The sequence below is a fragment of the Anoplopoma fimbria genome, chromosome 22, assembly GCF_027596085.1.
Source record: "Anoplopoma fimbria isolate UVic2021 breed Golden Eagle Sablefish chromosome 22, Afim_UVic_2022, whole genome shotgun sequence".
Lineage (NCBI taxonomy): Eukaryota > Metazoa > Chordata > Actinopteri > Perciformes > Anoplopomatidae > Anoplopoma > Anoplopoma fimbria.
Window position 1 is genome coordinate 12,265,737 of NC_072470.1, and position 72,089 is coordinate 12,337,825.

The 72,089-nt window shown below is 38.1% G+C and overlaps 1 protein-coding gene and 1 pseudogene across 1 annotated transcript; one reads left to right on the forward strand and one right to left on the reverse strand.

Annotated features, from left to right (window-relative positions):
• The window catches only part of LOC129111984 (NACHT, LRR and PYD domains-containing protein 3-like), a 14,591-nt pseudogene extending 8,822 nt beyond the window's left edge, over window positions 1–5,769 (forward strand).
• Window positions 5,770–20,707: 14,938 nt separating this feature from the next.
• LOC129111900 (double-stranded RNA-specific editase 1-like) lies at window positions 20,708–51,428 on the reverse strand. Its single transcript, XM_054624053.1, has 10 exons — window positions 51,326–51,428; window positions 31,129–31,203; window positions 27,608–28,542; window positions 26,356–26,470; window positions 25,614–25,782; window positions 25,164–25,318; window positions 23,094–23,262; window positions 22,262–22,443; window positions 21,911–22,089; window positions 20,708–20,884 (listed from the first exon to the last, which is right to left on the reverse strand). Exons 1-10 carry the CDS (start codon window positions 51,426–51,428, stop codon window positions 20,708–20,710), a joined length of 2,259 nt encoding a protein of 752 aa, XP_054480028.1.
• Between the last annotated feature and the right edge of the window lie 20,661 nt (window positions 51,429–72,089).

Consider the following 72,089-nt stretch of genomic DNA (forward strand, 5'->3'; position numbering starts at 1 on the left):
AGATCAAGTTAGTTTGTCTTCAATGATGTAAATGTGTCTCTAAACTATCAGCTCCATGCAGTGTAAACAGCCTCTCTCTTTCTGAATCTTTGAATTAGTTCATCAGGATTTCAGATTTCATAAACCTCTTTTTCACCAGGAAATGAACCAGAACTATGGAACCAGAGGAACTAATCTCAGAGACTAAACTAGAGTCCAAAAGTCCTTTTTGTGAATTCCTGTTTGTTTTTCCATCCCATCTTAAGAACCTTGTAGAACAGACAAACTTGATCCACAGCGGATTAAAAAACGATGGTGGAGTTTGAAACATAATTCACATTCACAATAAAACATCACAGGGTCATCCATTCACAGAAATGAAATAAAACATCACAGGGTCATCCTGTTGTTGCTCTTATTTATGCTTTATGATGTTATGTTTGATATAATTAATGAATGAAAAGGAGAAATGCAGAGGTGGAAAGAGACTGAAAACTTGAATGTCTGTCTCTACAGTGACGATCTGCTGAGAGTTTGATGGTTGTTTATTTCTGCTTTAGAACGTAACCGACATGAAATCAGTATATGAAGTTTAATTTGTTTTTCACTCACTTTGTTCTCTCTCTCTCTCTCTCTCTCTCTCTCTCTCTCTCTCTCTCTCTCTCTCTCTCTCTCTCTCTCTCTCATTAGCTCACTCGTCCCCTCTGCTGGTCACAACTCCTTGTTCTCTCTTTTTTTAAAACGAGTCGGGAAGACAACAGAAACGCTTGAATTTGTTTTAAACGCTAATGAACAACAATAAATAAGATAAGATAATCTTTATGAGTCCCACAGTGGGGACATTTGCAGGATTACAGCAGCAGAGAGGATAGTACAAACAAGATACATAATAAAAAAACAAGATCAAAACAAGTATTATGAATAATAAATAAGTAATAACACAGTAAAGAATAATAAATAAGTAATAAACTTAAAATCCACAATAACTAAAATATTATATAAACAGACAGAATCATTTTAGTATTGCAGTGGATTTCACATATTTTTATAATACACATATTTATATAGTCAGTCTTTTTGTATGTGTGGTCTACTGGGAGCAGAGATGGTTGTGCAGCCTGACAGCAGCAGGAAGGAAGGACCTGCAGTACCTCTCCTTAATAATAATAATAATAATAATATAAATATAAATATCCACCCCTCATCCTGATAGTGATACTACAGTACTTCCTGTGTACAGTAGAGTACACTGAACCTACATTGTATCGTGTTTAGTGTAGAACAGCAAGTATTTTCACTTTCACTTTCACTAAACAAATGATCTTTGTTCCTTCTGATTGTACTTTAGTCCAGACTCAGTTCATTTTAACACAAATATTATTTTTTCTTCTTGTTGATTGTTGTCTCTTCAGACTGAGTGCCTGTAACCTCTCAGAGAGAAGCTGTGAAGCTCTGTCCTCAGTCCTCAGCTCCCAGTCCTCTAGTCTGAGAGAGCTGGACCTGAGCTACAATCATCCAGGAGACTCAGGAGTGAAGCTGCTGTCTGCTGTACAGGAGGATCCACACTGGAGACTGGAAACTCTCAGGTATGAAGAGGCCTGCTGCAGCCACAGACAATCAGTCTGATAGAGGAGGTAGAGCTGGTTAATATGACCCTGACACACCAAGCTGACCTCAAACTACCAGAGACTCATCAAACTGTTTGTGTCCCACATCAGACGATCAATACAGACAGAAGTAGTCAGGGAACAGTAGCCAGGATGAGCCAGAACAGGGAGGGAAGGTGATGAAACTGTTGTTTTTCTGGAGCGTTGTCTTGTTTCAACATTAGAAAATAGGACAGTGGTGTATCCTGACACGTTGACGGCCATCATGGTGGGTTGACATGCCTCAACGTCGTCACGCTGCAGGTTTGTGGGCTCATATCAAACAATAGTTGGATGATTTGATGCTCTTCATCTGCCACCAGTGTGTGTTGTCCTTTAGTCCAGACATTATTGTGAAAAGACAAACAGACAAAGAATCAACCTGTTTAAACCGTCTTGATAAATCATCACAATAGGAATGTTTTGCTGTTTTAAAGGAGTTCAGCTTCACCTGGTTTTGGTTTGTTTTGCACTGAGAGCGAGTTCCCTGGTTGATAAGAGTCGACTTGTTGAAACTACAGGTGACAGTCGACCACAGACGCTCAGTGGAGAACCAACAGCTGATTGTGGACATGGTGTGTCAGAGCCCAAAGAGGTTTATTTAGGACTGGACCAAAGTTATAGGGGGACACAGGCAGTGCTCTGTGGCTGCAGACGGACTTGAACTGTAATATTCTAAACCTCCAGATTACAGATAATAGAAACCAGTGTTGACTGTTGCTAGGAGACGGGATGTGAACAGCAGTGTCAAAGTCAGACACTTTGTACATCCAACCATCCACCCCGACCTCCTCCATCAGAGGTTTTGTGGTGCTGTAGTGATTTCAGGCTACTTTCTCCTTTACTTCTGAGAGACAACAGTCATTATAACACAAACACAAGAGGTCGCTTGTCAGGACCAAAACATCCAACAATCAATATTTCTTTATTGACAACCGATCAGCTGACTCTGTGTAATGGTGAAGAGTCGTGTGGTGGTGATGAACCCACAGAGAATTGTCTCCATCTCTGCAGCTCTACAGAGCTTTTTAGCCTCTTTTAGCTCCTAGTTTTGGTTCTGCAGCACATTTCCTGTTTGGTTCAGTCTCAGTGTTTCCAGCAGCTGTTTTCATCCAACAAGCTGTGATGAAGCCTCTGTACACTACCTGCTCAGCAGCAAACAGCAGACAGACTCAGTTAGAGACTAGCTGGTGAACATAGTGGAGCATTTAGCAGCTAAAGAGACAGATATTTCCCTCAGGAGGTGGTGGAGACCAAAAACAGAGCTAAAAGAGAGAATATTGGACTTCCATTCATCAGGTGACACAAACACAAAGACTCCTGATGAATCATCATGTTGATCTGTAACTGCTTTACTTCACCATTTCGGGGGACAATAAACAAAAACACAAATTAGACCCCTTTAAAATAAGACATAGCACTTTCATATGACTTGGAAAAATATCAGAACTGACACAAACAAAACAAAAGACTCCTGATGAATCATCATGTTGAACTGCTTTACTTCACCATTTCGGGGGAATAAACAATAAACAAAACACAAATTAACCCATTTAAAATAAAATGCATCAAAATATAGAATCAAATTGAGCAAAATGATTCAACTTGGAAAAATATGCAGAACTGAATTAGTTTAAAACAAAATATTACAACATACAACTTAAATCTATTCAGCTTCCTATGGCTAAATCCCTATTTCTTGACCCTTTTTTACTACAGCAGATAAATACTTAATTAGAATCTAAACCACACATGGGCCCACACACACACACACACAAAAATAAGAAAAGTTTCAGGCCTGTGCGTCGCTCCGGTGCGTTGCTGCCTTCAGAGTCCTCAGCAGAGCAAAGACACAGAAAGTCAAACTCACAGTTCAGTGAAAGTCTTGTAGAAACAGTTCGTTGTCCAACAGAAGAAAAACCAGGCGACAGCGAGGTGACGGCAGGTCACTCATCAGAAACACAAACCAACAGTCCTTCAGTCCACAATGGCGTCCTCTGTTCCAGCGACCGACAAACTTTAGCTACACACAGACACAGTCGCACAAACATTCAAAATCAATGAGATTTAATCAATAAATGAGCGTTAGTGTCCACAGCTTCAGTTTTTCTTCTGTTTACTTGAACATTCATCAAGCTATCTACTTCATGTTTCTCTGTGTTTCTCCCGTTCTGTCCTTCTCACTCTCTCTTTCACTACTTCTTCCTTTCTCTTTAACCCCGCCCCCTCCTTTAGCTACGCCCAATTACCACAGGTGGGGCTGATTGAAACCTTGCGTAACCAATCAAACACCATAGCTCAAACTAAAGGCACAATCAGTTTACTTTTCTTTTAACTTTAACTTAGTTAAACCCACTGTTTGCCTTCAATATTGTTTAGAACTGTTTATTTCAACTCTTATTCACTTATTTAAATCCTGCCTTATTTATGACTAAAGTATCTTAATCTCTCAGTTAACCATTTTTATTAAACTAAATTACTTTCAGTTTAATTGCCTTACTGAGTCATTTCATCCAACTTTATAATAAACTATTAGGAACTTATTTTAATCCCTAACTTTTACACCAGGGCTACATGAATAAGTGAACATAATGTCGTCATCGGCCAATCAGAAGAAGCTCCATGAAGTAAAAGAATATCATGTGATTAATAATAAGTGCTCCATGTGAACATGAATACAAAGCTCTGTGTATGAGACGATGTAATGTCCATGTTTCCATGCTGCTCTGACCCCCCTCCTCCTTTCAGGGTGGAGCCTGCTGGAGTCCGATGGTTCAGACCAGGTCTGAGGAAGTGTAAGTGTGCTTTGAATCTGACTCATGAAAACAAAGCAGCACACATTCAACCATCTTCAAACTGTGACATCACTCATTCACATCTCTGATGTCATCATCACAGTGTCAACAGATGAACAGATGATAGATTAATAACTGCAGCTGTATTGTGTCTTGTTCTCTCCATCAGATTCCTGTGAACTCACACTCGACACAAACACAGTGAACAGAAACCTCAAACTGTCTGACAACAACAGGAAGGTGACACGTGTGGAGGAGGATCAGTCATATCCTGATCATCCAGACAGATTTGACCACTGGAGCAGCTGCTGTGTAGAACTGGTCTGACTGGTCGCTGTTACTGGGAGGTCGAGTGGAGAGGAGACGTTTATATATCAGTGAGTTACAGAGGAATCAGAAGGAGAGGAGACAGTGAAGACTGTTTGTTTGGATGGAATGATCAGTCCTGGAGTCTGTTCTGCTCTGATGATGGTTACTACTCTGTCACAATCACAATAAGACACCAAACTCCTCCTCCTCCTCCTCCTCCTCCTCCTCCTCCTCCTCCTCTGGTAGAGTAGCAGTGTATGTGGACTGTCCTGCTGGCTCTCTGTCCTTCTACAGAGTCTCCTCTGACACACTGATCCACCTCCACACCTTCAACACCACATTCACTGAACCTCTTTATCCTGGGTTTGGGTTCTGGTCATCTGGTTCCTCAGTGTCTCTGTGTTCTCTGTAGGAGGGAGAGTCTCCTCCTGGTAGAGAAACTTTCTCTCTGCTGACCAGATAGTTCAGTCTGTACAGGATCACACACAGCTGATGTTAGTTAGTACCAACCTGATCTCTCAGTGGTTGTAAATGCAGTCTGAGCAGGTGAGGGGTACCTGAGCTGGTCTGGACTCTGGGGGGTTGAGAGCTCTCTGGGACTTGTGGTGTTGCAGATGGATGGCTGAAAGAGCTGAGCGAGGTCCATGTAATTACCTGAAATGATCAGTTGTCTGAGAGAAGGTGTGAAACATGTTTTACTTTGTGTATAAAACTGAACTTTGTTGTCTTGAAACATTTGTTTGTGTGAAGAAAAACCTACGAATGTCAAACAAGAGTCTTTCTGGATCAAATTCATCATCTGTGGGAAAATAATCACAACGTGTAAAGAGTTGTTTTGATTAGAACAAACTAAATTCATCATCTTGTGTCATTGTGTAACAAATGAACAAACTTTGATAAGTGATGTTGAAATAATAATAAATCAAAGTTTTGGGAGGATTCTAGATAATAAGCCACATGTCAAAAGAAAAATGATAAAATCCATCACAACACTGTATAAAATGATTGATTTATTAAATAAAGCTTCATTATTCACGTTGTATTGTTCACTTTGACTTCCATTCATCACTGACGGTGTGCTAGTTTGGGGAAACTCATAGAAACAAATCAAAAGAGAGACAAAAGAAGTTTGAACCAAACTACTGATCAAGAACCAACTCAGCTGTTTATTCAATGAAAGGCTGATCAATTCAGAGAGTTGGTGGATTTTCAAACATCACAGATCAGGTATAAAGTGAGAAACTAATGAGGACCTGAAAGAGTCCAAATGATTTGGGAGGAATCTGCAGGTTTAAGGACTGATGTCAAAAATCACTTGTGTTAAAGAGGTGAACTTGTGGAGCAGCTGTAGTGAGGAAATCAATCATTCAATAAAGAATCATTTAATGAACAAATATAAAAGAGATCAGAGCGACATGTTGGCGTTAGTATAGTAGAGATAGTGTCACATTAGTCTGACGTCAAACCGCTAAAAGACTCAATAATCTGCAGCTTTTCAACAGTTTTTTCTATAAAGTTTTAATTTCACTTCATTCCAAAGTTTTCCTCCAGTGGTCAGAGTGAAGTAGAAAACCAACGCTGTCGTGTCTGGGTTCATGACATCATCAGGAGGAGAACGGAGCTGCTTTCACTAAAACTATCAGGTCACATGGTCTCTGCTGTTTAGTCTCAACCTCCACGGTTACATTACAACTCCACTGGACTGTTGACATATATGTATATGAATGAAACAGGTCATTTTATTATCTCTACATTAATAACAGTGACAGTTATGTTTAACTAAATATTAAATAAGGTTTATTGAACAGACAGCGGTGTGTTAGTGATGTTTGCAGCCAGCAGACAGCTGAACTAAACGGTTTAAACAGCACCAACATTAGCTGGTTAACACAAAGCAGAGATAAACAGAGTGACGTCATAACTTTTATCATTAAATTAAAGTTTGATTTGAACTCTGCGAGTGTGTTTGAAAAAAATAGTAGTTGTAGTGTTAGTAGTAATATAACAAACAGTAGTAATACAAAAATGATTTAATCCAATCATGTTTTTTATAAAATATAAATATAAATATTTACAACAATATCTCACATACACTGTTTATCTCATAACCTGTGTCTAATATAATAAACTAAATTATCACTTCTGACATTACTCCTTTTTTTATATGTATGATATGAACAACAATTTCTGACATGACAAGTCATTCATCGTAGCAATTTTAAAAATAGTAAGCCCTTATCTGTTTGGTTAGAAAATTATTTCAATCTGTTTTTCTCATCTCATCTCAAAAATACTGTGAAATAGAATGAAAGATTTGTGGGGAATGATTAATGATTTTATATAAAAGTTCCATATTATTATCTTTTATTTTAATATAATTTAATTGATACTGTATTTTATGAGTTCCCTGATTAGTTAAAAATATTAGTTGTAGTGTTAGTAGTACTAAAACAAACAGTAGTAATACAAAAATAATGAAATCCAATCATGTTTTTATTATGTAAACCACAACTGTGACCACAGGAGGCCCTCTGTGACCACAGTAATTACGCACTGTGACCACCCTAATTACCACTGGTGGACACAGAGTGTTACATCTCCTAATATGTAATTACGCACTGTGACCACAGGAGGGCGGTGTAGACACGTGTTATAAATTCCAATTATGAAATGTTAAAGGCAGACACAACGGAGCACTAATATGTATGATTTAAACTATATATATTGAATTGTATTATATTTATTTATTCTCTGTGAGTTAGTAGTAGTAATATAACAAACAGTAGTAATACAAAAATGATTTAATCCAATCATGTATTTTTTTAAATATAATATAAATATTTACAACAATATCTCACATACACCTCCAGTGATCACATTGTAACTACAACTGCATTTGTTTTTGAATATATATGCTTATTAATTCCCTCTGGTGGACACACTTTGTAACTACATCTCCTAATATGTAATTACGCACTGTGACCACAGGAGGCCCTCTGGTGGACACAGAGTGTAACTACATCTCCTAATATGTAATTACGTGTGTAACTACATTAAATATGTAAACTGTGACCACACAAGTGTAACTACATCTCAATAATATGTAATTACGCACTGTGACCAACAGGAGGCCCTCTGGTGTGTAACTACACTAATATGTAATTAGGCACTGTGACCACCCTCTGGTGGACACAGAGTGTAACTACATCTCCTAATATGTAATTACGCACTGTGACCACAGGAGGCCCTCTGGTGGACACAGAGTGTAACTACATCTCCTAATATGTAATTACGCACTGTGACCACAGGAGGCCCTCTGGTGGACACAGAGTGTAACTACATCTCATAATATGTAATTACGCACTGTGACCACAGGAGGCCCTCTGGTGGACACAGAGTGTAACTACATCTCCTAATATGTAATTACGCACTGTGACCACAGGAGGCCCTCTGGTGGACACAGAGTGTAACTACATCTCCTAATATGTAATTACGCACTGTGACCACAGGTAACTACATCTCCTAATATGTAATTACGCATGTAGACACGTGGTTATAAATGGCTCCAATGAAATGAACCACATGAAATGTAAAGTAAAGGCAGACACAACGGAGCACTAATATGTATGATTTAAACTATATATATTGAATTGTATTATATTTATTTATTCTCTGTGAGTTCTTTAATGTGTGTTTGAAAAAAATAGTAGTTGTAGTGTTAGTAGTAATATAACAAACAGTAGTAATACAAAAATGATTTAATCCAATCATGTTTTTTATAAAATATAATATAAATATTTACAACAATATCTCACATACACCTCCAGTGATCACATTGCATTTTTAAACTTGTTTTTAAATGCCCTCACTGACATTTTTTTCTTAAATGAATATATACTTATTAATGCCCTCTGGTGGACACACTTTGTAACTACATCTCCTAATATGTAATTACGCACTGTGACCACAGGAGGCCCTCTGGTGGACACAGAGTGTAACTACATCTCCTAATATGTAATTACGCACTGTGACCACAGGAGGCCTGGACACAGAGTGTAACTACATCTCCTAATATGTAATTTGGATGACACAGAGTGACACAGAGTGTACACAGAAATATCAAAACGTGGATAATAATTAAAAGCAAAATCAAATATTTCCAATGTAATAATAAGTACTTAAAAAATAAAGATTAACATATAAATAACATTTTGTAAATTATAAATTCAATAATATATATATTTTAAATTAAAGTAAAATGTTGCATATTTGTATTCAAAGATATTCAAGTGTAGAAATAGTATAGTTTTAAATAATGCTGATAATTAAAGTCAAATACACAAAGTATTGTAAAGTTTTTTTTAGAATTTGTATTATCTCATGAGGTTCTCAGTAAAACAGCCACCAAATAATAAAAATATATAAATGTTACTCAGCTATATTGTAATAAAACAGTTTAATATATTAACATAATATCAGGTATGAATATAGTTTCACTTCATGTATGTCAAATAATATTAAATATAAATCAGTCCTCCTCATGTCAGCACAAACTCACAAACAAACAAACAAACAACACTTCTGGCGTTGTCCTTCAGAATAAAAGTCGCTCTGTATGTTTTTCAACGGCTTTAAAATGAGTGACAGAATGTTTAGAGTTGTTCCATAAAGTCTTTAAAGAGAGTAAAACTAGAAAGCTGCCGATAAAGGTCATTACTCTGAGGTTCTCTGGTGACAGTAGATGCACATCACATATTAATAGATGTGACTGGAAGTATTGATAAGGAATAAATGAGTCAGTTATTATTGTACTGCAGGGACAAATAATAATATAGTGATTGTAATAAAGATGAACAGGACTGGGCAGGTTCAATGCTAGAAACGTGTCCATCAAATTTGGTATCAGTTAGTTTGTGATTGGTTTGTAGATACTGGGAAGTAACTTTCTTTCGAATGAGCCCAGTGGTCCAGGTAGCATGGAGGTGATGTAATCACCTGCCATAAATCATACAGCACAGGTTAATGGGACCCTCGACTCCGGTCAAGGCCTAAATCTCCGTTTTAATTTTCTGCTCTGGAGTTGATGTATGTGGGGACACAGTGAGTAGCCAGGCTCTCCCCTCCCTTCTATCTACTGTTAGACATTTCCTATCCACTGAGGACAAATGTCAGCTAGCATGTAGGGTGTCTGTTCTTATCGTCCACAGCCAGACATAAAGTTTGCTACGTTTTCAATATTGAATTCTTAGGTGTTTTTTTTAATGGAAATACACTTATCCATGTCTTTTCTGATTCTCAGTTTTAAGAAAGGATCCTTCAACGCCCAGATTTTAAGGATGCTACTACTGCTACAAGGTATCTAGAGAAAAATGTAATGACCAATCGTTTTAATGATTTCGTACATTCAAATGTGAATTTGTTCAGCAGTGTTCATGTGTGGGAGCTTGGGTAGTGTAGTGTGGTGTGTTGTGTAACTTGTGCAGCACACACACAGGTAGAGTGAGGAGGCGCATCTTCTTTTTTGACATATATACTATGACTTTTCCCGATATACTATATTATGACTTTTTTGACCTACTCCACTATGACTTCTTTTTCACTTCTTTTTCACTTATTTTGACGTACTATACTATGACTTCTTTATAAATACTATACTATGACTTTTTTTTTAAAAATTTCGACATACTATACTATGACTTTTTCATCTTTATTTTGACATACTATACTATGAATTTTTCTTTTTTTTTTTTCGACATAGTATACTAAGACTTTTTCATCTATTTTTTGACATAATACATTATGACTTTTTTTCAACAGTTTTTTTAAATACTATACTATGACTTCTTTATGAATATTAAACTATGACTTTTTAAATTTTTTACGACATAGTATACTATAACTTTTTCATCTTTTTTTGACATAATATACTATGACTTTTTTTTTTTTTTTTTCAATATACTGTACTATGACTTATTTTCAACTTTTTCAACATAACTATGATGTTTTTTCAGCAATATACTATATTATGACTTCTTTTTCACTTATTTTGACGTACTATACTATGACTTATTTCATATTTTTTCAACATACTATACTATGACTTTTTTTTTCATATACATTCTTTTGTCATATACTATACTATGACCTTTTTTTTTTTTTTTTTACTTATTTTTTATATGACTTTTTATATTTTTTACATACTATACTATGATATTTTTATTTTTTTGACATAATCCACTATGACTTTTTTTTTTTTTTGACATACTATACTATGACTTTTTCATATAAATACTATACTATGACTTGTTTCATATTTCTTTTGTCATAATATACTATGAGTTTTTTTCAACAGTTTTTTTCAATACTATACTATGACTTCTTTATAAATACTATACTATGACTTTTTTTTTTTTTTCGACATACTACATTATGACTTTTTCATCTTTATTTCGACATTATACACTATGACTTTTTTTCAACAGTTTTTTTAAATGCTAAACTATGACTTCTTTATTAGTACTATACTATGACTTTTTTCTCATTTTCATTTATTTTTTTTCGACATATACTATACTATGACTTCTTTCATCTTTTTTTACATAATATACTATGACTTTTTTAAATTTTTTACGACATAGTATACTATGACTTTTTCATCTTTTTTTTACATAATATACTATGACTTTTTTAAATTTTTACATATATATTATGACTTTTTTTGACATACTCCACTATGACTTCTTTTTCACTTATTTTGATGTACTGACTTTTTCATATTTTTTCAACATACTATACTATGACTTTTTCTTTATAAATACTATACTATGACTTATTTTCATAACATACTATACTATGAGTTTTTTTCAACAGTTTTTTTAAATACTATACTATGACTTCTTTATAAATACTCAACTTATTTTTTGTAATATACTATACTATGACTTTTTTTTTTTTTTTTTTTCGACATACTACATTATGACTTTTTCATCTTTAGAAAAACGACATTATACACTATGACTTTTTTCATTATCCTCATGATCTTCCATTCAAAATATTCTGCAGAACTGAAGAAACTATAATTGAAAGAAACAGTAAATTTTATCATACTACAAATATTTTTCTCAAAAACTATATGTGCATATCACAACAGAACACGTCTTCATTTAACATTTTGACACACTCCCTATGCCTCCTTTGCCAAGATAACATCTGAGACCTTCTCCTTTTACTGTCTACATGACTTGGCCGTTGTGATCACATGCATGGAAGATCTTTCCATTGCAGAATCTTGACATCCTTTATTTCAAAATGTAGCATCCTCTGACAGTGCCATTTTCACATCACCATGCCTGGGGGAGACAAAGGCGTGGATGAAGGAGAATTTTCTGCAGCTTAACAGTTCAAAAACTGAATTGTGGGACAAATAATAACATATGATTGCACCCCACATCTATACCCGGTCATCCACCATTACCATTTTATCACCTTCGCAGAGGCTGACATCCACCTTTTCCATCAGTTACCAACCTTGGTATTTAATGGACCATATACCATGACCTTTTTTGAACTTCAGATCAAAGGGCTTTGCAAAATACTCTTTTTCACCTAAAAAACATCAAAGATCCGCCATCACATCTTCACAGTGGGTATGAGTGCTTTTCTGTATATCTTTTCTCACCAAACTGGACCTTTGATGTTTTTGCCGGGCTCAACAAAAACATCCAATAAACTCCCATTGACATTCAAAACTTTGCTGCCCAAACTTACAAGGACTTTAGTTTTTTTTGACATCACACCAATTCTCAAATTTTCCACTGGCTCCCTGTCCCATTCAGGATTAAATAGTGGTTTCCCTACTGATGCCAGTGCCTCCATGGTAATGCTCCTATTTACCTGAAGGAGCTAATCACCCCTCAGCCCACTTTTTAAAATACACCTCCGCTCCGGTCAGGCAAACCTCCTGCAGATCCAAAAGGACCTTTTCCGGACCATGTTGTGACAGAGCATTCTGTCACGGTCCCTGTCTTTCAACATTCTCACCTGTCCACCTGAGACAACCACCCTGGACACTTTGATTCTTAACATTTCCTGTCAGCCATTCATTAGTTAATTTCCCTGATAGTGGAAATCTCTTTTTAACTTTTACTTTTCTTTTTTTTTCTGATTTGTGCACTATGAGGAACTTTTCAATATAACATTTATTCAACTTGTTTCATTATTATTATTGATGAATTACTAATGATTTTTTTCAACAGTTTTTTTAAATTCTATACTATGACTTCTTTATAAATACTATACTATGAATTTAAAAATGTCATTTTTTTGACATAGTATACTATGACTTTTTCAGATTTTTTTTGACATACTATACTATGACATGTTTTTCCGATATACTGTATATTGGAGATTTTTCTTGACTTTTTTTAATACCATAACTATGATGTTTTTTCACTGATTTTGACATACTACACTATGACTTGATTTTTTTATTTTTTTGAAACATACTGTACTATGACTTATTTTCAACTTTTTCAGCATACTATACTATGACTTTTTCCGATATACTATATAATGATTTTTTGACATACTACTATGACTTTTTTTCACTTTTTTTGACATACTATATGACTTTTTCATATTTTTTCAACATACTATACTATGACTTGTTTCATATTTATTTTTCATTTTTGAATTTTTTTCAACAGTTTTTTCAATACTATACTATGACTTCTTTATAAATACTATACTATGACTTTTTTTAATTTTGTACGACATAGTATACTATGACTTTTTCATCTTTTTTTGACATAATGTACTATGACATTTTTTTTTCCGATATACTATAGCATGACTTTTTTCGACCTACCATAACTATGATTTTCTTTCAGCATGTTTCGACATACTACAGTAGGACTTGTTTTTAAATTTTTTCAACATACTGTACTATGACTTATTTTCAACTTTGTCAACATACTATGCTATGACTTTTTCCGATATACTATATTATGACTTTTTTGTCATACTCCAGTATGACTTCTTTTTCACTTATTTTGATGTACTATACTATGACTTCTTTATAAATACTATACTATGACTTTTTTTTATTTTTTTCGACATACTACATTATGACTTTTTCATCTTTATTTCGACATTATACACTATGACTTTTTTTCAACAGTTTTTTTTTAACTATTTTTATACTATACTATGACTTCTTTATAAACACTATACTATGACTTTTTTCTCATTTTTTCGACATAGTATACTATGACGTCTTTCATCTTTTTTTACATAATATACTATGACTTTTTCAAATTTTGTACGACATAGTATACTATGACTTTTTCATCATTTTTTTGACATAATGTACTATGACTTTTTCCTCTTTTTTTTGACATAATGTACTATGACTTTTTCCGATATACTGTAGCATGACTTTTTTCGACTTACCATAACTATGATGTTTTTTCAGCATGTTTCGACATACTACACTATGACTTATTTTTTGTTTTTTTCAACATACTATACTATGACTTATTTTCATATTTTTTTGTCATAATATACTATGACTTTTTTCACTTTTTTTTAATACAATACTGACTTCTTTATAAATACTGACTTGACTTTTTTTTTTTTTTTTTTTGACATACTATACTATGACTTTTTCATATTTTTTTGACATACTATACTATGACTATGACTTTTTTTTTTTTTTTTTTTTCAACATACTATTTTTTTTTAAATACTATACTATGACTTTTTTTAATTTTGTACGACATAGTATACTATGACTTTTTCATCTTTTTTTGACATAATGTACTATGACTTTTTCCGATATACTGTAGCATGACTTTTTTCGACCTACCATAACTATGATTTTCTTTCAGCATGTTTCGACATACTACACTATGACTTGTTTTTAAATTTTTTTTCAACATACTGTACTATGACTTATTTTCAACTTTGTCAACATACTATGCTATGACTTTTTCCGATATACTATATTATGACTTTTTTGTCATACTCCACTATGACTTCTTTTTCACTTATTTTGATGTACTATACTATGACTTCTTTATAAATACTATACTATGACTTTTTTTTATTTTTTTCAACATACTACATTATGACTTTTTCATCTTTATTTCGACATTATACACTATGACTTTTTTTCAACAGTTTTTTTAAATGCTAAACTATGACTTCTTTATAAACACTATACTATGACTTTTTTCTCATTTTTTCGACATAGTTTTTTTACATACTATACTATGACTTTTTTACATATACTATACTATGACTTTTTTTTTTACGACATAGTATACTATGACTTTTTTCATCTTTTTTTGACATAATATACTATGACTTTTTTCCGATATACTGTACATGACTTTTTTTCGACATACATAACTATGATGTTTTTTCATAATGTTTTTGACATCGACATATGACTTTTTTTTATTTTGAAATACTGTACTATGACTTATTTTCAACTTTTTCAACATACTATACAATGACTTGTTTCATATTTCCTTTGTCATAATGTACTATGAGTTTTTTTCAACAGTTTTTTTTAATACAATACTATGACTTCTTTATAAATACTATACTATGACTTTTTTTTCTCATTTTTTTACGACATAGTATACTATGACTTTTTTCATCTTTTTTTTTTTTGACATAATATACTATGACTTTTTCCGATATACTGTAGCATGACTTTTTTCGACCTACCATAACTATGAGCATTTTTCACTATGACTTTTTTTTGTTTTTTTCGACATACTGTACTATGACTTATTTTCAACTTTTTCAGCATACTATACAATGACTTTTTCCGATATACTATATTATGACTTCTTTTTCACTTATTTTGACGTACTATACTATAACTTTTTCATATATTTTTCGACATACTATACTATGACTTTTTTTTTTCTTTTTTTTTTTCGACATATATACTTTTTCCGATATACTATACTATGACTTATTTCATATTTTTTTCAACATACTATACTATGACTTGTTTCATATTTCTTTTGTCATAATATACTATGAGTTTTTTTCAACAGTTTTTTTTAATACTATACTATGACTTCTTTATGAATACTAAACTATGACTTTTTTCATATTTCTTTCAACATACTACACTATGACTTCTTTTCAACTTTTTTTTTGAGATACTATTCTGTGATTTTCTTTCACCTTTTGTAACGCACCATACTATGACTTTTTTCACCTAAGACACTTTTTTTTTCATTGACCTTCATAGGGTCATGCATGAGAAACTTCGAATGATGCAGATGAATAAACCATACAAAACATGAGCAGGAGAAATGGAGAGTGTTTGGTCATAATGATAAAGTTTCTGTAGTCCACTGTAAGTAGTTTGTATGATTTAAGGTAGAAAAGAGAGAGAGAGAGAGACACAGAAAAAACTAAACAAACCAAACACAAAATGTCCTTTGATTAAATTTGGCTTTGCATATGCACTAAATATGTAAAAAGGAACAAAAAGCATCATCTTGAGAGGAGAAGAGACAGAAGTGATGCAGGGGTGTGGCCATGCTAGTATAACATTGCTAAAAAATGACGATCCAAGTATTGCAAGTTGCCGAGGACAGGGTCGGTGTGACGTGGCCCCAGTCAGAGGCTTAGCCTGGGAACATAATTTGCAGATAAATTGGGGAAGGTGGAGACGTATGAAGAGCTGTCACTAATCCCACTTCACCTTGAAGCTGTTTGACTTCTCTGTTCTCTCATTTTCAGCCAGACTCTATCAGCTAAAGTCCCACGGCCAAGAAATCAACTTCTAAACCTTGCTCTTGTGTGTGGACTAGTAAGGGGAATGGAGCCAGCGGTTCTTGGGGGGGGAACCAAACAACCGTCCTCATTGAAAGGTCTGTCTTTTTTTGCAGGGGGTCTGGCTGTTCCCTGGTGATGCAGAGAGGAAAGGTAATCCACAGTGAGATTATCTGGCTCTCTCATGTTGCACAGGTGCCAGTGGCTGATACGACAAAGTAATAGGCCTCGAACAGCCCATGTGGAGATGGCGGTCAGAGCAGCTTTAGATAGCAGCAGATAAACAGCAGCTACCTGGCATTGTGTCAACAGCAACAAAGGCACTTTACTTACATCATCCTGACATTACACCTTCACCGTCATAACATTTTTACAGATGCAGCAGCATATAACTGTTGTCAAATGAACAATTCATGAAAATGTTTTTGCTTTTGTATTTAGCAATCCCTCCTATTGGGGTTTATGCTATGGAATACTTGCTTTGTGTGTATCATATGGATCTGACAAGTAGCTGAATGTTGTTGCTGAGATGTTACGCAATGTGCAAATTGTATTGTAAAATATACCAGGATGGGTAATATATATATATATATATACATATATATATATATATATATATATATATATATACATATATATATATATATATATATATATATATATATATATATATATATATATATGTATATATGTATATATATATATGTATATATATATATATACATATATATATATATCACACATATGGGGATAATATATATTATATATATACCCACATATATATATATATATGTATATAATATGTATATATATATATACATATATATATACATATATATATATATATATATATACATATATATATATATATATATATATATATACACATATATATATATATATATATACATATATATATATATATATATATATATATATGTATATATATATATATATATATATATATATACATATACATATGTAGACAAGATGTAGTCAAGATGTAGACAAGATGACACCATAGCCCATCAGTGGCCCAATTGTAAAATCATTGCACGATTTCTGAAGGGTGGCCGTAGACTCAGACCTGTTAAAGCCCCAGCAGCTCTGCCTTGGGACCTGGAGTTGGTCCTGAAGGCTCTGCAGCGTGACCCCTTTGGACCCCTTGAGTAATTCAGCCTGAAATGGCTGTCAAAGAAGCCTTTCTGTTGATATTCTGAAGGAGAGTGGGGGAGATGCAAGCCCTGTCAGTCCATGAGGGGCTTTGGAGGTTTAGGCTCCTGGATTTACAGCCGATACCAGGCTGACAGCTAAGCTTGTACATGTAGAGTCTATACCTTGGTTGTTTGGGGGCAAATAAACAAATGGCACGGTGGTCAAGATCACACAAATAATAATGAAAACTAAAGATATTTGTGAGAAGAACAGCCATAATCCTTTAAAAGCAAAGACACCATACAAAATGACTGTAACAGCATTTTATTAAATCTCTTGCTCAGTGACTTGACTCAGTTTATACTTATTCTATATTCATAGTTTTCATGCTTTACAGGTAGAGCTCATGCATTAGGCCCCGTAGTCTTGCTATATTTTATGGGGGAAATCAATAACATAATGCATGAACCCATCAGAATTGTGGAGGCTCACTAAGCACCAACATATGGACAGGTAGGAACAACATAGAGTGGACCATATTTTACCATTCATCCATTTACTTTTTGCTTTACCTCAAAGTAATACTTTCCCTTTTAAAAAGTGCATATCCCGTGGAAACGTAATTGGTGGCACCTCCAAAAACCCTGAGGGCCCAATTCTGGAGCCAGGAATGCTGAGACAGGAACAGGTCTGCACATGCTCAAAGTCAAGACGCATTATCAGCAAGTTAATAGAAGCAGAAAGGATACACATTCAAAAGTGACCAAGAAAAGAACTCAAAAGATATTAAAAGTAAATAAGCTAAAGATGCCCTGTGTGTGTGTGTGTGTGTGTGTGTGTGTGTTTGAGGCCGGAGGTTTACATCGAGAAGACTGTTGCGGCAAATAAAGAATTAGGAAATGATTTGAAAGTTAAAGTTACAGACAAATGCTTTTAGGAGTAAACTTAAAACCCAGCCCTAAATACAAGTTAGATCAGGACATGAAATATCGATTATTTCTGTGCTGTAGAGGAAACAGGTCTTGTTTGGTTTTGAAAGAGAAGAACATCACAGATAAAACACCACTTCACACATCATCACGAGCAGTAGAGGCAGAATACAGCAATATAAAAACAACATTTGAATGTGTGGAAAACAACACGGAAAATTCCAAAAAAAAAGAAAACTGTCAAGGAGTTGACAGATGCTGACATCATCTTTGGTGAGCTTTTACTGGTGGTAATAGCGAATGAAGTGTTAACAGCAACAACACTAGCAGGGTCTGGGTTAACTGTAGTTAGTGCATAGGGACTATCACTGGAGGAGAGATACGCAGACTCTGAAATGTTTGTTGAAATTCGTTGCATAAAGTTACCCTGATCTGGTGCAACAGGGCTCATATATGGAGAGATGTTCACACCCAACATGTGTGTTCAACCTCTGGAGCGTTTCCCTGTCTGGGTCAGATGTGAACCAGGCTATTCATACTCAAATGTGTCACTCCGGTTTGGTGTCATCCCACTAGAGGAAATGACTCCAAACATGGATTAAAGGTTATGAGGAGACAGATGATGGCAAATTCTTTGATGCATCAAGTGGGCCAACCACCATGGCTGACTGCTTCAATCGTCAACAACGATCACCGCTGTTCTCAAGGATTCTATTTCCACAATCCCAAAAGACTTCTCTAACCGTCGGGGGGAAAAACAATATTCTGTTGTTGTGACTATGTTTCCTTATCCAAACACAGATAAGACGCTTAAATGACTAAAAAAATGTATTTCCACTTACATTGGTGTACATGCATATCGATGTTTCTCTCCAATATTTAATATTTTCATACAAAAATAAACATTTTGTGTTTTGCTCGCATTGTGAAAAAGAGATGCTTGATGTCATTTCTAGCTATCTGGATTATGAATGGTCATACATGGGGCTAATTTCACTTTATCAAGAAATATCATTACTATGACTTTGACAGAACAAGTAACATTTCAAAGAAGAAATAACACTATATATAAAATATATATCATATATAGTATATAATATATTAAATATATAATATGTTCAGACAAGTACAGACAAGAAAGCATAATGAGAAATGTGTCGCTTTAACAGAACAATGCTTTTGGTTGTTATTCTTTTGATTGACAGATGTGTCAGCCTATCACAGTCAGCAATGGTGGTTGTCACTTGCCTCTAAATTTGGATTTTCTGGCGAAGATAGCAGCGCAGCATTTCAAACATCTCCAGTGACACAGCATAGACACTCCATCTATGTTATTTACAGTCTGGATGGACACATTCACAGTATAGCATTGGGCAATCCACCGTACGTCCCTACCTAATGCGGCAGGATTGTGAGTCCATTCAATTAATATTGCACCACAGACAAAAATGACATCAGAGTAAAGCTGTCTTTGAAATGGAGGGTGGAGCTGTGGATGACTATCTTTTAATGTCATTCCAAAATCTTTAACTGTCATTTTAGACATCTCCGTGTGCATATCATCAGCAAAGAAATATCTTTGTGACCTCAAAGAACTGCAACAAAGCAGAGAGAGAACAGTTTCACAAACTGTAGGAGGACAATCTCAAATGATTACAACACTGATACTTTATAACAAACCTGTTACTGGAGACTTCCTATGAATTTGGTATAAACACACATGCAAAATGAATACATCACTATTCTTATATAAACAAGTTCCATTATAACTAACAATGCTGTTTACAAGTTTCCATTCCCAAAGTCTGTTTTTACATTTGTCCTTTGTATAAAGTTGCATAACTGACTGAATAATAATCTTTTTGAACGTGTAGTGCTGGCTGAGAGGAAGTAGCATAAAAGTGCTATAAAAATGAAGGTGGAACGTTAAATCCATGGATTCTGACATCTAGATGTGGTGCCTTTTTCTTCCCGGTAAAACACAGTCCAGTCCATGACAATCCAGAAGGAACTTATTCCACCAGGGAAACTGACCCTGAAAACAAAGCGAGCATAATGACATGTTTTTCTGTCAAAGACCCCCAGCACTAACTCAGGTGGCGAGTGCAAACTGGTCCTGCTCTATAGGTTTCTTCACCCAGGCGCCCAGTCCGGCTTTGTGGAAGGCTCTGAAGAGCGCCTGCTTGGCGCCGTGGTACTCCACCGCTGCCTGCTTGGCGTCGTGGTAGATGCTGGGCCTCACTGTTTTGATCCGCAGGTTCGAGGACAGCTATGGACAGAAATTACAAAACAAAATTGTCTTAGCTGTAAAAGTATTGAGTGTCTTAAAAGAGGATGCTCGGCCAAACATTTTTTTATTTCAAAAAAGAGTTTCAGTTTAATTTGAGTACCAAGTTTTGCCTTTTGGAAAAGATTTCACTCTTTTTGCCATAAGGGCCCCTCGGCTTTGGAACGACCTGCCGGAGGAGATAAGGCTTGCAGAATCAGTAATCTCTTTTAAATCACTTCTTAAAACACATTTTTACAGAATGGCTTTTATGTGATGTCGTCGTTTTATTTTTTCATTTTCATTTGGTTTTGGTATTTTATCTTATATTTGTTTACTATATTTTACCAATATCACTACTTGATTTTATTTATTTTTTTATTTATTTATTTTTTTATTTATTTATTTTATTTATTTATTTTATTTATTTTATTTATTTTATTTATTTTATTTATTTTATTTATTTTATTTATTTTATTTATTTTATTTATTTATTTTGTTCGTTTATTTGATCGTCACTTGTTATTTCATTTTGTTTCTTAGTTCAGTTTTATCCTCACCATTGTTCTTAATGTTTCTTCTATTGCACTGTTTTGCTGGCTTGTCTGTCGAAGCACTTTGTAAACCTTGTTTTTAAAAGGTGCTATATAAATAAAGTTATCATCATTTATTTTATTATTATTATTATTATTATTATTATTCTCTTGACCGACTATGGTAAGAGTTTGATTGATGACAACTGCTAAATACGTTTTAGAAAGTGCTCTCGCCCTTTTCCAATAATTTACATTGAAACTACCATTTCAATGCTTCAGACAGGCCAAACTGCACCCAACACGCTGTGAAAGTGAAAGTTAACGTTGTGAATTGAAAATGAAAAAAAAACGTGAAGTTCCGGCAACAAAACTACTTGGTCACGTTTAGGAATAAGACAACGTTGACTTTTGGTTTCATACGAGACACTAACAGCGGTCTACTGAGTGAAAGTCATGTGTTTTTTGGACCAATCCAGAGTGTCAGCAGTGTTACCTTGCAGTGCAGGCGCATCCAGCGGCCGTAGAGGGCGTGTTTGCAGAGCCTGGAGGGTCGACCCAGATCATCTTTCCCTGTGGTGGCGTTGATCACCTCTAAGCCTTGGTCTCCCACCGTCCAGTTCACACTGAAGTTGGGTGCTTTTCCTGGCTGACGAGCCTCTGCGTTGCTTATTCCTGTAGGCAGGGTTTGAGGTCAACAGTGGAATTTACAAGGAATGGAAGGTTAAATCCATTTGACCAGTGAGAACTCTTCTTTTTAGACTTCTGAAGAATCTACAATTGCAGTTTCCCGAAAAACCAATCAGTGGAAATTAGTCATTCGTAAAAGTTTCAGTCTGTTTCTCACCGCTGAGCAGTGGTTTGTTCAAGCTGAAGGACTGTGGCAGGTCCTCGATCTCGGTAATCCTCTGGTACATGGCTCTGGAGAGGTGGTCAGCATGGTACAGGCTGCCCAGAATGATGCTGGAGAAGTAGATGGCCTCAGTGAAGTAGCTCATCAGAGAACCTTGGAATCCAACTACGTTCCACCTAAAGCGGAACAGAACGGACGCATTTATTTAAATCAGGCAAATAGTCATGCAGTTTGTCGGTTCTAGTCCTGTTTTTGTGAACCACAGAAACCCTTATCATACAAGTCTGCCAAAATATTGGCTGTTTCATCTTTTTCTAATGATAACACAAATCTGATTCCAGCTCAGAGGAGTCCTGAGCCTCCTGGAGATTCATCAAGCAGCCTAATCAAAGCTCCAGTGGCACAATGACACCTGAGAACTGAAGCTGACAGAAGACACAGAAATGGAGTGATTGCAGCATGACATCGAGATAATTCAGCCTCTTTACACATGCAAATAATCACCAGGATTCCTACTGGTCTGCTTAAAAAAACACCCTTCAACACCTCAAGTGGATCTGTAGGGCTGTGACAAGGAAAACTACAGTATGTACTGTTGATTCACTTATTCACGCTGTATATTGTATGATCATATTATTTATATCATTTATATATATTGAAATGCTTCAATCTCTTTTCTTCTGTTGCACATGTGTAAATACAGCGATTGTGTTTTGGGCTTTGAGCGCTGCAAAAAAAAACCCAGGTGACCGACACTCAATACTGTGCCTGAACCTATCCTGTGGCAACGCAGAAATTGTGAAATGTATCACTGAAATGTACACACCTGGCTATCTTGTCACTGCAGGACATGGTGAGCAGCCTCTCACCCTGAAGAACCCCGTCCCACGTCTGAATGGTGTTAGTGGAGCGTACTGGGATGGTTCCTTCGCCAGACTCAATTTTAGTGCGGAGCTGCCCACGGGCCTTTCTGTTTGGGTGTCTATCCCCATGATCTGAACCAGGAAGAACAAAATATTAAAGACACTTTAAGGATCTTATGGCAAGCAATACATTCTCAGAAAAAATATTCATATTTAAGATATATCTTCTTTCTAATCTTAAGAACTTTCACATGTGATTTAAGTCTTAAATCTTCATCCGGCCATATCTAGAAGTGACCATTTCTTTGTTCCCAAGGTCCTATATTCCCCAGGCTCCTATGTTCCCAGGGTTATATGTTCCCAATGTCCTTTGTTCTCAATGTCATACGTCCCCAGGTTTCTATGTTCACAGTGTGCTATGTTCCCAATGCCCTATGTTCCCAGGATCATATGTTCCCAATGGCCTATGTTCCCAAGGTCCTATGTTCCCAATGTCCTTTGTTTCCAGGACCCTATGTTCCCAATGTCCTATGTTCCCAAGATCCTATGTTCCCAATGTCCTTTGTTTCAAGGACCCTATGTTCCCAATGTCCTATGTTCCCAGGATCATATGTTCCCAATGTCCTATGTTCCCAGGATCATATGTTCCCAATGTCCTATGTTCCCAATGTCCTATGTTCCCAATGTCCTATGTTCCCAGGATCATATGTTCCCAACGTCCTATGTTCCCAATGTCCTATGTTCTCAGGGTTATATGTTCCAATGGTCCTATGTTATTAATGTGATATTTTCCCAGTGTTCTATGTTCCCAGAGTCATATGTTCCCCATGTCCTAGGTGCCTAGGGTCCTATGTTCCCAATGCCCTATGTTCCCAGGGTCCTATGTGCCAAAGTCCTATGTCCCCAGGGTCCTATGTTCCCAATGTATGATGTTCCTTGAGTGTTCTATGTTCCCATGGTCCTATGTTTCCAATGTCGTATGTTCTCATGGTCCTATGTCCCCATTGTCCTATGTTCCCAATGTCATATGTACCCATTGTCCTATGTTCCCAATGTCCTTTGTTTCCAGGACCCTATGTTCCCAATGTCCTATGTTCCCAAGATCCTATGTTCCCAATGTCCTTTGTTTCCAGGACCCTGTGTTCCCAATGTCCTATGTTCCCAGGATCATATGTTCCCAATGCCCTATGTTCCCAGGATCATATGTTCCCAATGTCCTATGTTCCCAATGTCCTATGTTCTCAGGGTTATATGTTCCAATGGTCCTATGTTATTAATGTGATATTTTCCCAGTGTTCTATGTTCCCAGAGTCATATGTTCCCCATGTCCTAGGTGCCTAGGGTCCTATGTTCCCAATGTATGATGTTCCTTGAGTGTTCTATGTTCCCATGGTCCTATGTTCCCATTGTCCTATGCTCCCAATGTCATATGTACCCATTGTCCTATGTTCCCAATGTCATATGTACCCATTGTCCTATGTTCCCAATGTCATATGTACCCATTGTGTCCCTAATGTCCTTTGTTCCCAGGGTCCTATCTTCCAATGGTCATATCTTCCCATGGTTTTATGTTCCCATGTTCATAGGGTCTTTGATTCTCCTGAATTTTATCGCACGGAACGGGAACACAACAAAATGTCCTATGTTCCCCAGTTCTACTTATGTTTTCTCAAAGGGTCCTATGTTCCCCCAGCCATTCTTATTTCCAACTCCTCACAAACGGACGCTTGGTCAGGACCCCTTGGCATTACTTTTCAACACAGTGGGTATCCCTTGGCATCACTTTAGGTAACAATAGTATTTGGTAAGGTTTAGGAAAAGATCATGGTTTGGTTGCCCAGCTCTATATATGAACTAATTGGAACCTGAAACCCCGGCTTTATTCACTTTATACAACATTGGCTATTTTGGAAACTCATCAAAAAAAAACATGGATATGAACAAAGAGCGCAGGGGATATTTGGACTGGGGATCATAGGACCCTCGAAACATTGATACACTCCCATAATGAACATGTCCAGCCTTTCTCTCACCCTCCATTCCAGCTTCATGAGGCGAGAAGATGCGGGCGTCTCCACAGGGGGAGGTGCTGATGTACAGGTGGAACTGGACATTTTCCTTCAGTCTGAAGCCTTGTTTGTTGTCACACCTGGTAAATATGGATGTCTGCTGCTCCTCTTCATGGTTACTGGAGACACAAATGTGAAATCAAGTGACATTACACCATCAAAATGCTACGTAACGTTTCCAAATTGGCTGGCAGGTGGCCTTTAAACTGTATGTCAGAATGACTCACACAATTTTGGTCAATAAGACTTTATTTTACAGGATTTCATACATTTGGGTGTCAATTTGACAAGTACACCACAAATGTTTTTCCTCCCTTATCATGGAGAAAAGTCAGGTCTTTACTAAATCATAGAATAGTAAAAAAATACAGAAAATATTAACAGAGGACACAGGATTCAGAAACCAGCTCTCACCTGAGGAAAGGCTCCAGCTGGGAGTACAGGTACCTGATGAGCGAGCGGCGAGCCACAATCTCAGCATGGCAATCATTGAGGGCCAAACCTCTATCACTCATGTATTCACCATTGATGCACTTTGTTCCTGTGGACACGCAGATGACCTGAGCCTCCTTCACATCTGCACCTGTAAAAGAAAGAATGAAGATAGAAGTCTTAAGTGGGACATTGACTTTTTGGCTTATATGCCAGGTGAGCAATTGTCATTCAAGTGATGGGGCCATCTTTGAGTTTTGTATCCAGTTCCTCCAGTACATCCATGACCTGCCCCTTAACAGCTATTAATCCATTTTATGACTCATGGGAGACGTTCTAAATCAACCCAGAAAGGCATATTTCCCTGAGAACCAAATGCTAATGGAACCAAATGCTAATGGGACAGAAGCTAACCTGGAAGTTCGGCAAAGCTTTGCCTCTAAAACAAAAAAAATACTTAAATAAAGAACCTCTCTTCGCATTTTATTGAAAAAAACTGACTGAATGTGAAACAAAAGCACGGGTCAGATTCTTGTTATCTATAACATTTGACATAAAACACAAATGCATCACAATCACAAGATTAAGGGACGGCAGCTGAATCAGGTCCCTGCTGATATCATTTTAGAAGCTCCTACAGCATGAAAATCGTCATGGATGAGGTTTGAACGTTTTTTTGGTTTTTTTTAAAAAACAACTGTTTGACTGTCAAAAAGAAATTCACCCGTTGTCATGACGACACCTGCCAATACTTTCCGCCTGGAGTGTGGAGACGTGAAGTTGTCCGTCAGTTCGCTGAACTTGTCGACGACTAGGCGAGAGACGGCATCCGCCAGGACCTGAGATGGCGACCGAAACAAATACGTGAGAATTATTTCGGATGACTTAAAATTGAAGAAGTCTTTGAGCAAAAAGGAAGCAGGTTGAAAACGGCTCTAATCGTCAGATTTGATGTAATACAAATGGGAGAAAACAACAATGCCCGCGTGTGATAAAAAAAATAAAGTGACTTCTTATCTGCACTGAAACTATTATTGAATATTTCAATTAGGAATGCTGCACTGGTGTGAATGACAGGCAGGCTTAAAGCAGTCAAATCCTCTGCTTCACTGACTGCTCTGGAAGTAAAGCAGAGCGACCTGGAAAGGCTGGTATAATGAACAGCAGTGTTTGAATAGCACTCAGAGGGTGATGGTAATTAAGATAGCAGCTTTGTTATCAGCGTGCCAGGGATTACAGGCAGGGATTAGTTCATGTGTAAATAGATTCCCTAGTGTATTGAACTCGTCTCTCCTGAAGCTCTTCAATCAGACTTTGTCAGGTTGGCCATGAGCGGCGACAAAGTAGACGAGCCCTACGTTTAGACGACGCAGATCTAACAAGGAAGTGTTTGCAGCGTACAATCAAACAGGCCACTGCCAATTTTCTGGCTATGACCTTTCTGAAAAAAGCTTATCTCCAGACTATTTTCATACCTTTCTCTTCGAATTTTTGTTCCAACTTACTTCACTGCCTTGTATAGGGAGTACGATGTAATGCTGTCAACTGTTTCCTGCTTGTCTGCTATAGGCTAGTAGTTGACAGTGCGTAGTGGAAGTTAAGTCAAAGTCCTGAACTTTTAGATTCTAGTCATAATATGGTCTTCACCAAGTGTAATGCCCTTTGCATCTCCGTCTATATTTTTTGGGTCATTTTGTTTGTTATTTAGGTACAAAACAAAATGACATCTATTAGTGAAGAGGACTTTCTGCAAGCTTAAAGCACGAAAGATAATTCAGACATAATGTCACATTTCTTGGATGTTTTCTTGGCGAGAGCAACGAAAGCCACATTTTCAAACAAACGGTGACGTTGTAGGACACAAGTCCATTTTTTTTTTTTTTTTTTTTTTTAAACAAGACAAGACGAACAAGGTCAAGTAAAGAAGAAAAAATAATGGGGCCTTTCAATGGTCCTTTACCTTTGTCCATGCTTACCTGTGGCAGATGAAGCTGCAGTCCTTCTCTGGGTATAGGCTGTTTTGATGGAGCCTGATCCAGCTGCATGTTAAACAGAGCAGAGAGAGCAGCCTGGGCAGCCCGGGCCTTGGCCAGCTTCTTGTTCCGCCCAGAACCCTGGAAATTCTGAGCATCGACTGACACTGACATTACAAAGTTCTTGGCGTGGCTCTCCCCGCTCTCTGACACAAAGTCATACTTGAGGCCCGGCCGTAACTCATTGAGGATCATGACCGGGTTCTTGCCGCTTGTAGGGGAGATGAAGGTGGAGGGGACCGGAGGTAAGGGGGCCTGGACCAGGTTCGGGACAGGGGAGGGTAGCAACGGGTACTCTATTCCCAATGAGCTGAAGGAACCATTACTGTTGGATGCGAGGTAAAACGGGTCATCTGCAGGAGTGGATGTCTCGAAGGCATTAAAGAGCATGTCTGGAAAGTCAGCCTGGTCTGAGGTGAAGTCCGTGTGAACAGACAGAGTCCGGCCCATGGCCATGTGGGCTTCAGACGCGTTGGGGAACTGGACGAAGGAGCGCAGGGCCTTCTCTGCCGCGTTCAGCTTTGCCTTTTTCTTGGTAGGACCAGAACCCTCAAAGAGCTGCCCATTGACCTCCACAGTCATCACGAAGATGGGTGCATGGACGGGCCCAGTCTGAGAGAGCAGTTTGTACTGCAGCCCTGGCTTGATCTCATTCAGCTGCATTAGGGCATTCTTAGGCAGAATGGGCCCAGGGATTTTCTTACGCTTCTTGGGCTTGTACTTGGAATGTGCATGCCCATTATTGCCCTCCTCTAAGGGACGCTTCCTCCCACCCCCAGCACTCCCATTGGGGAGTTGAGCAGCCTCAGCCGCAACCCCCTCTTTGGAGAAGAGGTTGTCCAAGTTCCGATTTTCCTTAACATCTGTGCTGCATGAACCTGCGGTGCCCAGAAAGAGTAACTTACAATGCCTTCGTTGCAGGATCTTGTAAATGTAAAATTTAGAGATTCCTTTACCTCTCTTTGCAACTGAACAAGTGATGTGTGTTCCTTAGTAAAAAAAAGTAGGTAGATTGTATTGGAATTTCAAAACACATTCATTGATTTATGACAGAAAAAAATGTTACACACAACAAGCTTTAGATTTAGATTTAAATTATGTTTAAGCAATGAAAACATGTAGTTCTCCCCTGGCCAAAGCACAACCTGAATTCATTAATCTGTTTGTTGCAGTACTCAAATTTAGCAAATTACATAACAAGATATCTTTTTAAATGTCTTCCTCAGGACGATGTTCTGTGTTTTGGGAACACATATCACCAGGCCCTGTTAACAAAGCTGATGGAACTTAATGTAAATTTCCATTTATAACATCCTCCAGCAAAAGCTCGATAGGTTACTCCTTTCGGTGCTCAGGACAGAAAAACAATCCTATAAATTGCAGGTTTAGAAGGGGTTGTGGGGAAAGATGGGGGTGCAAACAAGGGTGTCAACTTTTCCCAAAATAATTCTGGACTTCAACTGAGCCTGAAGAGAAAATACCAGAGAAACGATATCAACTTTTAACATTTGATTGATTAGATACGTCCACTTCAGCGAGAAAAAAACAGCAGCTTATTGTTCATTACGATACATATATTATAAAAAAAATAGTACCTCGTGTTTATTATCTAGCACAGTTCGGGCACTGCAGTGTTTTTAGCATGTAAAATCTAAGGTATGTCATTTGACACAATTATGGGCAATCTATAGGGATGGGTTTCAATAAATGGTTCCATTTTGGATCTGGTTTCCAATTTCACAGACTTTCTTTGAGTCTCTTTTACTTCTTTCTGACGCTATAAAAAAAAGATGGTAACATGACAACAACACTGACTGAACTTTAACTAAAACATTCCAAAACAGACTAATATTTAGTCTACTATTAACCTAATAATAAGTAGACTAATATTTCCACTGTGTTGTTTTTACTTTAGCGTCATGGCTTCTGCAGATTTGGTACAGCCCCCCCAATGAGGCGCAGCTAAAGGAAGTCTAGTTTAGGTAAACTGAGTTAAATAACAACAGACCATCGGTTTTAACCAACATGTATTCATTCCCCTCCGAAGAAACTAACTGAAAATTACATTTTTCTTCTGAAGCGCAATAAAAAGCAGAAGAACCCCATCCCTAACCAATTGTCATTATAAGCCAAGTTTAGCTTAAAACATGTTCTTCACTTCCTCATTAACCAAAGTGGACACAGCCTGGACAGAGTTGTGTTCGGCGTTTCCGTCACAGCCAGTCGACGACTGTAGGCAAAGTAAATAACAAGCATGCAAGAGGGGAACTGAACTCAAACATGAGAAACACAATGGCAGATAATGCCCCGAGCAACAAGAGAGCAGAGAATGATTATAGGTCTGTCGGGAGAGAGGGAACATATTGTTATTGTTCCTCCACTGAAACAGCCAGTGCTGCGGCTCAGCAAGCAAGAATAGTCGCAAGCAGAAACAGAATTCTCTTCATTATATTGAGAAGTGGAATCCAATGGGCGCGTCCAATGGCGAGGTCTGTCTGTGGGTCTAAATGTGTTTACGCATGTCCAGTTTGAAATGTCAATACGCGTTACATGGCATCTGATATTTGATTTCTTTTTTCTGTTTTATCATTTTAAATGAACAGCCCTTGAATAACCTTGAGCACTTCCATCATCGGCCTGAGACCAACTCTCCCTACTCTGTCAGGCATAATCCACATGTTCTCCCGACTGGTTTCACAGGATTACTGCTGTGCGAACGCAAATAAAGAAGTGTTTAAAGAGACCGTTAGCTTCGGGGGGGGGCCAAAGCATGAGCGGGCCGAATCACGATGCTAAATAACGTCTATCTGGTTCAGGTCTTCAAGCACACAGACTCCTTTCAGCTGACAAACTGCCACTTTCCCTCACTCTTGAGAAATGGAGTGTCATCTCAGCGTGATGCTCGATCGTATCGTGTTTTTTTGTAAATAAATAGCCAACTTATCCTTTCCCCGTGAATCCGTGGTCAGAAGCAAAAACTAGAAGTCGGAAGAAAGTAAAGCTTTCTGTTAACTTGTTTTGCTTGCTGCATATTAACGTCCCTTATAATCTTGATGTATCCATCTTTGCCAGAAAATCCTATTGAGGCTTATCATGGGTCAGGTGGTTTTAGGGCTGAAATAGACCTACGTTCCAAATCAAGAGGTGTCTCTCAGGGGGCTTTAGGGAGCTTTTTTGTTAAGAGCAAGGGGACAAGCTTAGAATTTGCCATCAAAATGGAGTGAAATCTCACAGAAGATACACCCTGACCCTGGGATTAAGCTCTGATCCTGCTTCCTGAGCCGGCCCATAAAGAATTGGATGGAACATTTTCAAGGACACTCCGACACAAATGCAAAGCACCGAAGGTATTTAAGCTATATGCACGCGTCTCACTCAACATAAGAATAAAAGATGAATTTTATTCTTTACTTGGAGCTGAAATCGATGTGTTGGTTAGACTTGAAATGGATAAATTGACTCACTCATGCTTTTTACTTCGCCCCCCTCTATGGTGAGCAGCCTCTGTTGGTTTCGGGGTAGCCAATCTCCCAATCGACCTGGAGGAAAAACACAAAGCGAATAAAATACAGGTCGATCTGGTGAAAAAAAGGCTGTGGTCTTTGAAGGAAATCGGAGCAGCGACGTGGATTCTTTGGGAGAATGAATGAATCTCACCTCATTAACACAAACATGAACATTTCATCTTTGTTAAATTAAATAACGAAGCTAAAAAAATTCCAAGAACTTAATTATACGTTGATCTGAAAAAAAAAAAAAAAACAGTATTCGTCGTTCTATCTCAGCTTCTATCGTTTGTTTCCCATTGCTATTTCAGAACTCCATTTTCATTTAACTATTCTTTACTGTTTTTGCATGGATAAGCACTTAAAAAACACGGTTTTGAAAAGTGGTGATAAACTAAAATAAAAACACAGCAGACAGACAGAAGCACTAAAAGACATGTGCTCACTGCTAACCAGCTTTGGCAGAGAAGACAAACAGTGACTGGCAGGTGAAACAAGAGTTCCTGTTAGAAACATTAACATTCATCAGACAGCACCCAGAGAAGTCTGAGCAGTCTTTTGAGACTGATACATTTGACTGACCCTCACATTCTAACAGCGTTTTATTCATTCCATATAACACGCTGAACATTTCAAAAAATGAACGCTTTTTTAATTTCATTTTAACAAAGTTCCGAGAAATGAGAGGTAAAAACATGAAGCAGTCGTCACAGTCAAGCTGCTGGGCAAGCGTTGAAGGTTGAAAAGGTTATCGGTTTCACATGAAAGCGTGTCTACAATTGACTTCTGTTTTGGGCAACACATTCTCAATCCAAACTCATCAAATACAGACGTTTGGTCGGTATGGTAACCCTCGAGTTCCCTCTCGTTACATGAATGCTGTCTTTTTCAAAATAAATCGGGGTTTGGGTTAGTTTAAGTATGTTTGCTGCAACTTGTTTGACCCATCCATCCTCTATGACCTCCTCCCTAAACAAACTTGGACTTTGACCCAGGAGACCGCTATTCAGGTCAACAAAGTCAACATTGACTTGTTCTTCCACACTGTTACGTACTTAACTTACGCCCAGCGCATAAGTTATGTAACAAACAGACTCATTTGACTTAACAAACGTACTTCATTTTTACCCAAACCTTCTAATTACCCAAGCTTTTCTTATTACGTCAGTCGTTTTGAGCATCTTATTATAAAGCAGATGGTTTTACTTTGGGGTTAACTGAAAGCTTGTGCGTTTCAATATTGCATCGGTATCAGACGACCAAGCGTTGACCAAGCGTTGACCAAGCGTTGACCAAGCGTTGACCAAGCGTTGACCAAGCGTTGACCAAGCGTTGACCAAGCGTTGACCAAGCGTTGACCAAGCGTTGACCAAGCGTTGGTATTTGAAAAAGTTGGGAGTGAGAACGGGTTGCTTTTGGGAGCTGTATGAGCTGGGCAGTGAAATACGAGGAAATCGAGGCATCATGGAGACACCGGTATCTACAGTGTGTTTGTTGGAGTCTGAGCTAATTAAAGGGTGAGGATGTGATGTCATGTGACCACTGTTATCATCAACCTCGTCACAGTTTAATAGAGGTTTGGTCGGATCTATTAGCCTCCAAAAAAAACTGTATAAATCACTTTAAAATATTAGGGGAGATGTGCTTATAGCAGTCAATACTGTTTTTATCAAACACATTCTTCTTCCTGGCGAAAACCTGGGCCCTTCATTCCCCACAATGCACCTTGACTGTTTTCTTCTGTTCAATTTACTTCGAACAATAACTCGACATTGCCATTAACGCCAACAGCGTCGATGTCTTTACCAAGCTTCTAATAACCAATCTTTTGTTTGGCATTTTCCTGTTCGTACCAATCCAAACCATGTTCCCTCACATGTCACAACTCATCACCCAGCTTATCCTCCCCTTCAGCCAGCCCCCTGCTCCCCCGCCCGGCCCCTAAGCTACTCCTGTCAGACAGAGAGGTACTCGTCCCTCAGGCTGATAAGAGACACTGAGCTGCCCATTATTTCCTCCAGTCTAATCAGGAAGCTGTCGCTCAGCGTGCCAACCCCGGACATAAATGAAGAAACGGACGCCGGCAGGAGCACACGCAATAATTAGCGTTGATTTACAGAGACGGTGGAGGCGGAGTTTCCCTCCTCCGATCAGAAAAAACGCAGAGATCCTACTGGCTGTCAGGTTTTAGAGCAACCCTGGCTTTCTCATCTTGGATGGGGACGGACAGCTCAAATTTTAGAAGAAAAACAAAAAAATCTAAATCTATTCTCCTAGTCACCTAGAGAATTGGAAGAGATTAAGATTAGATTATGTGGTGTTAATTCAATTATATAGGTCAAATTTAAAGCATTAAATAATTGTCTTTGGGGGAATGTGTCCAGTTTAAAACCGGTATTTGTGACAGTTGTGGATTTCTGCCAATGGCATTGGACCAATCAGATGTTCTTTTACATTACCTTTTAACTGAGTTTGTTGCATGTGCGACAAGTGAAACACATAAATAATATATCACTCAATAAGCATGTAAAGTAGATGAAGAATACAAACAGCTCTGGTAGATCCTCTAATAACAAAAAGCACAGCAGCATAGTGACCAAGGCAACAGACCAACGTGAATGTAATGTCCCCAAGCATATTGAAATATGTTATATCTTTATACGCTGACATTTTCTGCAACTCAATACTTCTCCTCCACTACATCTCAAAGTGAAATATAGCTATATATGATATGCTTAATATGTGCTATATATATAATACACTTTTACTCCAATATACTAATGAATTCTGATGTATTATTACTCGTATACTACCCATAGTTTTCACTAAATATCAAGAAATAAAATCTGAAAAATAAAAGCACACAATTAAAAGACCATATAAAATACATTTACAGATCTAATCATTCAAAAGCATTATAAGGTAGGACAGGTGAAACTATTAAATGAACTTAAAATCAAGTGGTTACACAACAGAGCTATATTTAAAATCAAACAAATAAATATTTAAATATAATGAATTAATGAATTGTTAATTAAATATAATTAATTCATTGTAAAACAGGATTTAAAAGAGGAAACAATGTCATTTAATTGTAAACTGAGGCAACTAGTTCCAGTGGCGTTGATGGGCTAGCGTTACGCTAACTGTTAGCTAACGTTAGCTAGAGAGTTGGGATGCTGTATTAGACGCAACTAAACTCGCAGCACAACTATTTGCTAATCATTTCGTACCTATTTCCAACTGAATGCAGTGCAGAAAATTGTTGAGCTAATGCTCAGATTGATAGTTCATTAATTTACGTTACATTTTGGGAATATAAGTTTTAATATCAGTAAAGGTCATAGTCAAGGGGTTAATTTTCAGTCTGAAGAGTTATCAGCGGTTGTATTAAAGGTAGAGAGGGTTTAACCAGTTTTCAGAAATAATATCACACATTTAATTAACACTTCTTTTAACTTGTTGGACATAAGCTCTCTTCTATCATTAAAGGTGTCAATTCTGATGAATGGGTTCCATCCGTCTCCATTAATAATTCATTAATAATTGGTTATCTTATCAGTAATGAAGCAGGTAATTATCAGCTATCATATCGGTTGAAAACTTGCATGTATATATGTCAGAAAGTATGCGTCCTGTGTTGAATTAAACCTCTGCATACATATACAGTGTGCAGTTTTCTTTTGTTGAACCCAAAACATACAATTTGATCTGATATCTTTGGTTTTTCTTCAAACATTCGTGGCTTGAAGTAGGAGGAAAATTGAATGGCTTGTGCCATTGCGTCTCTATGGAGAGTCCAGCGTGACTGAAAACTACGTTATTATATATATATATATACGTCGTCAGAGTTGAGATTACCAATGGAATTCTGCGACGCCATGTTGTTTTTGTATCCTTAGGAAATCCATTTCTAAAAAGACTTTGGTTCACAACGTCTTTCTATATTCAGCAACAAGTGAGCGGACCTCAATTAGACCCAACGAAATGGCTAATCAGCTTTCCTCTGGAAGAAGAACAGAGCGAAAAACGCCAAACCAATGGGATTGAAGGAAAAGGCGTTCATACTTGGTCTGTTTAATCGCTCCTCTGTTGGCAGATATGGCCTCCTGCCCCGCTGCCACTCAGCTGGCTCCAAACATTAGACATGACAATGTTATCAGGCTTCTCTGGCTCTATTGTGTGAGACGGTTGGAAGGAGAACAGGGCTTAGGTTGCCTTTCCCCAAGATAATGGAAGAAGAAAAATGAACTCAGAGGAAGTAAAATGTCAACAAATGTAGTTATCAGCAAGGCCTGTCACAGAAACTTTTGAAGGGTTTGAGTATTGTATTATGCTCATTCGAAAACCTTGTTTACCTCATAACTGACATGACTTTATTTGCTACAAAATCTTATTTTTCAGTGTTTCATAAATTTCTGCTTCAGAACTTTTGAATCGCCTGGTTTTTCAATGTTATCTTTTTTTCCCTTCCATAATAACTAAAACGGACACAATTCAAACTGCAAATGTAATTTTTTTTTGAAATAGTTTTGGACTAAAAAATAAGAAGGGTGGAATTATTCAAACGCCATTGTTACATGACAGGGAGGACGCTGTTGAACTGTAAATATTGAGTTAATCTCTCTGATTGAAGAGGTTTGAACTGTGATTTGGTCAGCTGATATTCCAACAGTGCTAACCCTAGTCTGAAGAAGTTAATTCCAGTTCTAGTCTGCTTTATTGTGAAACACTTGACACTGAAGCAGGAAGCTGTTCCCGTTTAAATCTAAGCTTCCAGTTCCCTCAACCAATGACTGCTGATTTCTTCTCTCCTTATTCAACTGTTGCTCAGACTGTACTCAAACAAGCTTTGGTGGCAGGAGATTGGTAACTTTTCAATTGGCAGTGTATATGGAACATTATATGTTGAGCAGTAATTGGAAAGACAATGAGATTGTGAAAGATAAGCAGCCGGCAGGAATGGAAAGTGGCGTGTATATTAAAGGAATCCGCGGCCTACCATCCATGTCGTATGGAGAATAAGTTTATCTGACAAGCAGGAGAAAATAAATATAAATCTATTTACGCTTCCTACGACACGCTGCCGCCTCGGATCACGCATCACAGCGCACTAACCACGACGAGCTTACAGAGTGAAGGCTGATGCTGTGTACATTTAAAAAAAAAAAAAAAAAAAAAGGGGGTAACAAAATACACTATGATATAGATAAACTGGAATCATTAACCATTTTATGTTAATTCAAGAACTACTTTTCTGTACTTAGTCGTGTTTTCTGTATTTAGTTGTATTTTCTATATTTAATTGTGTTTAGTTGTGTTTTCTGTATTTAGTTGTGTTTTTTGTATTTAGTTGTGTTTTCTGTATTTAGTTGTGTTTTCTATATTTAGTTTTGTTTTCTGTATTTATTTGTTTTCTGTATTTAGTTGTGTTTAGTTGTGTTTTTTGTATTTAGTTGTGTTTTCTGTATTTAGTTGTTTTTTCTATATTTAGTTGTGTTTTTTGTATTTAGTTGTGTTTTTTTGTATTTAGTTGTGTTTTCTGTATTTAGTTGTTTTTAGTTGTTTTTTCTATATTTAGTGTTGTTTTCTGTATTTATTTAATTTGTGTTTTCTATTTATTTATTTAGTTGTTTTTCTGTATTTAGTTTTTTAGTTTTTCTGTATTTAGTTGTGTTTTTTGTATTTAGTTGTGTTTTCTGTATTTAGTTGTGTTTTCTATATTTAGTTGTGTTTTCTGTATTTAGTTGTGTTTTCTGTATTTAGTTGTGTTTTCTGTATTTAGTTGTGTTTTCTGTATTTAGTTGTGTTTTTTTGTATTTAGTTGTGTTTTCTGTATTTAGTTGTGTTTTCTGTATTTAGTTGTGTTTTCTGTATTTAGTTGTGTTTTCTGTATTTAGTTGTGTTTTCTGTATTTAGTTGTGTTTTCTGTATTTAGTTGTTTTTTCTGTATTTTTGTTTTTTCTGTATTTAGTTGTGTTTTCTGTATTTAGTTGTGTTTTTTTGTATTTAGTTGTGTTTTCTGTATTTAGTTGTGTTTTTTTGTATTTAGTTGTTGTTTTTTGTATTTAGTTGTTTTCTGTTTTCTGTATTTTAGTTGTGTTTTCTGTATTTAGTTTGTTTTCTGTATTTAGTTTGTTTTTGTATTTAGTTGTGTTTTTTGTATTTAGTTGTTGTTTTCTGTATTTAGTTGTGTTTTTGTATTTAGTTGTGTTTTCTGTATTTAGTTGTGTTTTCTGTATTTAGTTGTTTTTTCTATATTTAGTTGTGTTTTCTGTATTTAGTTGTGTTTTCTGTATTTAGTTGTGTTTCTGTATTTAGTTTTTGTATTTAGTTGTTTTTCTGTATTTAGTTGTGTTTTCTATATTTAGTTGTGTTTTTTGTATTTAGTTGTGTTTTCTATATTTAGTTGTGTTTTCTGTATTTAGTTGTGTTTTCTGTATTTAGTTGTGTTGTATTTAGTTGTTTTCTGTATTTAGTTGTGTTTTCTGTATTTAGTTGTGTTTTCTGTATTTAGTTGTGTTTTCTGTATTTAGTTGTGTTTTCTGTATTTAGTTGTGTTTTCTATATTTAGTTGTGTTTTCTATTTAGTTGTGTTTTTTTAGTTGTGTTTTCTGTATTTAGTTGTGTTTTCTGTATTTAGTTGTGTTTTCTGTATTTAGTTGTGTTTTCTGTATTTAGTTGTTTTTTCTGTATTTAGTTGTGTTTTCTGTATTTAGTTGTGTTTTCTGTATTTAGTTGTGTTTTTTTATATTTAGTTGTGTTTTCTATATTTAGTTGTGTTTTCTATATTTAGTTGTGTTTTCTGTATTTAGTTGTGTTTTCTGTATTTAGTTGTGTTTTCTGTATTTAGTTGTGTTTTTTGTATTTAGTTGTGTTTTCTATATTTAGTTGTGTTTTCTATATTTAGTTGTTTTTTCTGTATTTAGTTGTGTTTTTTGTATTTAGTTGTGTTTTTTTCTGTATTTAGTTGTGTTTTCTGTATTTAGTTGTGTTTTCTGTATTTAGTTGTGTTTTCTGTATTTAGTTGTGTTTTCTGTATTTAGTTGTGTTTTCTGTATTTAGTTGTGTTTTTTGTATTTAGTTGTGTTTTCTGTATTTAGTTGTGTTTTTTATTTAGTTGTGTTTTTTAGTTGTGTTTTCTGTATTTATATTTAGTTGTGTTTTCTATATTTAGTTGTGTTTTTTGTATTTAGTTGTGTTTTCTGTATTTAGTTGTGTTTTCTGTATTTAGTTGTGTTTCTGTATTTAGTTGTGTTTTCTGTATTTAGTTGTGTTTTCTATATTTAGTTGTGTTTTCTGTATTTAGTTGTGTTTTCTATATTTAGTTGTGTTTTCTGTATTTAGTTGTTTAGTTGTGTTTTCTGTATTTTTTAGTTGTGTTTTCTGTATTTAGTTGTGTTTTCTGGTATTTAGTTGTGTTTTCTGTATTTAGTTGTGTTTTCTGTATTTAGTTGTGTTTTCTGTATTTAGTTGTGTTTTCTGTATTTAGTTGTGTTTTCTACAAAAATACAGAAAACACAACTAAATACAGAAAACACAACTAAATACAGAAAACACAACTAAATACAGAAAACACAACTAAATACAGAACAAGTGAAGAGCAGACATAGATGTGGTGAAAATAAATCCAATTATCATCCTTTTAAAGGGTCACGGGAGGCTGAAGCCTATGACGTGTTAATTCTACGTAACATTACGTGACATTACGTACTTTAATAATACAGAGTACATATACAGTATTATATTAGAAGTGGACTTTCATAGTTCACCTCAATGAATGTAAACTAATAGCTGCCTGTAAAATATAATAATAATACACTCCATACGTTCTAGTAATGTCAGAAACACAATGCTCAGGGGCATTAGCCGACATGTCAGCCCTCAGCGACCATCAACAAGAACACAGAATCTGGACACCAGCCATCAGTGGTAACTAGCGACTGAGCCGACAGTGATGAATGGATTTGGGAGCCCTTTTTTTTGAGGCGAGTTACAATCATAGCTCCGGGGGGGAAACAACTGCAAAACAGCTGTCAGAGAACTCCTTTAGTGGCCTAATGCAGATGGATCGACCCTGAGGAGACGCAGACGACGGGGAGCGGGGAAAACGGTGGCCTCAAACATGTGATGCAGACAAAAAAAAAAAATATATATATATATATATCTTCAACATTGCCCGCAGCACAATGCTTTTTCTCACACACAAACTCCATTTTCTCCCCATGAAATGACATTTTGAGACCCTGACAGGCCCGGGTGTGACATATTGACAGGCCGGGGACAGGTGATGAGGTGGTGGACGAGAGGGGACAGAGCTGTATCATACAGTCACATCGGGTGGGGAAAATGTTGTTGGTGCTTTGAAAAATGCTCACTGGATGGAGCGCGTAGCAACCTGCCAACCAATCAAATAACAGTTGGGGTATTGTACCGAAAGAGTAAATGTCATTGAACTCGTGACATTTTTACTTTGAACAAGACTATCGCAAAAAAATGAAGACATTTCCGTAAAGTTTGCTCGATTCAACAAAGATCGTTGCCTGACCTTTTCAGATTGGCAGGTACAAATAGAAAGCTTATTAACCAACGCCTCTCTGGAAGTTTCTCCATGGACGCTCGATGGAAATGTGACATTTGCAGCAGGTTATCATAACGGAATCTGCCTAATGTGACTGCAAACCCCGACGAATTCAATCACACAAGGACATGGATGAATATGGCTGGAGGGCTGGGGGATGTGAACCCTCATACTGTCCGCGAACATAAGGCAGTCGGCGATAAACCACAACATAATTGGGAAAACGATTTAGTTGGGGCGACCGGGGGTTTGTTACTTTCATTTGAATCGTGTCATTAATAACAGAATCCCCTTTTCAACGTGTAATGGAAGCCTAATGTGTCAGGTAGGAATGGAGTGACCTTGCTTGCTTTCCTTCAGCTTATTCTCTTCAAAAGGTATCGTTCACACTCACTTTCTCTCTCAGGATGGACAGAAGTTCATCAGACGTCACGTCTCCAGTGCGACAACAGTTCTATGATGAAGGATATTGCATGAATCACAAGCCCTTTGCTTCATTTAGTTACATTTCAATTAAAGCAATTACAAATGCTAATTTCATTAGAAACTATTCTACTTCATGAATTTACTTAATTTTGTAATAATGGACTTTTCTTTTTTTTTTTTTTTTTTTTTTATAATTTGAGGCTATTTTGATTTATTTCGTAATTAAGGAGAATTATTTCATTAGAATTTTGTATGTTATTGTACTTTCTGAATTTACTTCATTTGTTGTTAAGGAATTTACATTTTTATAATAAAGCCATAATTAAGGCTTTTACTTCAATCATAAGCGTATTTTCCTAGTTTTGTAATCGAGGATTTTACCGTTTTTTTATGATAAGGATTTTGCAACGTTGTAATTATGTTTTTTGGTTTTTTTTATAATGAATGATTTTGGATATTTCAAGTCCATCCATATGATATAAATACTATATAATGAGAGCAGTGGTAGCGGTCATTAAAAACTTCATATTTCTTGTATGTCATAGAAATGTTGCTGTGTTGTACCATCACTTGTGGACTACTGGGAGAGAAATCCCTCACTGCTTCCCAAGGACACTCGCAGGCTTCTGCCATCTCTCTCGAACATTTCCACAGGGACTCTGTGAAATCTTTATGACGGCTTTAATTTGCCGCGTGGCCCAGTCGGTAGCTGGAGGGCCCGGGGTCAATGCTGTATCAATTCCACACGCTAATGCGACTCACTTAACCAACAGGGCTTCCATGCAGACCACCACACCCCCCACCACCACCACCACCACCACCACCTCTCGCAAACACATTTGTGCTGCTGACAGCAAAACCATTCAAACCGCTGTAGTGCCCTCTCCACTGGTGGCCAAGGAGAAGTGGCAGCCTTCCTGAAGGTAAAGCAATTAAGTGGATTATCTCCTTCCATACTGCGGGGGAGACGGGGAGAGGGAATGCTTGGGTAGCGCATTGTAAGTGAAGCCTCGGGGCCAACAACCACAGGAGCCATTTAGGAAATAAAGCTCACGTGTTTAGTTCAAGGTCAAGGTACACTCTCGGAACATCACGCTAATAACTCTCTGAGAGCGCAGATGTGTGGTGAATGAGTCTGAAATATAGAAATATTCAAACGTTTAGCCGTACGCACAGAATGTAGTCATCTTTGTTTGTGTATTATTCATATGGTAATCGAAAATGAACTGTTTTGGGGATTTGGTTTCCATTGTATGTGGGAAAGTGTTGGAGGCCCGTCCAGGCAAGTAGGGGGCGCTAAGCAGAGCGTTTGTGCCCAAGCTAATGCCGTTAGCTTGGGGCGGCTGTGGCACATGAGGTAGAGCGCTTGTCCCGTAACCACAAGGTTGGTGGTTCAAAACCCCTCTACCGGCAACATGCCGAGGTGTCCTTGAGCAAGACACCTAACCCCAAGTTGCTTTCTGGCGCTTCATTGCAGCCCACTGCTCCTCCGGGATGGGTTAAATGCAGAGAAATAATTTCCCCATTGTGGGACTAATAAAGGATTGATTATTATTATTATTATTATTATTAGCCACAGAAAACACAACTAAATACAGAAAACACAACTTACTACAGAAAACACAACGATTTCTGTATTTAGTTGTTTTTTCTGTATTTAGTTGTGTTTTTTGTATTTAGTTGTGTTTTCTGTATTTAGTTGTGTTTTTTGTATTTAGTTGTGTTTTCTGTATTTAGTTGTGTTTTCTGTATTTAATTGTGTTTTTTGTATTTAGTTGTGTTTTTTGTATTTAGTTGTGTTTTCTGTATTTAGTTGTGTTTTTTGTATTTAGTTGTGTTTTTTTATTTGTTTTCTATTTAGTTGTGTTTTTGTATTTAGTTTGTTTTTTGTATTTGTTTTCTGTATTTAGTTGTGTTTTTTGTATTTAATTGTATTTTCTGTATTTAGTTGTGTTTTCTGTATTTAGTTGTGTTTTTTGTATTTAGTTGTGTTTTCTGTATTTAATTGTGTTTTTTGTATTTAGTTGTGTTTTCTGTATTTAGTTGTGTTTTCTGTATTTAGTTGTGTTTTCTGTATTTAGTTGTGTTTTTTGTATTTAATTGTATTTTCTGTATTTAGTTGTGTTTTCTGTATTTAGTTGTGTTTTCTGTATTTAGTTGTGTTTTTTGTATTTAGTTGTGTTTTCTGTATTTAATTGTGTTTTTTGTATTTAGTTGTGTTTTTGTATTTAGTTGTGTTTTCTGTATTTATTTGTTTTTTCTATATTTAGTTGTGTTTTCTACAAAAATACAGAAAACACAACTAAATACAGAAAACACAACTTGTTTCCAGAAAACACAACAAAATATTGTGTTTTCTGTATTTAGTTGTGTTTTCTGTATTTAGTTGTGTTTTCTGTATTTAGTTGTTTTTTGTTTTAGTTGTGTTTTTGTATTTAGTTTGTTTTCTGTATTTATATTTAGTTGTGTTTTTTGTATTTAGTTGTATTTTCTACAAAAATACAGAAAACACAACTAAATACAAAAAACACAACTAAATACAGAAAACACAACTAAATACAAAAAAACAACATACTATTTATTTGTTTTTTTGTATTTAGTTGTGTTTTTTGTATTTATAGAAAACACAACTAAATACAGAAAACACAACTAAATAGTAAAAAACACAACTAAATACAAAAACACAACTAAATATACAGAAAACACAACTAAATACAGAAAACACAACTAAATACAGAAAAACAACTAAATATAGAAAACACAACTAAATACAGTGTTTTAAATACAGAAAACACAACTAAATACAGAAAACAGTTGTGTTTTCTGTATTTAGTTGTGTTTTAGTATTTGTTTTTTCTGTATTTAGTTGTGTTTTTTGTATTTAATTGTGTTTTTTGTATTTAGTTGTTTTCTGTATTTAGTTGTGTTTTCTGTATTTATTTGTGTTTTCTATATTTAGTTGTGTTTTCTACAAAAATACAGAAAACACAACTAAATACAGAAAACACAACTTACTCCAGAAAACACAACAAAATATTGTGTTTTCTGTATTTAGTTGTGTTTTCTGTATTTAGTTGTGTTTTTTGTATTTAGTTGTGTTTTTTGTATTTAGTTGTGTTTTCTGTATTTAGTTGTTTTTTCAGAAAACACAACTAAAATACAGTTAGAAAACACAACTAAAACACAACTAAATTTAGTTGTATTTAAATACAGAAACACAAGTAAATACAGAAAACACGACTAAATACAAAAAACACAACTAAATATAAAAAACACAACTAAATACAAAAAACACAACTAAATATAGAAAACACAACTAAATATAGAAAACACAACTAAATACAGAAAACACAACTAAATACAGAAAACACAACTAAATACAGAAACACAACTAAATACAGAAACACAAGTAAATACAGAAAACACGACTAAATACAAAAAACACAACTAAATATAGAAAACACAACTAAATACAGAAAACACAACTAAATACAGAAAACACAACTAAATACAGAAACACAACTAAATACAGAAACACAAGTAAATACAGAAAACACGACTAAATACAAAAAACAACTAAATACAGAAAACACAACTAAATACAGAAAACACAACTAAATATAGAAAACACAACCAAATACAAAAAGCACAACTAAATACAGAAAACACAACTAAATACAAAAAACACAACTAAATACAGAACGCTAGCTTCTCGTCGTTCTGCCGCTTCGCTCCCATCCTTTCTGCTGTTGAACAGGTTGGTTTGGTGTATCGGCCCACTGAATCATGGCGTTATGAATCGGATGTAGTGTGTAAGTTTTGTTTGCCTAACTGATGTGTTATATAGAGCAGTATTCCTGATTTGTAGCTCGCAGTATTAGCGGCCGGAGCTAGCGGGCCGAGGCTAACGTAAGTCGTGCTAACTGGTGCCATTGTTTATGGGCGGAAATTCCCACTCCTACTTTTAACACGTAAGAAACTGTAAAGCGCTCCTGTCTAATGTGAACTTAATGTGTTCAAGCATGCTAACTATCTAAGCCAATTAGAAACTTTCATACACATGACAATCTGACACGTACGCATATCTAAACACATCCTCTCACTCTTCTTTTAATACAGCCTTTCACCATGTTTGTTTTTCCATTTTCTTTCCCGCTCTGCCAGGCTGACCTGAGCTCGACTTCCAAAATGTTGGTGTTTATATTGTATCTGAGCTTTCTGGAGTTCGATTGCAGCTGTTGAGTGTTGACACGTTGCACTGAGATGTTTGGCTGCGAGCCTCGGGACTCTCTGCTTGTCTATTTTGTGCAACTTTGCACGCATACACATTCATTTTCATTTAACGCTACCACAGGTGGCTCGGGCCTCCTGGGGCTGAAAATTGCTGCCGACTACATGCTGGTGAAATCTCTGCTGGTGGTGGCCAACTGGGACGTCACGCTGAGAACCAGTAGAGCAGGAGTGGTTTCACATGAGAGAACATCTCCTTACACTGGTAATTCCGCCTCACTACTTTTGACTTTTTTTTCCCAGAATTCCTGCTCAATTAGGAACGTTTCTGGGCCTGTAGTGTTTGTTTTCTCTGGCAGTCTAGGAGTTGTAATTAGAAGAATTCAACATCTGTTGGAACCAAAAATAAGCCATTGTTTCGGTTTTAAAGGAGCAATAAGCCTTTGTTTTCCTTGACCTACAGTTGCTGGTTCAACACAATCTCGGAACACATTGGCTTTCGCTTTGATGACTTTTGTGAGTGGACTTCAGACCCTTGAAGAAAATGCACTTTTTAAAGTTAAATGCATCAATCTGGTGCACTTTGGCTCGATCTATGCTAGCTCTTGATTTAGCAATGGCCCAATGTAACTACGTAAATCTACTTAGTATTTCCATTTCATAAAAACGTTATACTTCTAGTCCTGTACATCTCAGAGGGAAACATTGTACTTTTAACCTCGCTACATTCATTTGACAATATAAGTTACTAGTTAGGCTACTTTGCAGATTCAGATTCTTAATACCAAATATGAATCTATCTTATTAACTAGCAGTTTTATAGTCTAATTATTAAGTATTTAAAGTAGCAGCCATGTGCAGAAATGCATCAACACGTACAAACGGAAAAACAAAACGCTTCCGGTATCAAAACCTTGCGGCACAGATTTCTGCAACCATAGCACATATCCTAGCTTCTTACTAGCTTGTTAGCCTCAGCTAGCTTGGTAGCAAACACCTCGCCTCGGCTCCATCCACATATTCACCCCCCCCTTGGATGTTTCACCCTTTTTGTTGCTTTTATACATGAAATCACGGTCGATATAATTTGGCTTTTTTGACAAGAATTTGCAAAAAAAAAACAACTCTTTAATATCAAAGTGAAAACAGATTTTTTACAAAATAATGTCAATTAATTAAAAAAAAAAAAAAAAAGTAAATGATTGCATAAATATTCACCCCCTTCAGGTCAGTATTTAGTAGATGCACCTTTGGTTGCAATCACAGCACTGAGTCTGTGTGGATACGTCTCAATCAAACATAGCGTCTAGTCTGACGGCCAAAAAGATCAATTTTCGGTCTCATCAGACCAAAGAACCTTCTTCCAGTTGACCTTGGAGTCTCCCACATGCCTTTGGGGCCAATTTCAGGCGAGATTTCATATCAGCTTTTATCAACTGTGGCGTTCTCTTTGCCACTCTCCCATACAGCTTGGACTGGTGAAGAACCCGGACAACAGTTGTTGTATGTACGGTCTCTCCCATCTGAGCCACTGAAGCTTTTAACTCCTCCAGAGTGGTGGTAGGGGTCTTGGTGGCCTCCCTCACCAGTCTGCTTCTGGCCCGGTCACTCAGTTTGTGAGGACGGCCAGCTCCAGGCTGATGGATTGATGGACTCTGTGGGATGTCCAGTGAGTTGGAAATGTTTTCGTAGCCATCTCCTGACTTATACTTCTCAATGATCTTTTCTCTGAGTTGCTTGGAGTGTTCTTTTGTCTTCATGTTGCAATTGTAGCGGGAATGCTGGACCTCCCAGACACAGTTTGGTGTTTTTTATACCACAATCACTTGACACACGTCAACTGCACTCAGGTGATCTCCATTTCACTAATTGTGACACTGCTGGCATCAACTAGCTGGACCTCTGTTGAATTAGCTCATTGGTCACTTTAAAAAGGGGGTGAATATTTATGCAAACGCTTATTTTACACTACATGTTTTTGAATTAATTGACGTTAGTTTGTAAAAATCTGTTTTCACTTTTGCAAATTCTTGTCAAAAAAGCCAAGGGGGGGGCATTGTACATCCATATTTCGTACATTCTACGGTGAAACAACTATGACGAAAACATCTTATGTGACAGTTGTAGAGCCTGAGCGCTGAGCTCCTGACCTTCTAGTCACAACGTCAGCCTCTGACCAGCTGATCTGTGGTGACAGCCTTTGATTTTCGCTTGAGCTCCTTTTTTTTTTTTTTGGACTTTTACATCTTTCATAAGGTCTCAGAAGGTCGGCCTGAGAGATTCCAGGTCCCCCCCACTGACCCCCTCCTCCTCCTCCTCCTCCTCCTCCTCCTCCACCCCATTCTCTCCGCATCACTGGCCTCGCTGCTCACAACAGATGGCTATCACTGTTCTCTTCACCCCCAGCCAAGGCCGGGAACCGGGAACTCCGCTATCTCCCAGAGAGAAAGGGGGGGGGACGGGAAGCTCAGGGCTGATGTTGAATTTCACACCCCAGGGCATCGGGATTAGCGAGACCAGGAGCTGATGGACAGGCGGGTGGAGGTGGAAGGTTGGTGCTGTCTACTGATGCCTCTGCAGGCTTCCCAGTTACCGTTTAACGAACTCTGACAGTTAGCGCCTTAATGAACTTAGTCTGTGTCCAGTAATAAGGAGGACACATGGGTCACACATTTTACTAATCTAAAGCACATTTTTTTTTGATGTTCAATATCAATATTTAGATGATTTTGGTTGATTTCAGAAGACTTCTCCTTCAGTGAGACATTGGTTAGACACAATTCCAGACGGAAGAAAAAGGTAATATTCCTCCTTAATGTTGTCACTTGACACTTAGTGATACTTTTGCATTTCACTGTTCATTTTTGATCAATTCTATCCTTATTATGCAGACGATGTGACACCTTACAGGGCGATTTTCTGATGCGACGATTCCGTTTTTTTTAAAATCCAAATCTTGCATTGAATCTGGCTTAAAATGAAATGTCAATATAAGCAAGAAAGTGATGCATGAGCGTGCCCTTCATGTGCTGCCTCCCTCTCTACCTGTCTGACAGGCGGGGGGGTGGTAGGGTGGGCGGAGGAGCCCCGAGGAGAGTCTGGGTTATCAGCACAGCTTCAGGCCGACCCCTGCTGCAGGGTGGAGGGTGGAGGGAGGGGAGGTGGGGGTCTGTATCAACTCCTCCACATCACGGAGCGCCGGCTGTTTGCCAGACAGAGATCTGCGGCTGCGGTTTTGGGCCGACAGACACATCCCTTAGCGGCGGCGTGGCGTACACGCCTCACGGAGCACATCGGCTTATACCTCGTCTGAAATTCACTTTTGCTCCCAGTAGATTAAACTCACACTTCAGTTCATCTCACAACACCCCGCTTAGCAGGGACACGGAAATGATGGGCTTCTTACTCGCCCCGCATGCAAAGTATGTACAACGGCTCCACTCTTCTTTTCTTTTTTTCCCCTACACGTTAATGCTGTTTACCACCCTCGCCATGAATAAAAGCTAGGCTAAATTGAATATTCCAGAGTGGGATAAAAAAAAAGAAGAAAAATGGTAAGTACATCTGCTGCTTTGGCTTTTAGTGGCGATAGCGGGAATTTGAATTAATGTGAGGATTGAGTGCACTTGACTTCTGCGGTTAGCGAAAATATTAGCAGACGTTTGCAATCGTGCACAGAGCAAATGAGGCAGGACGGTCCAGGGCCGTGGTGCTGGTCTGTGCACATGTTTCAAGACACAACGAAGACTGAATACATACACGCCTGACATTTACTGAGCCATGAAGTTAATGCTTTTCTGCAAAGTGTATTTCGTTATTAATGAGTCATTTGACAAAAGAGGATATCAACACTGAGAGGAGTGGGAAGGGTTTGGTGAGGCTGTGAGTAAAACAGAACGAAACATTTGTCATAAGATTTATCCAGACGGAACAAATATGTTTCCTCACAAGTGTTATTCATATAATTATGCGTTTGGAAGAGGTATTCATATCCTAAAAAGTACTAAAAAAGTAAAAAAAATATCTGTTACGAGTAAAAGTCCTTCATTGAAAATGTTACTTCAGTACAACACAACATTTGTAAATGTATTTAAAGTATTAAAGTAAAAGTACTTTTGCAGAAAAGTGTCCCCTGTGACTTGTTTTCATACATAAAAAAATGTTTTCTCAATCAAATCCTCCTTTGTGAATCAGAAACCATGAATTGTTTTTGCATTAAAATAAGTTTTGTAAATTGTTGGCTAGTTTCATAATAAAAAATGATACCGTTTATGAGCACTTCATGTGTTTTTTATATGTTTTAAGGAATTAGTAATTAAAACTCTTGAATAAATGTAGAAAATTAAAAAGAAATAATCCTCTGAGATGTGGTGGTGTAGAAGAGCATTACATCTTCTGTTCTTTGACACAGGTTGGTTAAAAATGCCTTAAATTGAGTGTACATGCTAGAGTTTAAGAGTTTAACATGTAAATGATGAGGTCGTTTGCACATGTTGCCATGGAAGTGTTGTGTTCGTGAGAACGTTCTGTAAATAGAGGTGGAACGCTGTAGGCTAACGTGCTAATGCTAGCGGACTGGTGTAGTGTGGAGTATAGCAGGTGGGGAAAGCTAAACCAAGAACACTGAGAAACCTTTATGTTAAAGTGTCCCTATTATGCTTTTTCCCTCTTCTTTAGTGTGTTATATATATTTTTGTACATCCGTAGAGTGTAAAACCTGAAGTCCACACCTAAAAGGAGTTACACCCCCCCCCCCCCCAGAAGCTCCTGAAACGGCTCCATTGAAGTCTCTCCTTCACTTCCGTAACTTTATGAGGTCATAATGTAACTTTATGAGGTCACAATGTAACTTTATGAGGTCATAATGTAACTTTATAAGGTCATAATGTAACTTTATGAGGTCATAATGTAACTTTATGAGGTCACAATGTAACTTTATGAGGTCATAATGTAACTTTTTATGAAGGTCATAATGTAACTTTAGGAGGTCAGGTAATGTAACTTTATGAGGTCAAAATGCAACTTTATGAGGTCATAATGTAACTTTATGAAGTCACAATGTAACTTTATAAGGTCATAATGTTCCGGCTAGTATGGCCCTCAAACAACAAAAGAGAGAGACGGAGCTGAAGTTCTGGAGGAAGAGTTTTTTATAAATGTGAAACGTTGACCAATCACAACAGAGCGGGCTAGCTGACCAATCAGGGCAGACTTTGCTTTCTGGAGGGAGGAGCAAAAGCCGGCAATATTTGAAAAATATGATAAACATACAAAAGATGTTTGAGGTTGTTTTGTTTTTTTTTATCATCAAAACTGGATGATAATCATTCTCAAGATATTTCAGGTATGTCAGTGAAGGGTGACCATACTTGACATTATTTTGGGTTTATTTTTTATGAGGAATGTCACCAGTTGATCTGCAAGATCAGGCTCAGGACCAATCAGGACCAGAAGCATTCTCTGATCGATCAATATCAGCTAGAAAGTCCGGATCCATTTCCAATCGCTTGTTCACGGTCACTGATTTTGTTGGACGACATAAATAATTGCGACAAATTACATTTTGTTATTTTAAGACCAGTTTATGCCACCGACATAATGATATTTACATAGTACGACCTTTAACCCTTTGAGGGGGGCAGAAGTGGTGTACATCATCTGAGAGCTGGTTGTACAAAATGTCATCAGTTTGTAACCGTGGGCAACAGTGACATCATCACTTCAGTTACAGACCGCAGATAGAACAGATACCTGCTGCCTTCAGGTGTCTGTAGACGGAGTGGAGAATATTCTCCCGTGCATATTTAGCAGGATGTTCAATTATGGATGTTTTCCCATTTTTCTTCCGTGAACTCAGGCTGATTAATCAGCATCATTTAAGCTATGATGTCTGGAGGGTGGCAGATGTGCTGATCAATCATACTAATTCATCATTGACATGATTATTCACTTGGCAATAAGAGGCAGAAATACAGAAACAGATATAAATCAAACCGTATTTATTTGTGTTTCCACATCTACTTTACCTGACTGATCCTTCTCTACTACTTGGTCAAAGTACCTAAGGCCAAAACAAATTCCCAGGGTGCACTGCTTCTCCTTTTAAGGTGCATTCATTCCAAGAAGTCCGTAGCAGAAACATCATTCTTACTATATGTCCTGTTTGTTGTGACGTTTTCATAATTAATCACTTTTAGTTTAGTCTCAGGGCGCTGACGGAACAGAATGACGTAAACACCGATGACTTTCAAGTCCTCTCTGAGCATAAACAGCTTTTGCAAAGATTGAAATGTAGATAACATTATTTATTTTTACATAAATATGTATTTTCTTAGCATTAAAAAAATGATATTATATATGAAATGTTGCTCTGGGATTTTTAGTAGAAATAACATGGTGTTTTATTACATTTAAATGGAGATTGTATGAAGTCCACGTTTACTGCGAATGGACATTTTAACCCAAAGAAACTGGCAGAAAAACTTCAAAAATGTTCACCTTATGTGTTCATGTTATCTCCCTTTTAACTTTAAAATATCGATACAGTCTCAAAAAACCAGTAACCATCTCCCTCTAATATAAATGCACTTTATTGTGATAATATTCTCTGCTTCAATGTTCTGTTTACTCTTTCTTATTTGACTTCCTGCACTGATTTTACATATAATAACGATGGTATCAAAGAAACAACTGACAAATACTAAAATCGCATTCTTTTTTTTTGCATTACTGTTCAGACCTCAAAACTACATTACGTCTGATACTTCAGAGTTCTTCAGAGGACAACAAGCAGCTCCTTCCACGATGACGATCAAACAACTCCGTCCATGAAGCGAAACTAACACAACCCTCACCGCACGCTCTAGCCTCCACGACCCCAACAGAGCCACGAGCAGCAGGTACAGCACGGAGGCATACCTTTGCGCTCGGAGCGTTTCTTCCTCCTCCTCTTGCACCTGCGGCGGATCAGGCAGCAGTAGGCGGCCGCCGCCGTGCGAGAGCCGTCCAGCAGCAGAGCCATGGCCTCGTGGGGGTTCCTCTCAGCCAAGCCTGCAAGGCTCTGATGTGCTCCCTCACTCTCAGCCAAAAACCAAAAAAAAAAACGCCGAGTACAGACACAGAGTGTGCCGATACAACTTTGGGCAGAGGAAGGAAAGGGAGGAGGAGGAGGAGGCAGGGGGGGGCAGCCAGCGTACCATGAAGCAGGCGGAGAGCTGTCGGCACATTGGCTGGCTGTGGTAAAAGGCTGTCAGATAAATGGGCTGGGATGTCTCCTCCTCCTCTGTCTCTCTCCATGGCTTCCCTCCCCTCCCTCTCTCTCTCTTATCCCCCCCCCCCTTTAAATCCACACTCTGGGCTGTGATGAACCCAAAAAAAAAAAAAAAAAGAAATATGCATCCGACACTACATGATACGAGTGTTTAGAGTAGCTGCCACAAAGCGCACAACACCGGAGGAAAAGAGCAAATCCATTACGGGAAACACTGGAGGATCAAAAAAACACCCCAAAAACTCACTTCACATGCTGCTTTTACAGGCGTTTCATAACCAATTCATAACAAGTCAAGGCTTTGCTCTAATATCAAACACCTGTCACTGCTTGACCCAGTAAATCAATCAACAACACAGCTGTGCAGAGACAGAAGGCTAAGGCAGAATGACCAAGAGAAAGAGTTCAACGTGTGATTGTAGCCAATGAAAGCAACTTTAAGTTTACGCGACAAAACTGTTGGGTTAGGTTCAGGTTTAGATCTTGGTTTACGTGATTTATGTATGTGGCGTTAGTAAAGTACGGAAGTTACGTGACAAAAAAGTATAATTAAATAAGTCAACGCTGACTTTTGGTTTCATTCGGGACACGGATGGCGGTCTCCTGGGTGAAAGTCCTGTGTTTGTCTGACCCATCCACGCCGTCTTTTGTCACTCTTTATATTACGTCATAGGCATTTCGGACCCTGACACTGTAACTGATCGATAATTGAGAAGTATAACATTTGTAGCTTTTTTTTGTTCAGCGGACCAGACCTTGGCGATTATTAAAAAAACGTTACTCAATTGAATAGTTGTTGTTGTTGAGATGTTGAAAGAGATACTAGGCTACTTCAATGTATATGGAACTAAATCATAGTGCCAGTTGGACATTATTACAAAGTTTTAGACCAGATGGTGAGCATCGTTGGGCATCTAGCAGCTCCAGAGACGTTTATTTTTCATACGAATTCATAAAGTGTCTGTAACGTCTTTTGCTGCCCCCCCCAGTGGACACAAATCAATGAAAGCAGCTTTAACACAGCTCTGTTTTTCAGCTAAATTCCCCCCCTGAATCAGACGACTTTTGACATTTGTGGGAGTTTTTGTTCAATTTATTGACAAAGTCATTAAAGATTGGAACTACAAATGTATCACTCCTACAGCTCCTGTGTGTATTTGTACAATATGCATTAATGGTACTCTATTCTATTTTGGCGACGGCATTCAATCATCTAGACATGTTCAATGAAAAGTGTGAAGGTCAGCACTGCCCCCTGGTGGGCTACAGTCACATATCAGAACCAGAATGGAGGTCCAAGAAAGAAAAAAAAGGATAAACATTAACTATTTTTTACACAGAAATATAAAAATGCAAAAGTATATATATATATGTATATAGTCACAGTAGATGATTGACAGGTGCTCTTCTTCCATGAAACAGGAGACCAATACCCAATGGAATCATAGCTTTATATGTTAGATATCAATACATGACTACTTCCTCCTTCAACCACAAAAAAAAAAACACTTCCTGGTTGCATCTGATTGGTCGAATGCTTTCACTATGTCTGCTCCCGGGTTTTTCAAACTAGACCAACATGGCGGCTCGTTTGGAGACTTTCTCTTATATTGATATGCGTATTTCTCTTCCTTTTAAAATTGACAACAGTTACTTTAAGGTTTTTTTTTTGTTGTTTTTTAGAGTTTACAGAGGCGGGGAGTTGAGCTGGACTCCCCTGGTTTGCATAAAGTAGGCTGAAACATCAACTTTATGCAAAGAGGAGAGTCCAATCTCTCGAAAAGTACCGCTGTGCTCCCACAATGCATTGCACGGCTGGTTAGGGATGATAAATAGGAGCTGCACTCATCACCATCTCAACGAGCTCCTTCTCATAACTCACAAGTTTAGCTTCCAAGACGGAGGAGATGACCCTCATGATGTCATAATGATGTCATAATGATGTCATCGGCGGTTTCTGAGCTGTCTGAGAGATGTGGACATTCATTCGGAAGAGGATGTAGGCATATGATGCATTATGGGAAATGTAGGATCCTGTGTTTTGGGAGTGTTATCTGTGCCACCTTTTTAGGCCCTCTTAATTCCTTTAAGTGCGTCTTTAATGTCTTAATTTAAACATATAGTCAAGGAGAAGTAGGTACGCAGAGTCCACCAACCTGGTTTGTGTTGCCTTCAGGGTCTGGAAGGACTTCAGCAATGCTCTGAAATCAAAAAAGAAACATGGTGTTTATTGTGTCCGTCGTCTGAACCTGAGGTTACAGAGAGCGGCCTGTAGGTGGAGCCGCTAGTCCTCTCCACACCTCCACACTGGGAGACACTGAACCCCCCCTTTCCTCCCACTCCTCCATGCGTCTTAACAAAGCAGCTGAAGGAGCTGGCTGTGAGCAGGTCACGTGATCTGACTGTGTGGCTCCTGTGCTGACAGGCAGAGAGATAAAAATCCATAAACGATGGGAATTACACAATAATCAAAAGGAGCTTTTGGTGTCGGAATCCTTTTCATTGAATTCGTTCATTCAGGTTTATAAGAGATTTAAAAAAAAAAAAAAAAAAAAAAAAAAAAGGACTTTACTGATGTCTGAACAAATGAAGACACTAAAAATAAAAACGGAGGATGTTCCTGGAGTCAGGACTGTTACCTCTCTGTGAGGAGAAGGTCAGAGGTCAGAGGTCAGCTGTGAGGCCAGGTGTATAGAGGGCACTGGGAGCCTCTTCCAGCTCAAACTGGCTGGGATTCTAACACAGACTGGTGTGAACACTTTCTATGACTCTATGTCTATAATACACCATAAACATATTGATAATGACGTTTATAGCATTAGTTATAAGCACTCTATAATGCTTTGAAACAATAGTCATACGCATATAAAAGCATGAATTTCTTTGAGATTTTTAGGGTTTTTTTAGACATGTATTACAGATCTGCCGTATTGAATTAGAATAGATTATAATATTATTTTTTTTTTTTATTTCATATCATATTTCCCTCTGCTTATTATGATTCAACTCCCTCCTTTTGCTTTGTGAATATGTTGACATTATATGTAATATGAAGAATGATTTGACAGCGTAAATAATCTAATAATAATTAGAGACTCTTAAGACTATATGCTACAATAATTGTTTACAATTTCACAATATTTCCAAATGCATAATTAAAAACACCTTTTTTTTCGTTGACGTTATTAAATAGGGACATGATTACTATGTTAAATGATAAAAAGTGGAATCATTTTTTAAAAAGGCCCCATTAATGGGATCCAAAACACTCCTTTGTCTGTTTTATTTATTTCTTTATTTATCTATTTATTTATCTATTTATTTATTTATCTATTTATTTATTTATCTATTTATTTATCTATTTATTTATCTATTTATTTATTTATCTATTTATTTATCTATTTATTTATTTATTTATTTATTTATCTATTTATTTATTTATTTAGCTATTTATTTATTTAGCTATTTATTTATTTATTTAGCTATTTATCTATTTATTTATTGATTGATTTAATTGATTTAATTTTTGTTCCCTAAAAGTTCTGTATATTGTTAAGTTCCCTTTTAAAAACCAAATTGAATAAATTGAATTATTTTTACTGTTTTCCCCCTTAATTTTGATCAAATCCATGGAATAAAAACTAAAACCACTTTCACTGAGGTGTCACTGAGTACCAGGACTACAATAGAACACACACACAGGATCGCAGTTAAATGCTATTCAATGCTAACACACGTAGCAGAAAAAAAGGGCGGGATCTTTGATGAACCATGTCAGCCGATGTAGATCAATTTTTTCTTCTTTGTCTTTGTCTAAAGCGGCTATTTTTTATTTCACAACCTTCCCAAAATATCACTTCAACCGCCCTAAAAGTCATTATAAACCTCTAAAGTTCTACTTCATCTTGAGGTGTTCTGTGCATAAAAATGATAAAGATTTAATTGAATTATTTAGTCTAGTTATTCTTGTATTTTTTACCGATGTGTTATAATCTTCTTAGAGCCAGTGTTAGGAAGTTAAACTCACAATTAATCTAATATCTGTTTCATATTGCTGCCAAAACATCTCCTTCAAACTGGATTTATTCAAGTTCAATCCCCAAAAAACTACAATTTAACATTATTTATTAGAACAAATCATGACAAATCTACCTTTTTTGCTTTATTTAGCATGATATCTACTACATCTTCCTTTTTAATCCCTATTTTTCTGCACTTATGAGCCACCAAACCATCAGCTTCTGCAGCCAGTATGTAGAAATCCAACATTCCTGCAGCTCAAGTGTGTGCGGGAAGAACATTCGTCTAACAGAAGCTATTGTTTACTGAAACAGACAAGCAGATGGTAATTTGACAACATAACTTGGAGAGGGGGGGGGGGAGAAATACCCACAATGCTTCTGACATACTGGAATGTTCTCTGCAACCAGTGGATCTTTCATTGGTACAATCACAGTAGAAATACGTTTTTTTTCACTTTACAAAAGAGTGATCTACCAGGAAGTTGCATGTCTAGTGTTGGACATGTGGAAGACCATGTGACATTTTCTTTTCCTTACATTCATAGTCATAGTCTCCAGCGTTCTCCCATGCGGCTGCCCGTTGACCTTATCTGTACCGCCGGTCAGTGTGAGGCCGTGAGGTTCCACCGGGACACGCCGTCAGGTTAAATCAAACGTCCCCCCAAAGTGTGTGATCCCGATGTGTGGATCAGAGGAAGAGAGAAGCTGGAGGGCTGGAGGATGTACCCTTTTTTCTTTTTCCATCTTTTTCCAAAATCCCACAAGCGCACAGACGGATGAGAAGCAAACACGAGGGGATGTCTGTAACCTACTTTCAGACATTTGCATTTTATCCGGAGAGGGGGGGGGGTTGACAGGATGGGGGTTGGGGGCCTGACAAGGACAAGACAGGTCGGCTAGAAAACCCAAAGTCAGCATTTCAGAACCCCTGGAGGTCGCCGTGTTCATGAATCTATTTCAAACCAGGATGTATCCACGGCACCCAAACTCCAAAATGAACTATCAATTCATTTATTTTCAACAGCCCCATAATACATTTCCTAAAGGGGGGGTAAAAAAAACGGAAAATGCGTCCAATCCCATAAACTAGGCAGTAGCTGGTTACAATGGAGGGGGGGGGAGGGGAGGGGAGGGGAGGGGCCTTTCCCCACTTCATCTGATCCGTTATCTAAAGTCACTTTCATTAGGGTGGAGTGGTGCTGGGGGCTGACGGAGCAGAGAGAGGGGACTCAGGCTGTGGGATATACCAATTTGGTGTATTTGGTGTATTTGGTGCATTTGGTGTATTTTTGTGTGTGTATTTGGTGTATTTGGTGTATTTTGGTGTATTTTGGTGCATTTGTATTTGGTGTATTTTGGTGCATTTTGTGTATTTTGGTGTATTTGGTGCATTTGGTGTATTTTGGTGTATTTTGGTGCATTTGGTGCATTTGGTGTATTTGGTGCATTTGGTGTATTTTGGTGCATTTGGTGTATTTGGTGTATTTTGGTGCATTTTGGTGTATTTGGTGTATTTTGTGTATTTGTATTTGGTGTATTTTGGTGTATTTTGGTGCATTTGGTGTATTTGGTGTATTTTGGTGTATTTGGTGTATTTTGGTGTATTTGGTGCATTTGGTGTATTTTGTGCATTTGGTGTATTTGGTGTATTTGGTGTATTTTGGTGTATTTGGTGTATTTTGGTGTATTTTGGTGTATTTGGTGTATTTTGGTGTATTTGGTGCATTTGGTGTATTTGGTGTATTTTATTTTGGTGTGTATTTTGGTGTATTTTGGTGTATTTGGTGTATTTTATTTGGTGTATTTTGGTGCATTTGGTGTATTTGGTGTATTTTGGTGTATTTTGGTGCATTTGGTGTATTTTGGTGTATTTGGTGTATTTTGGTGTATTTTGGTGTATTTGGTGTATTTTGGTGTATTTTGGTGTATTTTGGTGTATTTGGTGTATTTTGGTGTATTTTGGTGTATTTGGTGTATTTTGGTGTATTTGGTGTATTTGGTGTATTTTGGTGTATTTTGGTGCATTTGGTGTATTTGGTGTATTTTGGTGTATTTTGGTGTATTTGGTGTATTTGGTGTATTTTGGTGCATTTTGGTGTATTTTGGTGTATTTGGTGTATTTGGTGTATTTTGGTGTATTTTGGTGTATTTGGTGTATTTTGGTGTATTTTGGTGCATTTTGGTGTATTTGGTGTATTTTGGTGTATTTTGGTGTATTTGGTGTATTTTGGTGTATTTGGTGTATTTTGGTGTATTTGGTGTATTTTGGTGTATTTGGTGTATTTTGGTGCATTTGGTGTATTTTGGTGTATTTTGGTATTTTGTATTTTGGTGTTTTGGTGTATTTTGGTGTATTTTGGTGTATTTGGTGCATTTGGTGTATTTTGGTGTATTTGGTGTATTTGGTGTATTTTGGTGTATTTTGGTGTATTTGGTGTATTTTGGTGTATTTTGGTGTATTTGGTGTATTTTGGTGTATTTTGGTGTATTTTGGTGCATTTGGTGCATTTGGTGCATTTGGTGCATTGCCACTCTGCTCTGGTGATGGTAGACCAATGTCCCTGGAGTAAAACATGCTTATTATTAGTATTATAATTAACTTGTTTTCTGGCTTATGGCTGCAACTAACTACTAGCAAAGAATCACTCCACTGTTTGGTCCATTAAATGTCGTAAAAAAAAAAGTAAATAGAAAAAGAATATAAGCTGATTCAGCATATGAAAGCAACTGTATCCATATATGGGATAGATTTTTGTATCAGAAGTGTACTGATGGTATTGACCAATCACATGCTTCACACAGCCGGTTTAGAGGGGCGAAAGAGATGGAACCCCATTGGTCGAGATGTAATCTGTGAACCCATCTGCTATCAACTGACGATGAATTAGCTTTTGATTAGCTCAAGTTGCTAATGGGACTGTAAACAATAAGCAGCTAAAGGAAAAGGAGGTCTTGGTCCAATACATGAGGTGTATATGGATGCTTTTTTTGGTTTTACGTATTCGGAATGGTTAGTTCCTTTCAAATTTTTTAATCATTTTGCCAACATCATTTTGTTCCTTTCAAATGTTTTAATCATTTTGTCCCCTCTGACCATATACAGACATTCAAAAATGTGAAGTTTGCAACAGCCGAACAGAACGCCCTGCTTTCACGTTCACCTTGACTAATCTCTCTCCTGGTTTTGCCTCAGTTTCCCCTCCCTCCCTCCTCTGCAGCGTCTGACACAAAGCTGTCAGCTGTGCTATTTTTACACGAGGAGCGCTCATTTGATCTCCTCCCCGGCACTCCTGTTGCCACCTCTCAAGGTGTTCAAGTGTTCGAAAAAGGTCAAATCACGGCAATTATTTTTCCCCCAAAAGTTTTGCAAAGCACCTGTGGATGCCCTCCAATCAGTGTGAAGACCACCCCGCGGGTCCAAGTCCATTACCGCATCGAAGTGACGATGGCGACGAAGATGAAGATGATTTCACTATTCCTGGAGCCTTGCCAGTAGTCGGTGCTTAAGCAGAGACCGCAGTGTTGTTAAGACACGACAGGTGCATTCACTTTCTTCTGCATTGCAGGAAATCAAAAGTACAGAAACATAATTGAATAAACTACAGATATTGGTATTGATTACCGATGCAGCACAAGTATTTATGCCTTAGTTGTAAAGAGTTTCGAAGCAGTGCTATATTAAATATACTATGTTTGTGAAATACTAGAATTCTAGAAAAAGGGGGAACTGAAGTTGTAGCTTTTTTTTTTCAAAGACACCAGACTCCATTGACAAAAAAAGGAGTGGTGAGTCTACCGCCGCACAGAATAACCGATCAGCAACTCCTGATTGGTTATCCTGGGGAAACTAAACGCCGTCTTGTCTGTGTTCATAACGTCATCCAGGGGAGTTTTACGTCACTTCCGTAACATTATGACCTCATAAAGTTACATTGTGACCTCATAAAGTTACATTGTGACCTCACAAAGTTACATTGTGACCTCACAAAGTTACATTGTGACCTCACAAAGTTACATTGTGACCTCATAAAGTTACATTGTGACCTCATAAAGTTACATTGTGACCTCATAAAGTTACATTGTGACCTCACAAAGTTACAGGGGTCGATTCATGGAATCCAGCAAACCACACGTCGGCTGGTTTTACTACCGAAAATAAACAATTTTACTGTGATTTAATTGCAACAAAACGTACAAAAAGGGACGCCGAAATAACTACGTAATGATGGCGATTTGTAAAAATTGTCAGAATTCATGTTTTGATAGTTCTCCCCGCAAGACGACAAGGAAGTCACTTTTAAAATGCTTGTTTTCTGAACGGAGTTCGGAATCGGTTGGTGCTGGACTTTGCTGACATGACAGGATGACAGGAAGTGAATCTCAGCGCCGATTGGCTTTCGCAACAATTCGCGCCGCCCACGTCTATCCGCGTATATATCGTGCGTTGACTTTACATGTAAACGCAGCACAAGAGGTAAAGCGACTGTTTTAGTCATGGTAAAGCAGTGAAAATATGCTAAATATAGCAAACACTTAAAGAGATATTGATTCCTATAGGTGTCTGAAATACAACCTCAGCAGAACCAACTGTTTTGTTGGTCCCGTCTGTTTTCTAGACTATGAAGAAGAAACCTGATTTTTATTTTTTTTTCTCCCTTCCATGTCGGGAGCTTTTATCTGTGCGGCCACTCTGCTCAACGAGTCCCCAGAGCGTTGTTGAATTACGCCGGGCACGCGGGGCCGTTCGATTGGCTGTCTCTAACTGTATCGGAAAATGTCTGTCTTGATGGATGCAGCCGGGCCGAGGGTACACTCTGCTGACACACACACACACACACACACACACACACACACACACACACATTAACTGGATGCCATTTACTGTCCCACTCTCACTCCCCAAGCTTTATTGACATTGGGATGACAGGGGACACCGTGGACTAGAAGGGGTCGCGTTCCTGTGACCTTCAGCGTCACAACACATCGACCGCGGCCTTCGCCGACATTTCCGCTTACACACAAGAAATATTAAAGTTTGCATGAGCATGATGACATCACTACAATAAAGTCAAACTGTGTTTATTTACTATGTCTCTTGTTTTGCACTATCCTCTTTGCTGCTGTAATCCTGAATATGTCCTCGCTGCGGGACTAATAAAGGATTATCTTATCTTATCTTATTATTCATTTTACATTTTCAGACATTTCAAAACCAAAGATACATTTTTTATTCCGCACATTTTGTCTCCCTTGCCAAAATCTGGTGCCTACATTACCCACAATGCAGCTCAGCCAGATATTCAGGCGTGTTATGCTAGTAACAGCCGATGAATCATGGCGCCTCGTTCATGCAGCGGCTACCGGTTGTCAGAATGCCTCAGGTGATACGCTGATGCGTGGACCCAGGGGTCACCTCACACTGTCAGCACCCTGAGGCCCCATTTGTCAGCTTATGCTCTAAGCACTGAGGGGCCAGGGACCCTCACACTGTAGGTGGAGAGGAGGCCTAGTGGTCAGATCACACTTTAAAACACCAGAGGGCCTTGGTTTGGTTTAAAATCAGTATCGTTGTTACGTAACTCAACGTTGACTTTTGGTTTCGTACGGGAAACAAACAGAGGTCTCCTGGGTGAAAGTCCTGTGTTTTGACACATTTGAAATGTTCAGTTTTAGTAATATTCTTGCATTCCCAGACAGGAATGACGGACAAAACGACAAAAATATGTCGTAGAATCATCCTTTGGGTTATTTTTAACAAACTCAGCGATGGTTCATGTTAAAGAGTGTAGGTTCAGCTGTCAAATAGAAAAAGAGAAACTCAAGCTTCTGTCATACTGCAGGGAAAAGACGCGACAGGAATCAGAAACGACTGAAGTGAGCAGCCTGCGAGTTTATCACCGCAAAGTTTATCACCCGTTAGAGAGGAATTATGAGCCGTTTTGCTGCGAGCGCCACCAGTTTCCCAGAACTAATGCCAGAGAAGATAACCCCGAGCTCCAATTCGACACGGTAGCAAAAAAAAAAACCTCCACTGCATGCAGCTCTCTCTTCTCCCCCAACAGGCTTTTTGATTTAGTCGCAAAACTGTGTGGATCAGTGAGATTATGGCTGCATTAGCTAATGAGGCCCTGATCCCTGCAGAACCGGAACCTGGAACACAGGTGTCTAACACCAAAACTCTCTTCCTTTAAGACACCGTTGTCTTAAAAGCTAAACCCAGAACCTGCTGATTTCAGTGACCAAACGATGGCTTAAAAACCCGGACCTCAACCCTCATGTCTCCAATTAGTCCACCGAATTCTAATGTTCCCTTCCTCTCTGAAGCAGCCGTCCAATTAAGTAAACTGTCCCACCAGAGAGTCTTCACTCACAAAGGTGGTCCATGACCCTGCTAGCTGCCTTCAGTCCCATTATTCTCTTTGTTACGACAAGATTTGGGGAAGTCCCTGTAACTCCCCTTAAAGTGTCTATTATGCTTTTCCACTTTTTCCCTCTTCTTTAGTGTGTTATATATATTTTTGTACATGTAAAAGGTCCGTAGAGTGTAAAACCTGAAGTCCACGCCTAAAAGGAGTTTCCCTCCCCCTCAGAAGCCCCTGAGCTCCTGAAACGGCTCCATTGAATTATCTCCTTCACTTCCGTAACTTTATGAGGTCATAATGTAACTTTAAGAGGTCACAATGTAACTTTATGAGGTCACAATGTAACTTTATGAGGTCACAATGTAACTTTATGAGGAATGTAACTTTATGAGTCACAATGTAACTTTATGAGGTCACAATGTAACTTTATGAGGTCACAATGTAACTTTATGAGGTCACAATGTAACTTTATGAGGTCACAATGTAACTTTATGAGATCACAATGTAACTTTATGAGGTCACAGTGTAACTTTATGAGGTCACAATGTAACTTTATTATGAGGTCACAATGTAACTTTATGAGGTCACAATGTAACTTTATGAGGTCATAATGTTACAGAAGTGACGTAAAACTCCTTGCGGCTAGTTCGGCCCTCAGACAACAAAAGAGAGAGAAGGAGCTGAAGCTCTGGAGGAAGATTTTTTTTTTTTTAAATGTGAAATGTTGACCAATCACAACAGAGCGGGCTAGCTGACCAATCAGAGCAGACTTTGCTTTCTGGAGGGAGGAGCTACAACGGAGCGTTTCAATATTGATGAAAGAACCGAGCTAGAACGTAACGATTGGTGATCTTCAGCGGATCTGGAAGGTAGAGACAGAAAAACAAGCTGTCAAAGTTCACACACACACACACACACACACACACACACACACACACACACACACACACAAACACACTTGTGTTTAACACAACTACATATGCCTACCCCCCCCCCCCATGTTTATCCCTCCTCCCCTCTCCACAGCAGACAGAATGGACGTGATCTCTGGTTCAGTCGACTGTCTGCTCCGAGCGGCCGCCGGTCATGTCAACTGCCATCAGAGGAGGTGGAGGAGGGTGTGTGTGTGTGTGTGTGTGTGTGTGTGTGTGTGTGTGTGTGTGTGTGTGTGTGTGTGTGTGTGTGTGTGTGTGTGTGTGTGTGTGTGTGTGTGTGTGTTGTCTCCTCGAGGCGCTGCAGTACAGACACTGTCAGTCACAGGCTGGAGGTGTGAGACTCGTGGGTATGGAAGCTCAAGATGTTCGTCTTTTATGGTTTAAAAGCTAAACGCTGACCTTCTGACAAAAAAACGCAAAAAAAACGGCATCATTTTTTCCGTAACAAGGTGTTTTACTTTTACTTTTACTCCCTTCAACCTTGGCAAAGGCAGTGCAGACCAGATCCACTCTTTCTGTTCTCACCTTTCACAATAAAAGCCCTACACGTAATGTGTAACTTTGTACCAGAGGGAACAAACTTTCACTGTGAGCGTTAAACTAACTCATTAACATTTCACAAACTAAAAGGATACTCAATAAAACAGTACAGTACAGTAGCTTAGGCTGTCTCATCACAATCCCACAATGCAACGCATCACATTTCATAGTCTGTCAGCGATGACGCATTAATGGCGAGCGAGGCGGTGACGTCCCCCTCTGCTCCACCCTCCAGGCAGTGAGAAAGTCACCTTGTCTCCCTGCAGTAGCGGCACCCAGGGGTCCCACCCTCCCTCCCTGTCACGGCGTGGCCCCTGCTGCCCCCCCCGCCTGACGCACTGACACAGGACTGCGTACAGAGCCTCGGACAAAAAAACAAAAAATGTGATGTGATTCTGGCTGACATCGTTCCGTAGAGTCCAAATCTAATTTATGATCACTTTTTGACGCTGAGGTTACCCTGACAGGGTGAACTCGGCTTCTTTTAACTTTATTCTGGACTCCAAAAAGAGAACAAGAAGTTTTTAGAATACAGCTTTTAACCCCGACTGCTTTTCCTTATGTCAGAATATAAAGAAGTACATGTGTAATGTGTCTGGATTTCAACAGCATCTCAACAATGAATCAGCCTGGGTTCATTTAGGTAAATCCTCAAGCTGCTTTCAGCTCTGATTCTTACTCCCAGGTGGACGGACCGTACTGTCAGTGAGTCATCGGTCCACACACACACACACACACACACACACACACACACACACACACACAGTGACAACGTAGCACATTAAGACTCACAACTGCACTCTGTGTTGTCAGATGTGATTACGGCAACAACAAAAAAAGTGGATTCAGTCTGCAGAGGTTGCGTAAGCAGCTTGTTAACCCCGTCCTCACTGCTGGATCCGAGACTCCACCACACACTGGTAGTGGATGCACTGAATTTGGATTTTTAAATCTATTTTTTGACAGCAACGTGTAACTTTTTACACCCTCGTCTTGGGGACTGACCTGAAAAAAAATAATAAAAGACGTCCACAAAAATCATTGTGAACTGTCAAAAATTCTCAATGTTGTATTCTTACTGTGTTTAATGTCATTTATAGAGGAGATTTGAATAAAAACACACAATTCAAGGGATTTAAATATTGGCTTGGATTAATACAAACTTGGCATGAGTAGTTTTAATAATATATTATAAGCTGCTTAGAGCTAGTGTAGTTTCATTGGCACACACACACACACACACACACACACACACACACACACACACACACACACACACACACACACACACACACATTAGCAGGAAGCTAAACGGCTAATATTATCAGAGGAAGCATTGACTTGATTATGATGCATTCAGTAAACAAAAATGTATTGAGCAAAGGTAAATTATAATTCAGAAATCAGACAAAAAAAAATCAGAAATCAGACAAAAAAAATAAATGCTAAATTGCCTCTATTGTGGGTTTTTTTTAAACTTTTTTTTTGTTACACCCGGCCAGCAAACAATTCAGTTATTTAAGTATTATTCATGTTTTCTAGTACGTCATCATTGATTCGTCGTGTCTGTTTCTGTTGCTCTTTGTCACATTTTGCTTTTAACAATGCACCTACTTTTACAGCTCAGAAATCATAGAAAAATCATGGGAAAAAATGAAGAAAATATATTTTTCAGCGGGTGAAAAAAAACACCACATCGTACAGTGTTCCCGTCAGTAGAATGTGTTCTCCTGACTCCATCAGAGCTGCAGATATGTGACAATATTGACCTCACACCGGCAGAGATAACAGGGAAGCTGCAAACCACAGAAATGACCTTGGACTGACACCAGCACTGCTCTCATGTACATTCATACAGCCAGGCCAATAACCACACATTTAATATATAAGTAATAAATCACCTATGACATATTTGAACACAAAAGGAACTGCAGCAGCTTCGCTAAATGCATGTGAGGTCAGTAGCAAATGAAATGCATCATTAAATATAACCAATGTTCATGTCAGATTCATAAACAGAAGCTGCTCCATATATAGGAGGAGAACGGAGCTGAGAGATGTACTAGGCTGTAAACTATGTACACTATAAAGTACACCACGTAGTAAACTATGTACACTATAAAGTACACCACGTAGTAAACTATGTACACTATAAAGTACACCACGTAGTAAACTATGTACACTATAAAGTACACCACACAGTAAACTATGTACACCATGACGTACACCACGTAGTAAACTATGTACACTATAAAGTACACCACGCAGTAAACTACGTACACTATAAAGTACACCACGCAGTAAACTATGTACACTATAAAGTACACCACGCAGTAAACTATGTACACTATAAAGTACACCACGCAGTAAACTATGTACACTATAAAGTACACCACGCAGTAAACTACGTACACTATAAAGTACACCACGCAGTAAACTACGTACACTATAAAGTACACCACGCAGTAAACTACGTACACTATAAAGTACACCACGCAGTAAACTATGTACACTATAAAGTACACCACGCAGTAAACTATGTACACTATAAAGTACACCACACAGTAAACTATGTACACCATGACGTACACCACGCAGTAAACTATGTACACTATAAAGTAAACTAAACTACGTACACTATAAAGTACACCACGCAGTAAACTACGTACACTATAAAGTACACCACGCAGTAAACTATGTACACTATAAAGTACACCACGCAGTAAACTATGTACACTATAAAGTACACCACGCAGTAAACTACGTACACTATAAAGTACACCACGCAGTAAACTACGTACACTTTAAAGTACACCACTCAGTAAACTACGTACACTATAAAGTACACCACGCAGTAAACTACGTACACTATAAAGTACACCACGCAGTAAACTACGTACACTATAAAGTACACCACGCAGTAAACTACGTACACTATAAAGTACACCACGCAGTAAACTATGTACACTATAAAGTACACCACGCAGTAAACTACGTACACTTTAAAGTACACCACGCAGTAAACTATGTACACTATAAAGTACACCACGCAGTAAACTATGTACACTATAAAGTACACCACACAGTAAACTATGTACACCATGACGTACACCCCGCTGTAAACTACCTACACTGAGGTACACTACGGCGTAAACAACGTATACTATGAGGTACACTACGCCATAAACTAAGTACACTATGAAGTACACTACCGAGTACACTACGTACACTATGAAGTTCACTACGCCGTAAACTAAGTACACTATGAAGTACACTACTGAGTACACTACGTACACTATGAAGTTCACTAAGCCGTATACTACGTACACTATGAAGTACACTACGGCGTACACTATGAAGTTCACTGCGGCGTACACAAAGCCATAAACTATGTACACTCTGCCGTAAACAACGTATACTATGAAGTACACGACGCTGTAAACTACATTCACTACGACTTACACTACGCCATAAACTACGTACACTATGAAGTAGACTACCGTGTACATTACGTACACTATGAAGTAGACTACCGTGTACATTACGTACACTATGAAGTACACTACACCGTAAACTACGTACACTATAAAGTACACTACGCCGTAAACTACATACACTTTGAAGTACACTGCACCGACACTACACTGTATACTACGGCATATACTAAGCCGTATACTACGTACACTATCAAGTACACTACAGCGTACACTATGAAGTTCACTACGGCGTAAACAACGTATACTATGAAGTACACTATGCTGTAAACTATGTACACTATCAAGTACTCTACGCCGACACTACGGCGTATACTACTGCGTATACTGCGCCGTATACTACGTACACCATGAAGTACACTACCGCGTACACTACCGCATACACTACACTGTATACTACTGTGTATATTACGCAGTCCTTTATGTATACTATCAAGTACACAATACGGCGTACACAAGGCTGAATACCAAGCTGTGCTCTACGTACTCTGCTTGAGTCGAGTCGAGCCGTACTATGCAGTGGAAATGCGGCAAAACTGATTTCTGTAAGCATCAAATCTTAGCCTTCGGGGCAAGTTGTGTTGAAGTCAATAGTATTGATCAAGAATTCTCAGCAGATATATTAATATACAATCATTGTCTGCAGTGAGGGAATAAAAGGAGTGCTGACTGTATATTGCTTTTCTCCCAGCCTTCAGGACTTCCAGCAGCCGCCCGGTCACAACTGAGGAGGTGTTCACAGTCTTAAGTGATTAATGATGTGCGGCTAAAGTATTTCTCAGCTGTGTAATTATTGTAGCTGAGAGGTAATGAAATCATCAACACCTCCAATATCTCAACACAGATCATAAACTGTTGATGCAGCACATAGCGCTATTACTTACTCCGTTTACATCTGCTGCATTCTCCACACACACACATACAAGGGAAAAAGCATGTGTGTGTGTGTGTGTGTGTGTTAAAAACCATACCTGAAGTAAGTGAGCAGCCTGTCTTGGTGCATCTGCGGTAAGACCGGCCTGAATGCATTAGAGAGCAGGTGAGGAAAATATCGGAGTGATAAATGATTCAGCAGCCGGGCATCTTGATAGCCTGACTCACATTAATGAGGGCCGGCGTTTCCCTCTGCTTCATCAAAGTGGCGACCTATGAAATATTAAAGCGAGCCCGACAGCAGCACAACACGGAGCAACAGAGAGCCGGGCCTGACCTCGTCCTCGGAAGAAAGCGAGGAAGCAAATAATAGGGGGAATAGCGCTGACTCAAGTGAGGATTCTGGGAAAACTCACATCAGCGTCTAAGAAACTGAGGCAGCGAAAAAAAACGCGTTATCGACACGAGCGGGCCGCAAAGAAAACGTCTGAAGGTGGAGAAAAGGGAGATGAGGCGGGACGGTCTACAGATATCGATCAAGACGTTCGGTTCAGTTCGTTTCATTTGATGGGAGTATTCCATTTAAATGAGAGTGGTTCCATTCTGCTAATGTCACAGAGCACTGAGCATTTCATTTAGCTTATTGGGTTAAAGATTAAAAAAAAAACCTCAGGATGGACTTTAATAACCTGATTGATTCTCATGTCAACAATTCAATGTGTCCAACACTTTGATAATGACCAAAGAGCGGCAGAACTAAGATCAGCCTCACCTGTACTTTGTATTTAATGCTACTTAGCAACTGTGAGCATGCTAACAGTTGCTAAGTAGCCATTAGCGAGCAGCGTGTCCAGCGGCGTCATCAGCCCGGTTTGCTGCTTTGAGGAGGCCCAATGGACACAAAACGGAGGAATTTCCTTTTCTTATCAATGATTTTTTTTTTTTTGTTGTTCTGCACAACTTTTGTGAAGTCCTCAAAGAACAAAAGCATAAATGCTATCCAGTACGGCAGGGACGGCAGAGCTACGAGTGTAAAAACAGACAACTAAACAGAGGAAACGACTAAGAAACCAAATGTATTGACCCATGATCTAGTCAACTTTGATTTGTAAGTGTATATTTTGAAGTAAATTTGATTAGTGTGAGGTAAGTCTGAGAAATAAAACTTCTCAAACTTGTTTGAGCTTATAGAGGAAGATTTTAGAGGAAGATCTTAAGTATCAAGCACTGCCAGAAGGGAGGGAGAAGAATGTGGGATATAAAAAAAAAGATGCTATCTCTGGTTCTGCTGCATTAAGTCATCCTTTTTTTCTTCTTCTTCTTCTTCTAACTGTCCATGGTGAGTCAGACGGTGTTACGAGAGTATTATTTTAATTAAGTCAAGTCTCACAGATGTCAAGTCCAAGTCTCAAGTACTCACTTTAATGAGAACGCAAGTCTCAAGTTTACCGCTCTGGTTCGTGACAAAGTGATTTAAAACATGTGGCAGAGTAAAAAAATCAAGCTGTAGACTACTGATAATATTTCAAATGCGAAAGGAAATGAAATAAACACAATGACCATAAATAAGGTGTGAGGGTAACAAAGACGAAGTTCCAGAGAGAGAAGATACTATCAAGCAGTAAAGGATGCTGGTTAAATGTCTCAGACATCTGATTGCAGGATGTCGGGGGATTTCTGTGCTACCGGAACATATTTGTGGTCGTTTCTTTCTTTCCACTTTGGTTCCTTCCAACCCCGTGGTTGTGTGGTTCTAAAGTATTCCTCTCATCTTATATTGGACTCTAACTTCCTGTGAGATTAGCCCACATAGATCTGTGGCACATACTGATAACATGTGATGAGAGTGGCTTTGAATGAGGAGATAAGCAAGGAAGTGGGGAGGGTTCTGCCTGTTCCTGCATGGTGTCTTTTGTTCCATTACACTGTTTTGTCTCGAGGTTGGTTTTAGATTATTAGATGTTATTCAGAGTCAAATGTTTTCCATTGAACAGTCAATTTGATGTAAATATTAGATTTTTACAGCTGGAGGGCCGTAGTGGAATCACAAATACTGGGTTATGTTCCAGATGTGAGAAAAAAAATCATTCAGAATCACATTTATGAAACCAAAAATCCAGCAGCGATATTGCGCGTTGAACTGCCGTCATTATTATTTAACATGGTTGTTTACATGTTGTTATTTGTACAACTGGTCTTGGTGAATATTGATTTTGTTTGGATTTGAACTTGATAGGAACTATGTTTACACCCTACGTTGTGCTGACTGAGTTGCACTTAACGTATCTCATGTAAGTGGGGTTATTGTTGCATCTGCTGATATTTATTCATTATTTCATTGAAAAGAGTTTATTGACTTACTCGAGAAAATAAGGATTTTTGTGTTTGTGCATTTTAGAAAGCTGGCATTTGAAGAAGTTTTCTATTTATTTTGCCCTCATTTAAATGTTGCAGTAAGAATCTTTTTTCAACTGTAACGGACTCTTATAAGGGTTGATTTAAAAAGACAGTGACCTAATTTGGTATATCCTATTCACTTAAGTATTTTTGTAAAATGTTTGTTGTGAACCTGCACAGCCTGAAAAGACAGCATGCCAGAGCAAGTCTTCAAGTCTACGATGAAATTGAGTTCTATCCAGACCAAAGGCTTACACCACATAAGTCTGAGCTGCCTACGGTTCAGCGAGCATTTAATCAGGTGAAACCCTGCGTACCAGCACCCGCAACCACTAAGAGATGTGGCTCCCAAGAAGTGTGCTTCAAAACGCCACAGGGAGAGCTTGTGAAAGAGACTACATCAGCAAATAGTTAAGTACAAGGTGGAACCGAAGGGCCACACAATACCGACTGGAACGCGGAAGGTTCCCAAGCTTGAACGATTTTGTGAAATTCCCAACAATGGAAGCTAGTGTCGCGTACAACCCTATAACATCTTTATCACGCATTACGGCGAAGTGAACCCGATAAAAAAAGATCAAAAACCAAACCGTAGTGGTCTACAAGAACCAAACTGTAGGTGTCAAGATCTTCACAACCAACACCAGTGAAAAGGTTTAGGACACAGTTTACGCAAGTGCCGCGAACTTATTGAAAGGCCAAATCGCTGACTTAGTCAAGTTCATTCAGGGTGAGAGAGTGTGCTTTGGCTGTTTGAGTCCTGGCCATCAATCCAAGAGCTGCAGTAGAAGGAAGGTCTCCAACACCTGAGCAAGAACAAGAAGATCGCTCATAACGAGAACAAGAACCAGAGACCAATCCACGCGAATAAGTTAAAGCAAGGAAAGATTGCCATAGTCAACACAAATAAAAGACGATAACCCTAAGGAAACCACCTCCAACAGAGTTGTGCAAAATAACAACAGTTCCCTCAAATATCACATTGAACATCGTCTTTCTTCTGTGACACGCGCATTCTAAAAAAAACCCATCCCAGTCTACCGAGGCCTCTAGCTTCCAGCATCTCCTCACCTGCTGCTCGCACATCCGATCCCATTGGCTTAACATATTCCCAAACCACACAGCGCATTCCCGCCTCTGACGGAGTGTCTTAAGCCTGTTTTCAGAACCCATCTGCCACGCCGTCAGCGTTCTGCTCCGCTCCCTTCGCCCCGGTTCTCCCCACAGATCTAATATTAGCACCGACTCAAACAAAGCCGGGCTCTCTCGGCTCTCTGTGATTGGGAAAATAATCAGTCGGATCGTAACGAATGACGAACAAATACACAGCACTATTCCTCATTCCACTTGGTGTTCTTCTAGGACTAACAAGTCCACCTGGCAGTGCTGTGAGGACGGTCCAACGCCGCTGCGATCATGAACCCCCTTCAGCATCGCACAGATCGGGCCGGCGTGTAGCCTCTTGTCCTCCGTCAAGGCTCTCTCTGAGATAAAAAGGCGCTTCCTCTTTGTCCAGCCGTCGCCTCGGGATGAAGCCGTCATTAAGATAAAAGAGGAGCGCTTGTACGTCCCCGAGCACCTCAACGCTCCACTCTCACAATGTGTCAGGTTCAAAAGGTGCATTGTAAAGGCGGGGAAGGGAAATAGTTTGGATGGCAGGGTGTTGGACATGAGACAAGGACCAAGTACTTTTTCTTATCGTCTCAATTCAGCTAAACCAAAAGTAGTAAAGGACCCAGAGCCTTGGATTCAGCTGCAGTTCCAATTCCATACGATCACATTTCACATT

What these genes read in the sequence shown, in the direction of transcription:
- LOC129111900 (XM_054624053.1), bottom strand. Translation starts at nt 51,428, where the DNA reads ATGGCTCTGCTGCTGGACGGCTCTCGCACGGCGGCGGCCGCCTACTGC. An exon ending in GAAACGCTCCGAGCGCAAAG is followed by an intron (nt 31,204 to 51,325) that starts GTATGCCTCCGT and finishes TTTTTCCTCCAG; the next exon opens with GTCGATTGGGAGATTGGCTA. An exon ending in GAACAAACCACTGCTCAGCG is followed by an intron (nt 22,090 to 22,261) that starts GTGAGAAACAGA and finishes CCCTGCCTACAG; the next exon opens with GAATAAGCAACGCAGAGGCT.